The 67,855-nt window shown below is 43.5% G+C and overlaps 1 long non-coding RNA gene and 1 pseudogene across 1 annotated transcript in view; both read left to right on the forward strand.

Annotated features, from left to right (window-relative positions):
- Positions 1 to 8,578, forward strand: part of LOC116669058 — a 15,837-nt gene extending 7,259 nt beyond the window's left edge. The window contains exons 2-3 of the long non-coding RNA XR_004326435.1: positions 1,628 to 1,685; positions 8,054 to 8,578. This is a non-coding gene — a long non-coding RNA (uncharacterized LOC116669058). The remainder of the gene's footprint in view (positions 1 to 1,627; positions 1,686 to 8,053) is intronic.
- Positions 8,579 to 34,115: 25,537 nt separating this feature from the next.
- Positions 34,116 to 53,716, forward strand: LOC102523999 (annotated as a pseudogene).
- Positions 53,717 to 67,855: the final 14,139 nt, after the last annotated feature.

Raw genomic sequence — 67,855 nt, forward strand, 5'->3', positions numbered from 1 at the left:
ATGTGTATAGTGGAGTATTCTGCATACTTGAAAAAACTCAGACAACTGAAAAAAATTCTAACAATATTTAAGGATTTGGCAAAGTGCTTATAATATAATGTTAAGCAATCAATCAATCAATCAATCAATCAAATAAGATCGAGAGGATGCAGATTGTATCTCTATAACGTGATCCCAGATTTATTTAGTCTGTCTACATTTTTAACATGAACAGAATATTAACATACACTGGGGTGTTCCCCTATGTTATCTGCCAGGCTCTTCTGCTCTTGTTGAGTTAAGCAGGGTGATAGGCAGAGCTGAGAACTGGAAGGAGTTCAAAAGGCAGGATTGCCTGATATTGGAAAGAACTTGGAGCTACTTGCATGAAGGATCAGGGGAGATCAGGAAGAGGGCAGGAGGAGGCAAGAAAGAACAGGTGGTAAATTTCAGGCAGAAGAGCCCAGGCAGGGCAGAGCACTTGAGAGTGAGTCAGAGCAGAGAGACGTGGCCTGAGTCAACGAGACTCAGAGGAGACAGAGATCTTCAGATTCGCTTACGTTTGCCATGTCTCAAACAACGTGATTCAGTTTATTTGAAAAAAGGAAGCAAAAATTGACATGTATTTTTAATGACTTTCGGGATGTTGTATAGATGAATCCTCTTTTTTAAAAGCATTTAATGATGAAAAATTTCCAAACATTCCCAAAAGTAGAGAAAACACTTTAATGAACCTGATTCATCCATCACTCAGCTTCAACAATTTTTAGTGCACAGCCGATCTGTTTCACCTACAGCCCCCACACTCTTCCCACTCCATTACTTTGGAGCAGTCCTATCATCTATAAATATAAATAGGTATCTCTAAAATAAATGTTCTTTAAGCATAAACATGATCACACTTAGAAACCACCAATAATTCCTTAGATTACCAAATATCCAGAGTTCACAGTTTCTCAGCTGTCTTATAATTTTTTTTTTTTTAGTTTAAATTGGAATCCATAGTCCACACATTGCAACTAATTACTCTTGCTCCTAAGTCTTTTTTAAACTACAGGTTCCCCCTTCATCTCTTCTATTGTTCCTTGAGTTTTTTTCCCTGAAGAAATCCACAGTAGGGAATTTGGCTGATTGTATTCCCATGGTGGTGTCATTTACTGTCCTTCTGTTCCTTGTATTTCTGTAAATTAGTAATTTTATAAAAATGTTCTTCAAGGTGGCTTTAGCAAAGAACTGTCTTAAAAGGATGGAATTAGACATGGGTGAAACAGTGGTGAAATGCAAATAAAGTCTGTTGTTTGTTAATCATACTAACATTGATTTCTTGGTTTTGATAAGTGTCCTGTGTTTACATAAAATGTTAACATTTGGGGAAGATGGGTGAAGGGTATATGGAAATGCTTTTCACAATTTTTGCAACTTTTTCATAAGGCTGCATTTATTTCGAAAAAACAAAGGTAAAAAATCAAAAGAGGCATTTCAATATAATGATAGAGGTTGAAGCGAGATTGTAGGGAGTCTAGAAATAAGGGGGAGAAAGGAAAGAGCTCATTGGTCACATTTGGTCATTTAAAAATTGTAAAGAAATTAAGAAGTAGCTCAAGGGAATAGCAAGATGATGACAGTTTAAAAAATTTTTGTGTTAAAGGCTAGAGGAGACCTGAGCTTGCACGCAAGAACGACAGAAGAATTTGAAGACACGAAAGGTAAATAAGATAATTTGTATGTGTTTAAATTTTCTATAATAAAAGTTTGTTTTAAAAAAAGAATAAATAAAATAATTGATGTTATAATGAAGGATAGAATACAGAGTAGAGAAGGGTTTGCCTGGGCAAGGGAATAAAAACACCACGTCTTTCTCTAAAATAAGAGGAACCCAGGAAAAGATGGACGTGGACAGAGAGAAATTCTAGGAGAGAAACAGAGTTGAGGTGATATATGCGTGGAGACTTCTTACTTCACAGGAAAATGAAATTCTCAGATGAAAGCGAGAAACACAGGGATAAACTAGAGATTTGTGGAGCCTAGAAAATTCTGTGCTGGGACTTGGGAGGGAAGAAGCAGGAAGCCAATTTCATGACGGAGAACTGTGAAAGCAGGGACGGCCCCGACGTGCTTGGGGAGGGGGAGCACTTAGCAGGCCCCGCGGCGCAGCTGCGGTGCACTCTGCAGCCCAACTTGGCAGCTCTGGAGTGAGCAGGTGGCCGGTGACCTAGAGTGGGGGTTGGGTTGGGAGCATTGGCAGGTGAAAGGGCCAAGGGGGCCAAGGATGTTAGCAAGGGCGGCAGTGAATGGCTGGAGGCCAAGGGCTCTGTGGTGGACATGCCTGTCCCTGGTCTCACAGTCATATGCCATTGACCTTGACATATGGAGTTCCTGGAAATTCTTCATCTGGCCAAGGGGGATGTTTACTTCAGCAAAGTCCAAGTCATAAAATGACAGAGCCAGGGTTTACCTTTTTTGTGGATTGTTCACCTTCACGGCCTTTTTCTTTCTGGATGAGTTACCAGTGGGATGTTAGTGGCTCCACAGAGATGAGACTCCCTTCTTCTCTGTGACTTTACCGACTGTCTGAGATTCTTGGCACCGATTACTTCCTCAGGTGGGGAGGATGGGAATCTCCAATCACTAGAGCTGGTTCTTTGACTTTTCAGGTGGGTTCTTGGAACAAGTGTCCGATGACCCCGAAAAGCCACCTCCACTCACTGCTCAGGTAGAAGAGAATCCTACCAGTTTCTAGTCCTCTCAGGAGATGGCTTTGGGGAACCATTCCTCATGAGAAAGCGAAGAAGAGGAAACTTGAATTCAGGAATGTGTTTCCAAAAAGACAGTGTATTTTACTCTGCTAGGGCTGCCATAACCGGGCGCAGCAGGTCCAGCAGCTTAGGCAGGAGTGTGTTGCCTCACAGCTCTGGAAGCTGGAAGACCGAGACCAAGGTGTTGGCAGGGGTGGCTCCTCCTGAGGGCTGTGAGGGGAAAATCTGTTCTAGGTCTCTCTCCTTGGTCTGCAGATGGCCGTCTTCTCCCTCTTTCTCTTTCTCTTCGTCACTGTCTTCCCTCTATGGGTGTCTGTGCCAGTGACCAAATCTTCCACTTTACAAGGGCACTAATCCTATTAGATTAGGACCCACCCTAATAACCTCATCCTGACTTGACTAATTACATTAGCAATGACCCTATTTCCAAACCACGTCACGTTCTGAGGCACCAGGGGCTAGGACATTGACGTATGGATTTGGGGGTAGCACGACTCCAACCATAACAGATGGGGTTGGTACACTCCGTTTCTTTGTCTCTCCTTAGCAGCTTCCCTCCTGTAGACCCTTATGACCCTCTGCCTGGGGTAGTGGAATTGTTTCCCATGGGTCCTTGTCTCCTGTCCCTCAACCTCCAGTCCACCTTGCACGTGGTTGTCAGATTCATCTTTCTAAAATTCCCAATTTTATCATGATTCCTGATGAGAAACCATCCATGGTCCACTGCCTAAGAAGTGGTCCCCAGACTTTCCAGTTGGGCAGAGTCATGTGGCAAGTTGAAAGAAATGCAGATTTTGGGGTTTTACTTTCTGACATTCTGGTTTATAAGGTCTGGTATTTTAAAAAAGATCTTGAGGTAATTTTAATCATCAGATTGATCTAGAGAAGAGATTCAAATTCCTCACAATCTGACGCAAGTTTCCTCTCCAACTTCACCATCCTCTAGAACCCTCTGTCTATTTCCTGGGTTCCAAAAGTGCTGTGACAATCCTGCCCCAATGTAGCTTCATGTTGGACCACCTAAGGGGGTTATCCCTCCCCACCACTTCTCCAACCTGCTCCAGTCCTTCTCAAGTCCTACCTTTCCTTTGACATCTCCCTACCCCTCTGTGCTGCTGTCCCCTCCCCTTTCCTGACCTACTGTATCTCCTTGTCCATGTCACTCACTAGACAGAGAGCTCTACTGTGTGAAGGTTCATAGATCACAGAAGGCCAAGGCTGAGAGGGCCCTCAGCCACACGTGTCCCAAAGGTCCTCATTGTTCAGAAAAAGAAACAGAGGTCCCTACATGCTATGTTCAGGGACACACAGTGGTAGAAACAGGAAATGGTTCAGGGTGTGACTCCAAACAGGAGGACTGAATAAAACCCTTAGACCTCGTATCCTTTTCCCTACTCCACACAGCCAGGGGATTATTGACTCTGGTAGGGGACTAGAGCAAATGTGTTCTCTGCAGAGACAGCTGAAGAAGGTCTGGAGTTGGGAACTCAAGGTACAGCAGAGGGCAGAGCAGATTACTATACTGAGAAGAGTGGCGTTAGGTGAGAGTCCACAGACTTAGCAGTTTACCCCGGACCAGTGTCATCAGAAATGCCTAAAACAAACAAACAAACAAAAAATGGAATCATTTCTATTGGGAGAAATTGACCAGTCTAAGAAGAGGTACTGACAGAAAGGGTTTATCCAAAAAAATGGCTAGTTTTCAACAGGCCACACCCACGCACACCAAACTGTGAGAACACAAGGCAGGAGGAGAGGAGACTGCAAGGAAGGATGTAGCCAAGAGCTGATAGACTCTTATTGGTGTTGAGAGGAGTTTTACACAGTTCTGTGTGAGTTTGGGGGATAAAATTGAGACATAGGTGGATAAACAAGTTCATACTGTATAGCAGAGGGGAATATATTCAATATCTTGTAGTAGCTCACGGTGAAAAAGAATATGACAATGAATAAATGTATGTTCATGTATGACTGAAGCACTGTGCTGTATGCCAGAAACTGACACAACGTTGTCAACTGACTAGACCTCAATAAGAAAAAAATTGAGACATAGAAAGATAAGGCAATTATTAAGTTCAGGAAAAAGAGAAAACTGTATGGGAAAGGAAATGTTATCATGCACACGTTCAACTCCCTTAAGCTTTTGAGAAAGCAGAGTCCCAAAAACATCTTCAAGGGGGGACTTCACTCCTTGCTTAATCTCTCTGTCTCTAGTGACCTGTAAAGTTAAAGGAATGGCTTCAAAATAGAAATAACTCCAGACCCTTGGTTCAATGGCTTTTTCCTCTTTTTGAAGCTTTCCAAAACTTTTTAGGTGGTTCTGTTGGTAATGCTGAAATATTGCCTTATGCCAATGCTTTCCACATGAATTTATATGTTCTTTGGTGTATGAATTACCAGAAAGTTGCTCCAATTTTTTTGATAATTATTTAATGTTAGCAAAAAATATATATAAGGCTTTATCTTTGGTGTCAATACTCTGAGACTATCAGCCTCCAACTCTTCTTCCTGGTGAGATTTTCCTAGTATGGAGGAAATTCTTTTCTGTTCATGCCTCTTCCCCATCTAAAATTCCTCTTCTCTTTCTGCTGCTTACGCTTTCGGAAATAAAAGCTAGGCAGGAAGGTACTTGGTATGCTATTTTGGTTTTCTGTCTTACTTCATACCTCCCCTGAGGTAGAGCAGGCTACTCCTTAAGTTGGGGTGAAGGAAAAAGGGAAAGAGGAAATGAGACAGAGAAAAATAAGGGGCATTTCAACATATTTTCCATCCACATTTAGTCCACTCTCTGGCATGCAGGAGTCTGCATGTATATTTTCTGGGATCACGAGTAGTTAAGTGGTGATGCACAGTTAGCACTTAGATGTTCATTTTTTTTTCATACTTTAAAAAATTATTTAAGAAATATGAATTCATTGCAGACTCCCCCACAAAAAAAACCAGACAAAACACTAATTAAAAGTTACTTGTAATCTCAGAAATAGTCACCTTAGTCCAGCATACCATTAACCACTCAATGCAAGAAACCAAAACCAGAAATGAGGGATGAAGCCCTGAAGCCTGTGAACCACCAGCTCCAGAAACTTCTGAGACTCAGTTCCTGCCCACCTTGCTGCTTGGTGGTTCCATGGTTTGCCCGTGGTTGACGGACACTGCCGCACTAATCTTTATCAGATAGCTTCCTTTTGGTTGTAAGTGACAGAGACCCAACTCAGGTTTATTTAGAAAAAAATAAACAGAAACAGGATGTCTGCTCAGATTGTGTAAGTTTGAACACCAGCTCTACATGGTCTTTGTTATTTATTTATTTAGTGTTGTGTAGCCTACTTTTATTTTATTTTATTTGTTTATTTTTTTATTGAAGTATAGTCAGTTTACAATGTTGTGTCAGTTTCTGGTGAACAGCATAATAGTTCAGTCACACATATACATATATATGTTTGTTTTCATATTCTTTTTCATTATAGGTTACTCCAAGATATTGAGTATAGTTCCCTGTGCTATTCAGTATAAACTTGTGGTTTATCTCTTTTATATATAGTAGTTAGTATCTGCAAGTCTGGAACTCCCGATTTATCCCTTCCCACCCTCTTCCCCTCTGGTAACCATAAGTTTGTTTTCTATGTTATATGCCTGTTTCTGTTTTATAAATAAGTTCATCTTTTTTTCAGATTCCACATATGAGTGATATCATATGGTATTTTTCTTTCTCTTTCTGGCTTAGAATGACATTCTCTAGGAACATCTATATTGCCTCAAATGGCATTAATGTTGTCATTTTTATGGCTGAGTAGTATTCCTTTGTATAAACATGCCACAACTTCTTTATCCAGTCACCTGTCGATGGACATTTAGGTTGTTTCCATGTCTTGGCTATTGTAAATAGTGCTGCCATCTACCAGGTCTCTAGCATGTTACTACCTCTTAAAGCCTCTGCTTCCTTATCTGGAAAATGGTACCCCTCTTCTTGCGAGGTTGTTACAGGAATTGAGTGAAACAAGGCATGTGCCTGGCACACAGTAACCCCTCCATGAACGGTAGCTAGTGTCAGTGGTAACTGAAAAGAATCTAGTTTCCTGAAGAATGGGGAAAGTTGTATTGCTAGCATGTTATTACTAGAGGAAGCTGGAAGGTAACGAACAAAGGGGAATGAGGCAGGAGCTTTCCTTCTCACATGCACGTAACTTCTTAAAGCCCACCATGACCTCTGCAAGGATTACTGATGTGGACAGTCGTGATGCTCACATCTTATTTACCCACAGTGCCCTGAGTGACTACTTCCTGACTCACAGGCAGGTCCCTGTAGCCAGAGTCCAGGAGAACTCCAAGTTTCATCAATCATGAAAGGAGATTTTGCCAAAGATCAGCTGGGACACGGAGAACTCTGCAGTTTGAGATGGTGGTTTCAAGCCTGCTGGGATACAGAAAATCATTTAAGACATCTCTGAGAGTTTGGGGCTGCTCGTTCTACCAAGGGTACTGCCGGGGAGGAAGACATTGTCCCCTCTACCACTCTTGAGTTCTTGTGGCTGGACTAGTAATGAAATTGACACCTGAAGAATTGACAGGACAAACTTCGGTTTGGGTGCTTAATTAGTAAGGAATTTAAGCAAAATTTGGGCTTGGGCAGTAAATTAGTAAAGAAGTAACAAGGTCTGTTTATACGGTCTTCTTGGCTTTGGATTCCCTGTCTCTCTGGTGGTAAGAATGTCTTTCTACTTCTCATTACCCGGAGGGCGCCTATCACATGGGAGATTTATTTCCTACTTTCAGGGAGAGAGAAAGGAGTGTCAAAGTGTCCCTCTTGCACTGGCCATTTCTTAAGTAATTTTAATTCAAAATAATCAATATGTCGTTGAGGCATATTTTGGGGTGGCCTGCCCTGGGCCCCAACAGTACACTCACACTGTGTTTATGTCCTTTGTCCATCTGCTTGACTTTTTTAGTTAAATCAAATGTGTTTGGGGCAGAGGGATATTTAATAATAAAAAATGTAATGAAAAACCAACCAAAGTCTGATAAGAACCTCTTCAGAAATGAATACCTTAATCTCTAGTTCATAGATTTTCAACTGTTCTTAATAAAATAGTTATTAAAACATATCAGGACCCAGTACACTCTGGTGTAAAGAACCAAGTCAATGTCAATGTCTCAACCAGAATTTGTGATGAACTAATGTAACTGAACAGGACCCCATGGGGCCTTCTGGGGGGTGGTGGTGGGGATGGGTGGGATGGGGAACAGATCTCTCCCTCAAATTCCCTGCTGTAGGTCCTCTCTGTTAATAGTATCTCATGCATATTTCTTGAATTTTTCAGGTGCTAAAAACCACCACTAAATGGGAGAAATCAACTACTTGGTGATCATCAGCACATAGCCTATAAGATCTTCTGGTGCCCAAGGATCGATCATGTTAACCACCCTGTTATCTCAACATCAACCAATCAGAGAATTGTGCAGTAGCTGACCACATACCCTGTGACCCCACCTCCCTCACTTGGCTTTTAAAAATTCTTTGCTAAACCCCTTCGGGGAGCTCAGGGTTTTGGGGGGCACGAGCCACTGTTCTCCTTGCTCAGCCCTGTGATAAACCTTTCTCTGCTCCAGACTCCAGTGTTTTAGTGTATTTGGTCTCACTGAAACCTCGGGCATATGAACTTGTGTTCAGTTAACAATAATATATACAAATAATCAGATCTGGCTTGAGATGGCCTAGGTTGAGAATATAGGCCCCAAAGGGATGTGCTGTTTCTCATCAAGTCCCAGGTGTAGGATGGTGAGGCCATAAGGTGATGTCCCTTCTTATGCCCCAGGTCTGTAGTGTAGGTAAGGCTGCCACCTGTTTGAACTGTGGGCTTGTGATCTAAGCAGACAGCTTTTTCCTAAGTATGGCTGAGTACCATGGCACCCTACCCAGTCCACTTGTGGTTTTTTTTCCTACCAGAATAAAATTCTCCATTAAAACTGAATGGTAATTAAATAATTTTTAATCTCCACTCTACATAAAAGGCAACCTACAATTTAGAGCAAGATTTAAAGCGATAGACGTGCCTCTTAGTCATTTTTTCCGCCACAAATCTGCTTCAATAGTTGGGAATATTTGTTGACTCTGACTCCAAGTCTTTCTTTGTGTTTGAGAAAAACACGCGCCCTGAATCTTCTGCAGCTTCTCTCTGTCTTAGTTGCAACTTCAGGAATCCTGATGAGTGCCGTCAAAGTTGTAATTTAAAGCTTTTGGAAACAAACAAACAAACAAATAAAACTTTTGGGAGGCTGAGGCTTTCTCTGTGTGAGGCAGTTGTCAGTCCTCTTTACGGAACAACTCACTTCCCCTTTGTCGCTCTGTGTAATAAAGAAGGCAGAGTCTTGCTCTTGCTGACTTGGCAAATTGCTGAGTAAGAGAGGAAGATTACGGCCACAGCAGGTGTGCACAACAGGGTCTTTCTGAAACCTCCTCTTCCATGGTCTTTTTCTAACCGGGAGTCCCTTTTCAAAGGGACTGATCTCCTTTGCCTCATCACAAGGCAGAGAGTAGCTCAATGACTAAATTCAGCATCAGAAGGCAGCAGATCTTCCCACCCTGTTTCCAGACTACTTCCACCACAGCCATATTAATGTCTTGAGATGAATTTCTACTTTCAGCTAAGAAACACACACAGCTTTAAATGTTAAAACATGTAGGAGGCTCATGAAGAAAAACAGCTGCCTTTAAAACTATTTTTAGTTCCTTTTTTCTTTAGTATTTATCTATTTTTTCTATGGATACATGTGTCATTGGTTTGAGTCATAAATTTTTGACATCTTATTTTAGGGTTTTCTCATAGTTAAGTGAAATGTAGCTTTCTTTCTTCTTTCTTTTTTTCCTTCTTCTTTATGCCAATACTGTAAATCTTGGCTAAATTCATTTTCAGTATTGATATTACTATGACTATGTAAATACTGTTCATTGCAAAGCCAAGGAGTATATTGTAATCATGCTTCCTTTCCCATCAACTTCCTGATATTGCTAGGGCTAATAATTGCTCCTCCACTGCCCTTCTCCCTTCTTTTGCTTAAATGTCTTGGTTCCAATGGATGGCTTCTCAACATGATTTTTCACATAGTTAAACGTATCAGATAACTTACCCGGTAACTTTCAGATAACTTTCCTGCCTTCATTAGTTTGTGCCAAGCTGATTTGTCATCCTCTGGCCCCGTTATGCAGCTATGGCTCTGGAAATTCCCTTCATCATCCTGGAAATTGCCCTTGACTGTCACCCATGTCTGATTCCAGTTCCTAGATCTCATGTCTTTCTCTTCTGGGATTTATTTGTGCCCTCATTTTCAGGGATCGCATTCTTAAATCACTTCCTGAGAAAAAAAATTGCATGGGAGGAAAGTATTTTGAGACTTTTCAAGCCTGAATTTTTCTTTATCTTCATACATGATTGATAATTCAGCTGCGTATAGAATTTTAGACTGAAAGTTATTTTTTTCCCTTAGAATTTTGAAAGCATTGCTCCAGGTTTTCTAGCTTCCTGTATTACAGCTGAGAAATGGCCATTCTTATTCTTAGCCATTTTGATATAACTTTTTTTTCACTTTAGAAACCTCTCTTTATCCCTGGTGTTCTGAAATGTTATGCTATTGACTGTATTCTTCATGCTAGCACTCAATGGGCCTTTTAAATCTAGAAACTCAAGTCTTATAGTATTAAGAATTTTTCATGAATTATTTATTTGATAATTTTCTTTCCTTCTCAATTTTCTGTTTTTTTTTTTTTTTTTTTGGAATTCTATTTGTTCTCTCTCTCTCTCTCTCTCTCTCTCGCTCTCTCTCTCTTTCTTCTCTCTCTTTTTCATCTTGGGAGGCTTTTTCAACTGCCTGTGAATCCTTAGCTGTTCATTCAATAGTGTTTGATTCAATCACCAAAAGCTGATGAGGGCTCTGTGTGCATGAGTAGGTTTCTTCTGGTGATCTTCACTGTAGGATGGTGGTTCTCAATAGGGACAGTTCCTAGGGGGCATTTTGAAAGTTGTGAGGATTTTTAGTTACAAGAGTTACTGGGGACTGTGACATAATAGCAAATACATATTTGGTCTTTGCTCCTGGTTGCTGACACAGAACTCCAAAACCCTTCCAATTTCCTGAGTAACAGTCATGCTAGGAGTGTCTCACACAGCGTTCCTAAATCCCTTGGAATAACTTGATGATAAGAGCATCTTTTAATCTAGTGAGGTGCATCTTGGATAGCTTCAGGATGCTGGTTGGTCACCAGAAAGGCCAAACCATGGTTAGAACCTTGGAACTTTCAGCCCCACCTCCTAACCTCTGGGGAGGAGAGAGGAGCTAGAGATTGAGGCTATAATAAATTATGCCTACATGTTGAAGCTGCCAAAAAAAATTCCCAAACTACAGTGTTCAGAATGTTTCTGGTTTGATGAACACATTGAGGTGTTGGGAGGGTGACATCCCAAATTCCATGGGGACAGAAGTTCCTGTGCTTAGGACCCTTCCAGAATCCACCTTATTGTGTGTCTTCATCTTGCTGTTTGTTTGTATCCTTTATCATATTTTTAAAAATAAACCTTTCTTTCTTTCTTTCTTTCTTTCTTTCTTTCTTTCTTTCTTTCTTTCTTTCTTTCTTTCTTTCTTTCCTTCCTTCCTTCCTTCCTTCCTTCTTTCTTTCTTTCTTTGCACTCTTGCTTTTTTTTTTTAACATTTTTTATTGAGTTATAGTAATTTTACAATGCTGTGTCAAATAAAAATAAATCTTTAAATGTCAGTTAATGTTTTCCTGAGTTTTGTGAGCCATTATACCAAATTATCAAACCTCAGAAGGGTGTAGTGGAAAACCTGATTTGGTTAGAAGCACAGATGACAAGCTGGGGCTTGTGATTGGTGTTGAAAGTTGGGGGCAATCAAGTAAGACTTCGATGTTAGCCTGTGGGGTCTGCACTAACTCTGAATAGTTAATGTCAAAATTGAACTGTAGGACACTCAGTTGGTGTCTAGGAAATGGGAGAATTGGTTGGTGTAGGGGAAAACCCATACATTTAGTAACAGAGTGTTGTGAATGCAGAGGAATAAAAAGGCCTGCTAGGATTTAGCATGTGGGGAGCAAAGATGCTGGTTGACTTGTAGGGCAGTCCCATACAGCAAAGACTGCCATGTGTCTAGCATTGCCTAGACACATAAAATATAGGACACTCAGTTAAAATCCAATTTCAGATATACAGATATATTTTTTGTATCAATATGTCTCAAATATTGCATTTTTATCTGGCAACCTTATCTGTGGTCTACTCCATTTTCAACGTCCTCTTGGACAGTTGTGTAAGTGAAAGCTCATTTTAAATTATTTGACCCAGTATATCAATTCTGCTTTACATAAAAATACAAATATTCTATGCATGGATTTGCGTTTCTAATAATGCAACTATCTTGTAAATTAAGGGGAGACCAGACTTTGTCTTGTTTAGAACTTAATGAGAGGTTGTTCATTTAGAGACATGCCGCTGACAACATTCATGCTTGTGATCGAATATGCTGATATTCACCTGCAGTTGTAGTTGTCTTACTCATGGTGATTCAAATATATTAAATACAAAGGATCATAAGAGACTACTATGAATAATCATGCTCCAACAATTTGAACAACATAGAAGAAATGCATAAATTCCTAGAAATATACAACCTATCAAGACTGAATCATGAGGCAGTAGAAAATCTGAACAGTCTGATTACTAGCAAGGGGATTAAATGAGTAATCAGAAACCTCCCAACAAACAAAAGTCCAGGGCCAGATGGCTTCACTGGTGAATTCAACCAAATATTTAAAGAATAATTAACACCAATCCTTCTCAAAGGATTAACACGAAATCATTCCAAAAATAGAAGAGGCAAGAACTCTTCTAATCTCATTTTATGAGGCCAGCATTACCCTGACATCAAAACCAGACAAGGATACCTCAAGAAAAGAATGTGGATATATGTGCCAATATCCCTGATGAACATAGATGCAAAAATCTTCAACAAAACATTAGCAAACCAAGTTCAACAATCTATTAAAGAGATCATTCACCATGATTAAGTGGGATTTATTCCAAGGATGCAAGGATGGTGGAACATCTGCAAATTAGTCAATGTGATATATTAACAAAATGAAGGATAAACATCATATGATCATCTCAGTAGATGCAGAAAAAGCATTTGACAAAATTCAACATCCATTTATGATTAAAAACTCTCAACAAAGTGGATATAGAGGGAACATACCTCAACATAATGAAGGCCATATATGTCAAGCCCACAGCTAACATCACAGTCAGTGGTGAAAGCTGAAAGCCTTTTCTCTAAGATCAGGAACAATTCAAGGATGCCCAGTGTCATCACTTTTATTCAACATAGTATTGAAAGTGTTGGCCCAAGCAATTAGACAAGAATAAGAAAAGTCCAAATTGGAAAGGAAGAAGTACAGCTGTCACTATTTGACATGATATTACATATAGAAAACTCTAAAGATGCCATCAAAAAGCTGATATAACTAATAAACAAATTTTAGTAAATTTGCAGGATACAAAATCAGTACACAAAATTTGTTGCATTTCCATACAGTAATAATGAACTATCAGAAAGAGAAATTAAGAAAACAATCCCATTTACAACTGTATCAAAAAGAATAAAATACCTAGAAGTAAATTTAACCAAGGAGGTGGAAGACCTGTATACTGAAAACTATAAGATATTAATGAAAGAAATTGAAGAAGACACAAATAAATGGAAAGATATTTCATGCTCATGGATTGGAAGAATTAAAAATGTTAAACTGTTCCTACTACCCAAAGCAGTCTACAGATTCAATTCAATCCCTATCAAAATTCCAATGGCATTTTTCACAGAAATAGAACAAACAATCTTAAAACTTGTGTAGATCCCAAATAGCCGAAACAATCTTGAGAAAGAAGAGCAAAGCTGGAGGCATCATGCTACCTGATTTCCAATGATATTACAAGCCATGTTAATTAAAATAGTGTCGTATTGGCATAAAAAGTGACACACGGACAAATGGAACAGAATAGAGAGCCCAGAAATAAACCCACACATACACGTTCAACTAACTTATGACAAAGGAGCCAAGCTTATGCAATAAAGAAGGGAGCCAAGAATATACAATGGGAAACTTGGACAGCCACATGCCAAAGGATGGAAATGGACCACTGTCTCACACTATACACAAAATTAACTTAAAGTGGGTTAAAAACTTGCATATAAGACCTGAAACCATAAAAATCCTAAAAGAAAACATAGATGGTAAGCTCCTTGACATTGGTCTTGGTGATGATTTTTGGATCTGACATCAAAAGCAAAAGCAACAAATGCAAAAATAAATGTGTGCTAACATCAAACTAAAAATCTTCTGCACAGGAAAGGAAACCATCAACAAAATGAAAGTCAATCTACTAAACAGGAGAAAATATTTGCAAATTGTATATCTGGTAAGGGGCTAATATCCAAAAAAGATTAAGAACTCATATAACTCAATATCAAAAAAACCAAACAATCCAATTAAAAATGGGCAAAGATCTGAATAGACATTTTTCCAAAGAAGATGTACAGACGGGCCAACAGGTATATGAAAAGATGCTCTACATTATTAATCATCAAAGAAATGCAAATCAAAACCACAGTGAGATATCACCTTATACCTGTTAGAATGGCTATTATTGAAAAGACTAGTAACAAGTGTTGGCAGAGATGTACAAAAAAGGGAACCCTTTTGCACTGATGTTGGGAATATAAATTGGTGCAGCTGCTAGGAAAACTGCATGTTTTCAAGAAAATTAAAAATAGAACTACCATATGATCCAGCAATTCCCACTTATGGATATTAATCCGAAGAAAAGAAAAAAATTGACTAAAAAGGATATATGCACCCCCATGTTCATTACAGCATTATTTACAATAGCCAAGATATGGAAATAACTTAAGTCTCTATCAACAGAGAAATGGATAAAGAAATTGTGGTATATGTATTCACAATGGAATATCATTCAGCCATAAAAACGAATGAAATCTTGCTGTTTGTGACAACATTAATTGACCTTGAGGGCATTATGCTAAGTTAAATAAGTCTGCCAGAGAAAGAAAAACACCATATTTTCTCTCTTGTATCTGGAATCTAAAAAAAATAAATAAAACAAAAAACAGAAAAAACAAGTTCATAGATAATAGAGAACAGATTTGTGGTTGCCATAGGTAAGTGCTGAAAGGTTGAAGAAATAAGCAAACTGTTTTTGTTTTAGACTAAATAAATTGAATATAAAACAGAAGAGAGAATTGTCTTTCTCTCAGATAAGAGAGGTGAAGCTGGAGTATATACGTAGCCCATGCTTCTCTACATAGTAAGAGACAGTTAGGAATTGATTAGAGACAGTAAGAGATTGGTTAGCCATTGATTAGACAAATTACTTGGAAATGGGAACATGAGGAGAAAGGAGCAGATCTGACATAAATGCTCTAAGCAGAAGGAGGAAATCAATGAGATGGGAAAACCCAGCAGCAAGGGCCTACATGAGTCTGTATTGATCAGGACCGCCCAGCCCTGCAACTCCCTGTAAGAATCCTCTCCAGCCAAGGAGGAGGAGCAGAGAAAGTTGAGTCGAATGACCATGAGTTGGGAACTGATGGGGTAAGCCTGGCCAAAGATTTTCAAGAGGGTGAAGAAATACAGAGTACTGAGGGGTTTGCAGTGGAATCTGCTTAGCCAGAGAGCAACGAATGGACTGGGGGAAGTTGGCCACTTCAAGGTTCAAAGGTTCTGGCAAGAAAAGGAAGAATCTCAGGGTGATGAGGGGCAGTGAGATTGAAAAACAAAAACAAAAACAAAAACTAGTATGCTGATATCAGCCTGCAATTGCAGTTATCACGGTGATTAAAAATGTACTAATTTAGACCTTATTTCAAAATGGCAAATATAAGAACTATAACAAAGTATAATGAAATAATTATCATCAGTATTCAAACTTACTCATTGTAAGAAGAGGAAAACATCTAACTACTCACTTTATTATGTCTTCCAGAGTGCGCTGCCCATGTGCTTTCATGGTGAAACACAGTTGTTGCATCATAAATTCCTTTTATTTCTCCTTCGTAAGGGCATTATACTGTTTCTTACAAAATTATGTTTAGGTTGATTCTTTTAACTATGAATTTCATTTCAATCATAAAGGAGATATTTCAAAATATTTATTTTAAGGGGCATGGTCAAATCTCAAAATAATTATGCTTCATGAAATAAGCCTGACAAAGTGAGTACCTACCGCATGCTTTCATTTTCATAAAATTCTTGAAAATGCAAACTAATCTACAGCACAGAAAGAGATCAGGGGTAGGAAGAGGGGAGATTCCAAAGGGATGCAAGAATACTTTGGGGGGATAAATATGCTCATTATCTTGACTGTGGCGATGGTTTCATGAGTGGGTGCATATGTCAAAAGTTTTCAAATTGTGTGCCTTAAATATGAGCCATCATATTGTATGTCAATTACACCTCAGTAAAATTGATAAGAAAAAACCAAGGTGTTGGGTCTGCTATATGGGAGTTGAGTAATGATGGGATTTTTGCACTGAGACACTTTGAAATGTCAATATCTCCAGGATCTGAGGTCTTCCTCCTAGTGTGATTCAATTCTCCAGATCAAGATGCTCCAATTTCCCTCCTAGGGGATATGAATCTGGCTTCCAGTGTTCTTGGAACTAAGCAGAGGAGGGGCGAGGGGTCTCATACTCAGCACGCAGACTTTTACTTAATCCCTTTTCCCCAAGCCATCCCCTCACCCCAACTTCTGCTCTGCCTGCTCTCCCCAGTCAGAAGCCTCTCTCACTTCTGTTAATACTAACAGATCCCTTTCCTCTAGAATATGTGCTTAAACATGCTCAAATAGAACAATGATCAAAAATAAAAGATTTTCTGGCAATCATTTACTCGGATAACTCTTGTATGACAGAATCAGTTGGTTATTAAGTGAGACCAGGACAGATATCTGGGGCAGGTGGATGGCATTTTAACTTTTTGTGAAGGATGCTAAGAAGACAACCCACCCTCCTCGAACACTCTCTTGCTGCTTCTGCCAGAGGCAAGCCCGGGTGGGATGCAGCAATTCAGATGTTCTTACACTTAGATTTAAGCAATTATAGATCAGGGACCTGGAAAGGATTTGGGTCACAGTGGTGCCTGCACTGCTGGTGGAGATTTAAGGACTTCACAGAAAGACTCTGGACAGAGATTCCCATGAGGACTTTGAGTATCGGGGGTCAGCCAGAGGCAGCACTCCCTGGGTGCTCCCGGTGGGAACGCCTCGTTCTTTGTGGAGGCGTCAATACTTCCACCACGGGAACAGTAGCTACAGTTTGGTGAGCCCTTATTCTGTGCCTGGCACCCCGCTAAGCACTTTTCATAAATTATTTCAGTGATTTCCCACAATCCCATTGTCTTTATCCCCATTTCACAGACGAGGCTACTGAGATTCAAATAATTTAAACAGCTTGCCCAAAGACCCTGAGTTAGGCGTGTCTGAGACACAACCACATCCAGGCACACAGCAGGCTCCAGAGTGGGAGACTCCACCCAGATCCAAATCCTAGCCCCTCAAGGACTCCAGGTGTGAGAATTTTCAGTAGAACTTGGGGATTATGGGAAAACTCATGAGGAAAGCAGGCACACACAGGAGACATGAGGAGGGAGACCCTGGCTCCCTGCCTGAGATATAGAGAGGCAATATTCGAGAAAGATCATCATGTCATAGGCTTGCCATCAGGAGACCCAGGTTCAAGTCCCCTGTCTGCTGCTATCTCACTGTGTGACCTTGAGTGGTTGCTAATCTCTCACTGCACACTGACAGTGGGCCTCAAATGTCCTCATCTGTGAAGGGGGAAGATTTGCCTGGTTGAAGTCCAAAGTTCCCCTCAACTGTAAAATGCTGGGGTTCCACGTGCTACCTCTCTCAGAGGCATTTGTGATGTGGAATGAAAGGTCTTTTGCTGTTGCCCCAGGGAGATATTTTTGCAGGTCAAGGGTCTTTTCTCAACGCCCTGGACTTGAGCATCTTGAGATGCTGTCTACCCAAGGGCAGGCCCTCTCCTGTGTCAGGCCGTGGCAGCGGAGGGGTTAAATAATATGTCTTGCTCTGCTTCAGGCTGAGGGGTTGTAAGGACTTAGTCACGTCCCAGCACTGCTGGCTGCTGTGACTCACCAAAGCACTGTGGTTACGTAAACCCCCAGGAACAGACAGCATTACATACACACTGGCGGCCGCACCCTCTCCCATCAGATTCACTGCTAATTTTTTTTCCTTCTTTTGAATACAAGTTTCTCTGAGTTCATCTTTGGAATGGAAACGAAAGCACTATTGCAAAACAGGCAGAACAGGAAATGCCCATCAATCGGAGAGGACTCAGCCCTTGGAGTGAAGCTGGAATCAGAATACGCAATCGCTGGCTTACTGCTCTCCTTGCCCGCCTCTCTCCCTCTCACCTGTGTGGTCCACCTTTCCTCCCCCACCTCCCAAAGTAGCCGCATCCCCACCAGGCAGCAAACGTGAGGCTTCGAGAAGTGACCCTCCGTGGGGATGTGCAGCGAACAGGTGCGTGTGTGTGGAGGGGGAGGAACAGGAGCCAGAAGTGTGCAGCTGGGGCCATGACCTCAACCATACTTCTGTGGAAGCTGCAGAAACCCACTTCTCAGAGTCCTCCAGTCAGATTGCACGCTTCAGTCTCAGCTGCCGCCCCAGGGTGAGCTGTGGCTTAGCTTTTAGCTTTCTCCCCATCTCCGTTGTCTGACATCTTCACTGTCCAGGATTCATTCTACCTCCGGGCATACTTCTCCCTGTGTCCTTCACTTGCCTGAAGCTCACCTTCCCATCTGAGCTCTGCATCCACTCCCTACAAACCACAGGAAAACAAACAGACAAGCAAATCTGAGCCTCCTCCCTCACTTAACCCATCAGTCTTTCTCTGCCTGTCCTTTTGCAAATTTCTTGACCACGTGAGTCTGACCTTGCTGCCTTCACTTCTTCATTTCTCATTTGTATCTGGCTCTGTAGGGCAGGGAACTGTCCTCGTGATCCCCCGTGACCTTCTCATCACTCAGTCAAGACCTTTTTTTAGTCCTCATCCAATTTAACTGCTTGGCAACATGTGACATGCCAACCGGCTGATCCCTGTTCCAACTCTTTCCTCTTGGCTTCTGTGACCAGTCTCTTTACTGCTCCATCTACCTCTTGGAAATAATCACCTCCTTCTCAGTCTCTCTTGCCACTTTCTCTCCCCTGGCCTGGACACCACCTGTATGTGCACCTACACATACATTTGTAAGTAGGTAGTGTGAACCAAAAATACTGCATGCCATATCAGTAAGCAAAGAATGCTGGGCCATCAAGTCATCAGCCAACTCAGGATGCAGACAAGCTGGCAGCCCGGCCTCTGCAGCCACCCCCAGCGGTGCCCCCTGTGGGGACTCAGGATGTGGAAAGATAGGATACTGGCCCTAGATAGCTAGATGCTTGTCAAAGGAATGATTTCAATGAGTCCAGATATTTGCTCCCTCCCATACATAGAAAAGGGCCAAATTCTGTAACTGGAGACGTCTGGTTTTCTCTAGTTAACAGTAATCTTTTGATGTTCTGACTACCTGGTCATTGTTGCAAAAACTCCTATATATCCTGGCTCCTCCCCTGCCTCTTCGGAGCGGTCCCTCAGGGCGATCTGAGAGGCTGTCATCCTGGGCTTGAAGGGGTTCAAGTCCTCAGAAATGTCCACCAAATAAAACATAACTCTCAACTTTTAAGGTTGTGCGTTTATTTCAGTCGACAGTAGGTACTGAGTCCCTGTCTTCTGAAAAAGATTTAAATACATAGTCCACTAGAACAGTGGAAAAGGGAGTGAGTTGGAAGTGGTGGAGAATTAAAAGTAAATTGTAGCCATAATAAATGAAGACTGCAAAACTTTACCCAAAAGGCACTATAAAAGCATTAGTCCACCCAACAAATCCAATCATGTGACTCTTCCATCAAAGTCCTTGATGGCACATTGTTGCCCAACAAATTAGCTTAGCCTCAGCTACAGAAACAACAAAAAGATTGTGGTTTCCAGGAGTTTGAGGAGAGGGAGGGAGAGAGGAATAATAGATGGAGCACAAGGGATTTTTAGGGCAATGAAATTATTCTGCGTGATACTGTAGTGGTGGCTACATGTCATTGCGCATTTGTCAAAACCCATAGACTGTACAACATCAACAGTGAACCCTAATGTAAACCATGGACTTTGGTTGATAATAATGTGTCCATGCTGGTTCATCGATTGTACCAAACATGCCACATTGATGAGGGATGGTGAGGATAGGGGAGTATATATGTGTGGGTGGAGCGGGCTGTGTGCGAACTCTGTGCATTTTCTGCTCAATTCTGCTGTGAACCTGAAACTGCTCCAAAAGAATAAGTCTATTAAAAAAATTAGCTTAGTCTTTCATAGTTGGACCTCGGTTTGGTCTTCCAGTTCATTTATGACCACTGGGCCTTGGTACAAGCTGATTCCTCTGCTTAGAATGTCCTGTGCTCTCTCCTCTTCCTCACGTTACCCACTTGACAAACATTGACTCATTTTTTTAAGACAGTTCCAACATCACCTCTTCTACGAAGCCTTCCCTAGCTACTCCTGTGAAAACTTATCATTTCTTTTTTGGTAGTAAATAAGCTTCCATGTCTGCATCTGGACAATGAAAATGGTAACAGAACTGATTCCATTATGAGGATTAAATGGGACACACGTGTAAAGTGGCCTAACACAGAACCTGGCATATTGGGTGCATTTATCAGATATTGATGACTGGGTATTGCACTGAAGGGACAAAACCCACAAAGGGACCAGCAAGACCTCCCAGGCAGGGCCATTGCCTTCCCACTTTTGCACTTCCGTAAAATGGCTTGCTTCTAGGAAAATGAAACTTACCCCTTGGTTCCCAAGAGCTCACTCCTGATTGGTCCATTTCTAACACCTCATTTGCATATGGTGTGAACTTAATTGAAACCTAAAATTTTATAAAAGCCTGTGTAAACCTACAGAGGGGGTCCAGAGCTTGGAGTGTTAACTCCTCTTTGCCTGTTGGCATAATAAACCTGATTTCTCCAACCGTGCAAGTGTCACTTGGTCTCTCGATGAGATTCAGGTTTCTGTAATAGTACCCCCTTTATAAATGGAGAGGACAATGGCCAAGAAGACTAAACTATTTTTTTAGGTTAATTAGGATCCCAGTGATTGAGTTTAGAATAAACCCCTGATTCCTCTTGCCTGGGTCATGGGCTATTCTATCCCTGCCCTTATAGTCTTTCAAATCTTGCTCTTCATTGGTACCCGCTGTTCCTCTCTGGAAAATTCTTCCTACCCTGAAGGACAGGCTCTTCAAATTTAAGCACAACCAGCGTGTGTAACTTTATCTGTGCAAATGTGAGTATGGGTGCCGCTCAGTTCTGATTCTGTTGCCTCCATCTTGCTGAGATCATTGTCTCTGTAATTTGCTGCTGAAACAGTCTGGTCTCAGTGTGCACTGGGATCGCTGAAAGGATTCAGAAGTCAAGGAGAAGGCATCCCAATGCCAGTGGTCAGCCAGAAACAGGGGCCTCCAGCCCCAGCCAAGCAGAGCATTTGCTGGACCCAAGTGCCAGGAAAGGCCTGGATGACCTAACCTCTGGCTCCGCTGCCAGGGCAGGTTCCCGAGGGCCACCTCCTCAGCAGCCCTCTGACTCTGGGCACCGAGCAGTGCGTGCACACTTGCGCATGTTCAGGTGTGTCACTGTGTGTGTAACTCTCAGGGACCTTGTGTTCTCCTGGGGGGAAATCTGATCATAATTATAACCAACACTCAGTGGTAGCTGGTATCCATCCAAATTCAGAGAGAAGAAATCGGAGACTCAGGGCCAAATGCCTCACACAAAATCACTTGGCTCCTAAGTGGTGTTTATATGCCGCCTGCCTCAACCTGAGGCCAGGTCGTTTCTTCTACACTTTCTGGAAAGTAGAGGAACATATGATAAACACAGACGGCACCCTACAAAGTCAGCTACTGGATTGCTACCTTCCTGAGGCGCCAGGGCTACCCTACGGGTGCAGAAGGGCTCCCAATGAACATCCTTGGGGTGACATGTATGGGGATATGCCCTGAGGAGGGAGATCACAGGCCCCAGAAAGCAGGGACTACACAGTACAATTGGAAAAGTGGGTTTGGGAAGCAGGAGGGCAGATGCATGTTGGTGCCGAGAGGTTGGGCACTAGCTCTTGGGCAGGTTTCTCCATCTTTTGTTTGTTTGTTTTTTTTGGGGGGGTAATTATGTTTATTTCTGTATTTTAATTTTTTTTAAAATGGAGGTACTGGAGTTTGAACCCAGGACCTCGTACATGCTAAGCACACGCTCTACCATTGACTTATACCCTCCCCACTGGTTTCCCCATCTTATGTGAGAAGTTGGGACAGATGACTTTGAGGCTCCTCTCTTGAATGAAGGGTTTTCATGTGGTGTCGAATCTCTCCTGAAATGAGCATTATTTAAAAATTACCATGAACACATCATATCTTACATGTGTGTGCAGCTTCAACACTTGCCACTGCTCGATCGCATCCAGAAGTGCATCTCAGCTTTTATCTTTTTTTACACAGCACAGTTTTCTTCATATTACGTGGTAAGTGAGCAATGAATTTTTATAGCATCTTCCAGGCAGAACACCCATCGCTTTCGTGGCAGACATTTTGGCCTCAAGGAGCAAACCAAGCAGGGTGGTGTCCATCAGGGAGCCTGGCAAAGACAGGCCTGGGGGAGAGGGGTGTGGTCGGCAGGCACAGAAGGCTTGGGGTGGGGGTGGGGTCACAGTCCCAGAGGACAGCCTGGAGAGCCCACACCGGCCTGTCGCTGGTCTGGTTCTAGTCCACACGGTGTTTTAAAGAAATTCAAAATCGTTGCTAAAATAGAAAATTAAAGTCAGTGTTTGTGGCTTCTGCTGAAAAAATGGGAAGATCTGTTGAAAACTGGGAAGGGGCTTTAACCCTGAATTCCCACTTGGCCTTCTCAGGGGGCCGCACTGTCCAGTCCAGCCCAGGCCGCTCCACCTGCTCCCCTCATCCCTGTCACTTGCATTTGTGGCCTCCTTACCCAAGTCCTCGGTCCACTGCGTCCATCTGCATGGGAACTAAGTCATGGGCAACACACTTACAAACAAGTAAATTTTGCAAATACGACTGCAATCTGACCCAATCTTAACTGTACCACAAATGGTACATACTGGTGCATCTTATTTCCAGAATTGGCTATGAAAGCAGGCCCTCTATGCTGGGGTCACTTGTTCCATGCCAGGCACTGCTCTAGTATTTTAACTGCCTCGACCATCTCACGCATGAGTTAGCCACCAACATCCCCATCTCATGCATGGAGAAACTGAGGCACAGAAAAGGTGAAGCCACTTGCTCTGTGACACAGAGCCAGGAACTCTCAGGCCTAGGGCGGGAACCCAGGCAGTCAGATGCCAGAGAGCTTCCTCCCGCCCACCCTGCTGGCAGCCCCCTGGCCACCTCGGTCAGGCCTCTCCGCGGCTGTCTTCTCATTTGTGAGAGGCCTGCCAGTCATCCCCGCCTCACAGGGAGCAGATGAGATCATGGGTGAGAAAGCACTTGGTAAATTGCAACGTGCTCTATAAATGTTAGTTGCCACTAGTAATGACCGTAACCTGCAGGTCAGGCTTCACACCATAAGCCTGTGGCTGAGGCTGCCCACCGTGTCAGTCTCTCTCCAGCTGTGACTCTGTGGCCACTAGATGGGGATGGGGTGTCACCAGCACTGATTCTTGACACGGTGTGAACAAGGACTCCATTAGAGGCTACGCTGCAGAGGGTGGTAGCTGAGGTGTGGGGCCGATTTTCAAAGGCACAAAGACTGGTTTATAGCCACACTCCCTCCTCCCACCATGGAGTTAAGCCCACCCACAATCACTGCTCCTTGTTGGGAGGTCCAGGCTTGCCCAGTGTCAGGGAGAACCGGAGGGTTCACCACCCTCTCCCCGAGCAGGTCCCAGGGCATCCTGAGTACGAGGCCTGCCGACGCGGACCGAGATCCAACTCATGTTCTGTTCACAAGTTGTGTGTCCTGGTACGGGCTGTACCTGCAGGAGCGAGCCGAGTCTCTCTCTCTATACAAAGGTGCCTGCCATCTGAGTGCCTCTGGTGTGTCTACCCAACTGGTCTGCTGTGGGGGGTGGTGACTTTCAGTTCATATCAGGGCCCCATGTTGGCTAGAGGGGGCCCTGGATGGTTTGTGTACCCTCAAGACACAGATGACAGACTCCCTTGCTAGCCAGGATCTCAACCCCTACCTCCAGCTCCCAATTTTCCTCCTCCTCCAGGCCCAAGGCTCCCCTCCCTGGCAGGCTCACAGTCCTCCACCCCGTCCATGTTGCCTGAGGACTACCCAACTCCTGCCCTCCTTCATTTGATCCCCGACAAGGTAATTCAGGCCATCTCCCAAGATCCAAGGCCAGAACCCCACTGGCCTCCCCTTTGGGCTCTGTTCCTGGGTTCCTTCTCAGGTAACCTCCTAGGACACCCGTCTCCCTGCCTGTACCTGCCAGCAGCTCCCAGCTCCGACTGGGGAATTCTCCTAAACCCCAGAGCTCAGCTACAAATGCCCGGCTGTGGATAACCTGCCCGACCACACTTCCAAATGTGGCCCTGTTGATAGTGCCTGCACTCTGCCCACTTGTGAAGCTGACCTCTGCTTTGTCCCACGCTATTTACTATCTGCTGCCACCAGAGGGGTGACTGCCCATGACAGTGACACCCAGCCTCACCTGCCTGGCTGAGCATGGGGGATCCGGTTGGGCCAGAGGAACACTTCCCTTATTATCCATCCCACCCCAAATGGTGAGGTTGGGCTGGGTCAGACCCTCCCTGCTGGACTGTCTTGTGAGTAAATAAAGTGTCACACACAGACAAGTCCAGCGTGATGATCCAATGGCGCAGCGGTGCTTCACCTGTGTCTGCCCAGTGCCCTGAGGAATCAACACATGGAGGTGCTCAGTAAATAGTTACTGAACCTTTTCAGCGGACAATACTGTAGGCTTCTTACCTGGAAGATGATTCAGAATTTCTGCAGGTAGGTGTGATGGTGGTTGGAAGGAATTTTAAATTTCCCCCACTGTTGAGAATCACAGATTGCCCCACCCCACCCCACCCAGAGGCAGTGAACTCTTGGAATCACTGCACTACAGTTTCTTTGTAGACTTTAGCTCAGATGTGACAAGTTCTAGACAGAAGTGATAGATTCCTCTATGTGTAACTTGCTGCTTTCTGCACCATCTCCAGTAGTATACATATGCCTGTATTCCTATCAGCTTGGCTCCCTGCCTTTGCTCGGCAGATGGTTTTGGGGAACCAAAGTGGCTGTACCCAAATTTGCCACAAGCTTAGGCTGGCTCTTAAGCCCTCAACATTGATCTGAACTGGACTGGAGACTCAACATCCCTTATCTCCCTCCCATCAGATCCAAACTGGCTGAGGCTCTCAAGGCCAGTGATCCTCAGAAGGGTGCCCCATTCCACCCTGCCATAGGCTCCAGGAAGCCCCTCTGAGCTGTGATGACTCCAGTCTCCAACCCAGGATTGCCCAGCACCAGTCACTGGCACAGAAAGCCAGGCTTGGGGAAGGCAGGGGTATTGGCTCCAACACCTCCTAGGCTTGCCCCCTACCCACTGGGGTAGACAGAAACGGGACTTAACATCCCCTGTTAATATTCTGGTCTGGGAAATGACAGGGCACGTAAGAGGGCCAACCCAGACGGGAAGCCAGAAATCTTACTGTCAGTGCCCCCCCCCCAAGTCTTTTGAGGGGTCTCTCTGGGGCTTCTCCCAAAGCTGGGCTTTTTCCGGTGACCTCAGCCGTTCAGGGTTGTGCAAGCCTCCTGGCTCCTGCCCCCACCCACGCCCTACTCAGCCTGGCAGGGCCCTGACTCATGCACACGTGATTGGGCAACCAGTTTTTGGAGACTGACCATGGCAAGAGGACGGGTGAGGCGTGGCTCAGGGCTAACTGGGGACAGCCATCCATCAGGTGCTCATGCCCATCTCACCTAGGTGGGTGTTTGCATGAAATAAGAGACAATGGATTATGCCATCATTTTCCTCTCACTCCCCTGATCTCTCTCTCCCCCTCCCCCACCCGCTGGAACCCAGAGCCCACAAGCTGCCACCCCTGTCTCCCCAGTGGTTATATCTTCTACTCCGTCCCCACTTGGGATCATGCTTGGTACTGAAGACTGTATGTCCCAATTCGCCTCCCCTAGGCTTCCTCCTAGTGCCCCTACTCTTCTGTGCACCCCCTTACCCTGCCGCTCCCTGAGCCCCTCCTCTGCACGCCATCACCCTCCCACACCCCTCGAGCCCCTTACATCGCCTCCCTTGGCCTGTGTGCGCATGCGCGGGCGCGCCCGCACGCCTTCTTTGGTTTCCTGATTTATTTCCTCTCAGGTAGCTGTTAGTTGGAAGGGCACTAATAAACTAGGTCGCTCTACCTGGGGAAGAAAATCGTTGTTGTAAATTGCTATCATTCCCAGTAGCATCTGCACGTAAGAACCAAAAAAAATTCTATCATGGTAGGATCTCATTCATTAGCGATGGGTCAATGACAGGAAAATTTGCAGTTCGAGAAGTCTTCCTACTCAATAGTAAATCATGCTTTGCAGCAAGGGAATTACCCAAACTGCATAGGAGCGGCCCTTGGTTTCCTTCACTTGGTCCTATCTCTCCAGGCATCTAAAAACCCTGAGCCCAGCAATGCACATGTTCAAACAGGGTCCTACTGCAATATTGGCTAATGTGTGTTTGTGATCTGGTAAAACTTTCAGGGTATTCTCCCGTTTGTTGAAATTGGTATATCTCAAACCTTTTCAGTCAGATGCTCTCAGTCGGATTGCTTGACAGATTGTGAGTGAGAAAGAAAAAAGAAGGGAAAAAGCAACAATTTTCTGTAAGCATAATAATGTTTTAACATGAAGTTGACTAAGAAAGGGCTAGACAACACCTTGAATGAGTGTACGCATAAAGAATTTAGCAAATTCGTATAAGTGAACTAGATGACCACTCTGTTGTTGTAAGCAGTCATTGTAACACAGCTGCAGAGGGGAAATGGGGAGTGTTGCTGTGGAAGCGTTGACGTGCACGAATGGGAACACAGGTACCTAAAAGTGCTGTGGTCCAAACGCGAAAGGATTGCTAATATATAATTTTTACAACTGTTCTGCTTCTGTTTTGCTTAGGGGGAAGGACTGAAATTTTGCCAAAGGATCACTTGCACTGCAAGATTCCCAAATGGGATGTGAGTGTGGGACGCCCAAAGGCAATAGGATACCCAGCACCTGCAGGCAACAGTGCCTGTGATTCCCACCCAGGAGTACAGCTCAGCCCGTGTAGCAGCAGGCTGTCAGTTTGCGTTTTTGATATTTGTGATCTGATGCTTAGAAAAGTCAGAAAACCCCAAGAAAGACACACAGGAACCTAGAAACTACCCAGCTTAAACTGTTGGGCTTGCAGTTGCCTAATTGCAGGGTCCAGTATATTTTATGGACCATTTTTGATGTTTGGGCTGGGATGATCAAGGCAATCAGCACATGGTTAAGAGTGCAGATTCTGGATCCTGGCTTGGAATCAGATATTGGGTCTACTACTAGCTGGCTGTGTGACCTTGGGCAGGTTACTTAAGCATTCTGGTCTAGATTTCCTTATCTGTGCAGTGAGATAATAATGTTCCTATGAGGATTAAAGGAATTAATATCACTTAGAAGAATGCCCAACACATAATAGGCACTAAACAAGTGTTAGCTTTTTATTACTTTTATTATTTGGAGAAGAATCTCAGATAGAAATTGCTCTGGACTGCTAGTAAAAGACCGTAAATAACTATGATATGATAATATGAGCCTTATTATTATTATTATTATTATTGTTGTTGTTGTTGTTATTATTATTATTATTTAAAAGAAGTCTGGAGGTATGAAGTCCAAAGTTGGTATGTGGAACCCATACCAGTCACTTTCTCCATCTGCTCTGCCATCCATAGTGCATGGCTTCCATCTTTAGGTTATTCAAGGTCTAACAGAGCTGCTGAAGATCCAGCCATCACGTAAGCAGTCCAGGCAGGAAGCAGGAGGAAGTGAGGAAGAACAAAAGGAGAGGAGCAATCTCCAGCTGCCTGTCTCCCTTTAGGAGGTTTTTTTCTCTGTGCACCGTTTCCCCCAAACAGGTTCTACTCACATTTCCTTAGCTAAAATAATGTCACGTGGCTATAGGGGCTTAAAGGAGGCTCAAAAATGCAGTCATTCTAAATAAAAGTGGGGTTGTGCTACTCAGGAAGAAGAGGAGGGTAGTACTGATTAGACTGACAAATAGTACTTGTTGCCTAGCTATATCTAACTCAAGAAACTTGTACTTTTAGACAGTCTTGATTGGTTATTTCTATATGTTGAGAATTCGGAAAATGCCAAGTGAGGTAAAAAGTGTCTGTAGGTGAAGCTGTAATCAGGTGTAGAAATTAACATGGCTCTTCAATACTTTAATGAATTCTTTTGATCATTAATCTGATCTAATTTGTTTGGTAAGGGTTAAAAACTACAGCTGAGGGGAATACTGGAATAACAGCCCTCAGTATGGCATCTCTCACATTTTAAAATAAATTATCTCTGAAGCCACGGCAGGGAGTCATGAGAAGAAAGCTTATAACCACCCCAGAAACGAAATGGGCAGAACAAACCCCAAATTTCAAAGGAGTCTTTAACATAGACAAATGAAGGTTAAGACAAACCTTCCTGTCATTTGGATCATAAAACAGAACATACCTGAAGAACATAAGGTTCTTCAGACGTCCCCATTGTTTACTCACAGACCTAGCTGACCCTCTACTGTGGAGTCCTTTGAGGTAATAACGGTTGATTCTCTTCCTCTCTCCTTGTTAACTTTCTGCATATATTTAAAAGACAGCAATTCCCCGGAAGTTAACTAGACAGTCAGTAGTGGGATGGGGTGTGTGTGTGTGTGTGTGTGATGACACACCGGGGTAGTGGGCCACATTCTGGTGGGATAGAATCCCTACAGGTAAAGAGCTCTTAGCGTTGTCTTTGAGAGAGAGAGCTCTGTTGGAGCCAGTCAGAACTGTAGCTTTTCAAGAATCACATTGGTTAAAGTATCAAGTTCAGGGTTAAAATGGATGAACACCCACTGGAGATCAGAGATGGGCAGGATGTTATATACTCCAGCCTGTCTTTCAGCTGTGGAACTGAGAATGGAGCTCGACCTTCACGCAAATAGAAATGGAGCCAAGGGAAATCTACACCCATTATCTGTTGTCAAATAACAAGTTTCTTTTTATTCTTTTTATTTTATTATTTAATTTTTAATTGAAGTATAATCAGTTTACAATGTGTCAATTTCTGGTGTACAGCATAATGTTTCAGTAAGACATATACGTACATATATTCATTTTCTTTTTCATTATAGGTTACTACAAAATATTGAATATAGTTTCCTGTGCTATACAGTATAAACTCATCATTTATCTATTTAATATATAGTAGGTAGTATTCACAAATCTCAAACTCCCAATTTATCCCTTCCCACCTCCTTCCCCCTGGTAACCATAACTTTGTTTTCTATGTCTGTGAGTCTGTTTCCATTTTGTAAATAAGTTTATTTGTGTCTTTTTTTTTCTTTTGGTTACACATGTAAGTGACATCATATGAGATTATTCTTTCTCTTTCTGGCTTACTTCACTTAGAATGATGATCTCCAGGTCCAGCCATGTTGCTGCAAATGGCATTATTTATTCTTTTTCATGGTTGAGTAATATTTCATTGTATAAATATACCACCACTTCTTTATCCAGTCATTTGTCGATGGACATTTAGGTTGTTTCCATGTCTTGGCTATTGTAAATAGTGCTGCTATGGACATTGGGGTGCATGCATCTTTTTGAATTAAGGTCCCCTTTGGATATATGCCCAGGAGTAGGATTGCTGGGTCATATGGTAAGTCTATTTTTAGTCTTTTGAGGAATCTCCATACTGTTTCCTATAAAGGCTGCACCAAACCACATTCCCACCAACAGTGTAGGAGGGTTCCCTTTTCTCCACACCCTCTCCAGCATTTATCATTTGTGGACTTTTGAATGATGGCCATTCTGACTGGTGTGAGAATACTAAGTTTAAATAGCATTTACCTTTTAAAAAGTGATTTATATATGACTGAGAGGCAGTATAATAAAGATACTCTGGAGCCAGACTGTCTGGGTTCAAATCCCGACTCCACTATTTATAGCTCTGTGACCTTGGGCAAGTTACCTAACTTTGATGCCTCAGCATACACGTCTATAAAATGAGGTTAATAATGCTTCTTTCTTGCATGACTGGGACATTGTGCTGTACACCAGAAATTGACACATTGTAACTGATGGTACTTCAATTTAGAAAAAAATAATGCTTCTTTCTTCATTGTTGTGAGGATTACATAAGTCAACACATGAGAAATGTTTAGGACAGTACATAGTAAGCACTCAATAAATGTGACCCAGATTATAATGATAAAGACCATGATAAAGAGAAAAACAATTCAATATAGAACCTGTAAAAAAAATGACAGAAACAAGGGAAAGGAAGTAGCTGGCTGAAGATTCAGAGCTCAACTATATCTTCAGATATGAGGTACTGGGGGAGGGAGGATATAGCTCAGTGGTAGATCATGTGTTTAGAATGCGTGAGGTCCTGGGTTCAATCCCCAGCACCTCCATTAAAAATAAATAAATAAATAAATAAATAAATAAATAAATAAATAAATAAATACATAAACAAACCTAATTATCCCCCAAAAAAGTTTAACAAAGGAAAGAAATGAAGTATTGCAGGCTCCAAAGAAAATTTCAGAAGCTGTTTGGTATCCTCAGTAGAGTAAAAGAAGGCGTGGTCTTTATTTTTTTTATTATTTTTTGGGGGGGTTTATTTATTTTTTTAAACATTTTTTATTGAGTTATAGCCATTTCACAATGTTGTGTCAAATTCCAGTGTACAGCACAATTTTTCAGTTATACATGAATATACGTATATTCATTGTCACTTTTTTTTTTTTGCTGTGAGCTACCACAAGATCTTGTATGTATTTCCCTGTGCTCTACAGTATAATCTTGTTTATCTATTCTACATATGCCTGTCAGTATCCACAAATTTTGAAATCCCAGTCTGTCCCTTCCCACCCCCACCCCCTGGCAACCACAAGTTTGTATTCTGTCTATGAGTCTGTTTCTGTTTTGTATTTATGGGTTGTTTTTTTTTTTTAGATTCCACATATGAGCGATCTCATATGGTATTTTTCTTTCTCTTTCTGGCTTACTTCACTTAGAATGACATTCTCCAGGAACATCCATGTTGCTGCAAATGGTGTTATGTTGTCAGTTTTTATGGCTGAGTAGTATTCTACTGTATAAATATATCACCTCTTCTTTATCCAGTCATCCACTGATGGACATTTAGGCTGTTTCCATGTCTTGGCTATTGTAAATAGTACTGCTATGAACATTGGGGTACAGGTGTCATCCTGAAGTAGGGTTCCTTCTGGATATATGCCCAGGAGCGAGATTCCTGAGTCATACGGTAAGCCTATTCCTAGCCTTTTAAGGAATCTCCATACTGTTTTCCACAGTGGCTGCACCAAACTGCATTCCCACCAGCAGTGTAGGAGGGTTCCCCTTTCTCCACAGCTTCTCCAGCATTTGTCATTTGTGGACTTGAAGGCACGGTCTTAATGAAATAAGACAGAAGCCTACAAAGAGAAAGAGAACAAAACTAAAAAAATGTATATTGTGACAGAAATAAGCAAAACTGATACAGAAAATGAAAACAGGAATATGTGAAGAACAGGATTGAGAAATTCTCCCAGAATGCAGAGAAAAAGGGAGAAAAATTCCTGTGGGAGGTACAATGAACCAAACAGAACAGAGAACAGAAAATTGAGACATCTCATAAGTAAATGTTTGTGAAGAAGAGAACAGAACAAATCGAGCAGAATACTTCACTATGAAATAAAAGAATATTTTCTGACTGCCGGAAAGAGTTTCCCATGTTGATTAAAATGGTTTGCTCCTTCTATACCAAATCAATGAGAAGAGACTCACATTTAGACATGTAAGCAAAATATTATAAAGCTTCTGAGCCAAGAGGCATGCTTAAAAATTAGACTAACTGTGCCCATTACCTCTGTAGGACCAAATGCCACAGAGACAAAAAAATGACCGTTTACCAGTGATGTTGTTATCTACCTGGAGAATGTAACAGAAGCAGCAGAAACAACTTTCCGGAATTAATAGCCAAGTTCAGCACCATGATCAGCTTTAGCTTAAAATGCAAAAGGAACAATTATTTCCCATCAGTATGCAGTTTCCTGGAGTACTTGCCAGTCCTGGAGGGAGTGGCTACGAGGCTGAGTGACATCTTGCTTGAAGTCTGGGGCTCACCAAGGGGGAAGCCTGATGAACCCTTCTCCTTTTAGACTGAGACCTCCTATACCCTAGGAGTAAGGTGGGAGCAGATATAAATAAGCCTTCAAAGGGATTGCAGCTCAGTTTTAATTATTCAGTCTCTGAAATTGGATGAAGGTGCTCTCAGGTTACTAGTGCTTCTAGGCACATGGCAGAAGTAATACAAACTCATTCTAGAGGGCTTACTTCACTAGTAAGATATAACAATGCTAAATACGTAGACACCTGATAATATTATAAAGCAATATTAATAAAAATACTATAATAATAAAAATAATAATAAATAAAAATAAATAATAATAATAATAAAAATACTATAAGTACATCCCGTGTTGTACAATGCAGATAAGGCTGTGCTTAGAGGGAAATTTATATATAAATTTATTAAAATAGTAGATAATAAATATATACAGCTACTTATAATTTTATATTTATGTACATTTATATATTTAACATATGTTTTAAATAATATATAATAAACATATACATATTAATATAAAATTAATTTAGTATATAAAATAATATATAATTTTACATGTATATGTAAGCAAGAATATATGGGAGAAATTGCTTAGCTAGCAGTATCAAGATTTATTAAAAACTATAGTAGTGAGACTTTGTGGTATTGACTCAAGGATGAACAAATGTATCAGTGTCAAAAGCAGCACTGCAGAGCAGTGGGAAGGGAAGCTTTTTCAGTGACTGTTCTGAGATACTGGAGTACCCATTAGGAAAAAGATGAAAATTAATTTCTGCTTCACACACACACACAAATAAAATTCAAGTAAACTATCATTTTAAAGAAAGTAAAAAAATCAATCTCAAAAGGTTATGTACTAAATGATTCCATTTATATGTCATTCATAATAGGAAAAAAATTACAGAAATGGACAACAGATTAATGGTTGCTAGGAGTTCAGAAAGCGGTGGGGGCTGGAAGGAGTGCATGTGGCTGCAAAAGGGCAGCACAGGAGGTACCAGCGGCGATAGAAACGTCCTGTGTCTTGATTATATCACTGTCAATGTCAATATCTTGGTTGTGATCATGTACCATGGTTTTGCAAGATGTTACCCCTGGGGGAAGCTAAGTGAAGGGTACACAAGATCTCATTGAATTATTTCTTAGAAATACATGTGAATTATCTTGAAATAGTAATTTTTAAAATAAATCTGATAGGACAAGAAAAAAATCAAGAAAGGAAAATAATAAAAAGACAGTATAAAAGAATTATCTTCATGATCTCAGGATACGGAAAGATTTCTTAAACAGAACGTAAAAAAGCACTAACCATAAAGGAAAAGATTGATATATATGAATATAGTAAAATAAAAGCCTCTGTTCATCAAAAATGACATTAGGAAAGTGAAAAGGAAGTCTGCAGAGGGAGACTGCGCCACACATATGGCTGGCAAAGGGCTTATATTGCTTTGAACACATACAGAGCATATAGCAATACATATGAAGACCCAGGGGTCACAGGATCTTAGAAAAAAGTAGGCACTGCCTTGATTTAGCCCAAGGGCTGTAGTACGTTGACCTATGCCTTCTACGAACATAAATAAAACCGTAAACCTGCTAGTGGAAAATTTAGATGGTTGACTTCATTATTTTAGGATGAAGGATACTGTCATAACGCAAAGGCCAAAACCAAAAAACAGCGGATCTGTGCGGGGAGCTGGGAATGGTTGTGGACTATGTCTGTGCGGCTGCGTGGGGCTCGGCCCTGCGGACTGAGGGAGACTGAAGGCCCTCGGATGCCCAGAACATGTAGGCTGCACTGTGGATTTATTCTTAACCGAGGGGCTGCTGGGGGGATCCTGATGTGGCACCAAATGAAATGAACAGAGCTCCACAGCCCACAGGCCCCCCACCTGCCCCATCCCCTGGACTCCCGCAGCCAGCGGTTGCCCTGGGGCAGACAGCACCGGTGGTGTTCAGTCCGCCTCAGGCGACACAAATGAACATGCCTTCTCAGCCCCGCCAGCACTTCTACCCTAGCCGGGCCCAGCCCCGAGTGCAGAGTGCAGCCCCTGCCCGCCCTGGCCCTGCTGCCCGTGTCTACCCTGCTGGATCCCAAGTAATGATGATCCCTTCCCAGATCTCCTACCCGGCCTCCCAGGGGGCCTACTACATCCCTGGACAGGGACGTTGTACAGAGGTTGTCCCGACACAGCAGCATCCTATGCAGCCGGGAACCCCAAGCTTCTATCCAGGCACAAGCCCTACGGAGTCTGGGACTGATGCTGGTGCCTACCACTCAGCCTAGGGTGTGCAGCAATTTCCCACTGGTGTGGCCCCTACCCTGGTTTTGATGAACCAGCCACCCCAGATTGAGCCCAAGAAGGAGCGGAAGATGATCCGAATTCGAGATCCGAATCGAGGAGGGCAGGGTACCATGGGGGAGACCATGTCTAGGGCCCGCACCGCCTCCACCCCAACTCCTCCCCTGCTGGGAGGGGCTCTGGAGCCTCAGGCTAATGGGGAGACGCCCCAGCTTGCTGTCATTGTCCGGCCAGATGACCGGTTGCAGGGAGCAATCACTGGGGACTGGGCCAGGGCTGCCTGGCCCAGAGCACAGCCCTTCAGAATCCCAGCCCTCATCACCTTCTCCGACCCCATCACCACCCCTAGTCTTGGAACCGAGGTCTGAGCCTAATATTGCAGTCCTGGGGTCTACTCCTGGGGACACTATGACAACGGGATAGTACAAATGTCTGGAGAAGAATCAACGCCCCCCATGCCCTGTGACCCTGGGGAGCCATGCTGCCTCTCTCCAGAGCCTGCCCCCTTGCTGAACCCACACTGGAAGTAGCAGTGATGCTTAGCAAACCAGCTCCAGATTCTGAGTTCTCTTCCAGGCCTCTCCAGGTTCCCATCCTCCTGGCATCTCACAAGGTGGAACTTCTTCCTGAGCCTAATGGCACGGTCCCATCTGAAGATTTGGAGCCAGAGGTGGAGTCAAGCCTGGCGCTTGCCCCTCTCCCTCCCTCAGGTTTGTCCCTCTGAATTCCCCATGCCTGTTGCTCCAACTGCCCAACCTGAGGGACTGCTCAGCGGAGGCCCCTCGCCACCAGCTGTGGGCTTAAGCACCGTCAGGGAGCAAGAGGCGCAGACCAAGGAGGCTACAGCATCAGTGGCTCCCCCTACTGTCCTTTCTGCCACTCCTGCTGTGGCTCCCTCAGCTGCCTCCCCTGCTCAGGAGGAGGATGCAGAGGAAGAGGAAGAAGAGGAAGAAGAAGGAGAACCTGAGAGTGAGAAGGGTGGAGAGGAACCACTCCCCCGAGAGAGCACCCCTCTCCCAGCCCGCCAGTCCCAGAATTTGGAGGCAGCAGCAGCCACCCAAGTGGCAGCATCTGTGCCAAAGAGGAGACGGAAGACTAAGGAGCTCACCGAGAAGGAGACTGCAGGAGACCTTCTGGATGCTTTCAAGGAGGTGAACCCAGGAGTACCAGAAGTGGAAAATCAGCCTCCCGTAGGCAGTAAGTCCAGCCCAGAGCCTGAGGGCAGCAGTGTGCCCCCCCCACGGCCTGAGGAGGCAGATGAGACCTGGGACTCAAAGGAAGACAAGATTCAAAATGCTGAGAACATTCAGCCCGAGGAACAGAAGTATGAATATAAGTCAGATCAGTGGAAGCCTCTAAATCTTGAGGAGAAAAAGCATTATGATCGTGCGTTCCTGCTTGGCTTTCAGTTCACATTTGCCGGTATGTATGCAGAAGCCAGAGGGGTTGCCCCATAGCAGTGACGTGGTGTTGGATAAGGCCAATAAGACACCATTGCGGCCACTGGATCCTGCTAGACTTCAAGGCATAAATTGTGGCCCAGACTTCACTCTGTCCTTTGCCAACCTTGGCCGACCAGCCCTTAGCAACCGTGGGCCCCCAAGGGGTGGGCCAGGTGGGGAGCTGCCCTGAGGGCTGCAGGCTAGTCTGGGACCCCAGCGTTCTCAGCAGGAGCCCCAAAAGGAACCATGCAAGATTACTGCCACAGTGTCAATGACTAAAGATAAAAAGATGAACAAAGCAGAGAAGGCCTGGAAACCCAGCAGCAAGCGGATGGCAGCTGTTAAGGACCGAGGGGAAGAGGATGCTGATGGTAGCAAAACCCAGGACCTGTTCCGCAGGGTGCGCTCCATCTTGAATAAGCTGACACCCCAGATGTTCCAGCAGCTGATAAAACAAGTGATGCAGCTGACCATCGACACGGAGGAATGCCTCAAAGGGGTCATTGACCTCATCTTCAAGAAGGCCATTTCAGAGCCCAACTACTCAGTGGCCTACGCCAACATGTGCCGCTCCGTCACGGCGCTGAAGTGCCCACCGCAGAAAAGCCAACAGTGACTGTGAACTTCCGGAAACTGTTGTTGAATCAATGTCAGAAGGAGTTTGAAAAGGACAAAGATGATGATGAGGTTTTTGAGAGGAAGCAAAAAGAGATGGATGAAGCTGCTACGGCAGAGGAACGGGGACTCCTGAGGAAGAGCTGGAAGAGGCTTGAGACGTTGCCTGGCGGCGCTCTTTAGGGAACATAAAGTTCATCGGGGAGTTGTTCAAACTGAAGATGTTAACGGAGGCGATCATGCACGGCTGCGTGGTTAAATGACTTAAGAACCATGATGAAGAGTCCCTTGAACGCCTTTGCGATCTGCTCACCACCATTGGCAAAGACCTGGACTTTGAAAAGGCCAAGCCCTGAATGGATCAGTATTTCAACCAGATGAAAAAAATCATTAAGGAAAAGAAGACTTCATCCCGAATCCGCTTTATGCTGCAAGATGTACTGGATCTGCGACGGAGCAATTGGGTGCCAAGCCGAGGGGACCAAGTCCCAAGACAACTGACCAGATCCACAAGGAGGCTGAGATGGGGGAGCATCGGGAGCACATAAAAGTGCAGCAGCTAATGACCAAGGGTGGCGACAAGCGTCGGGGTGGCCCTCCAGGCCCACCCATCAGCCATGGCTTTCCACTTGTGGATGATGGTGGCTGGAACACAGTCCCCATCAGCAAGGGCAGCCGCCCTATTGACACCACATGACTTACCAAGATCACGAAGCCTGGCTCCATTGATTCTAACAACCAGCTTTTTGCACCTGGAAGGCGATTGAGCTGGGGCAAGGGCAGCAGTGGAGGCTCAGGAGCCAAGCCCTCAGATCCAGCATCAGAAGCTGCTCGTCCAGTACCTTGAATCGCTTCTCAGTCCTTCAACAAGCAGTTCCTACAGAGAGCACAGATAACAGACGTGTGGTACAGAGGAGTAGCTTAAGCTGGGGACGACGTGAGAAAGCTGGGGACCGAGGAGACTGCCTGGAGCGGAGTGAACGGGGAGGTGACCGTGGGGACCGGCTTGATCGTGCACGGACACCTGCCACCAAGCGGAGCTTCAGCAAGGAGGTGGAGGAGTGGAGTAGAGAGCCGCCCTCCCGGCCTGAGGGACTGTGCAAGGCAGCCAGCCTCATGGAGGATCGGGGCCGCGGGCGGGGTGCTGTGAAGCAAGAAGCTGCCCTGCCTCGGGTGAGCTCCCTGAAGGCAAAGCTCTCTGAAGAGGAGCTGCAGAAGAAATCCAGAGCCATCATTGAAGAGCACCTCCATCTCAGTGACATGAAGGAGGCAGTGCAGTGCGTGCAGGAGTTGGCCTCGCCCTCGCTGTCTTCACCTTCGTGCGGCACGGCATTGAGTCTACACTGGGGTGGCTGCTGCACCAGTTGCTCTGTGCCGGGCACCTCTCCGCTGCTCAGTACTGCCAAGGGCTGTATGAAATCCTGGAATTGGCTGAAGACGTGGAAATTGGCATCCCTCACGACTGGCTCTACCTAGCAGAACTGGTAACACCCATTCTGCAGGATAGTGGGGTGCCCATGGGGGAGCCGTTCAGCAGAATTAACAAAACCTCTGAGACCCCTGGGCAAGACTGCTTCCCTGTTGCTAGAGATCCTGGGGCTCCTGTGCAAAAGTATGGGTCCCAAAAAGGTGGGGATGCTGTGGCGAGAGGCTGGACTCAGCTGGAAGGAATCTCTACCTGAAGGCCAGGATGTCGGTGCATTCGTCACTGCACAGAAGCTGGAGTCCACCCTGGGAGAGGAGTCAGAATCCCCGGGCCAGAGGCTGCTCTCCTCCGAGGAGCTGAGCGGGCAGCTGAAGCTGCTGAAGGAGAGCAGCAGTAACCAGCGGGTGTTTGACCGGATAGAGGCCAACCTGAGTGCGCAGCAGGTAGCATCCAACACACTAGTTCGAGCCCTCATGACAACTGCCTGCTATTTCGCAATTATCTTTGAGACTCCTCTCCGAGAGGACGTTGCGGTGCTGAAAGCGCGCGCGAAACTGCTACAGAAATACCTGTGTGATGAGCAGAAGGAGTTGCAGGCGCTTTATGCCCTCCAGGCCCTTGTAGTGACCTTAGAACAGCCTGCCAACCTGCTTCGGACGTTCTTTGATGCGTTGTGTGACGAGGACGCGGTGAAGGAGGATGCCTTCTATAGCTGGGAGAGTAGCAAGGACCCCGCTGAGCAGCAGGGCAAGGGCGTGGCCCTTAGATCTGTCCCAGCTTTCTTCAAATGGCTTCGTGAGGCAGAGGAGGAGGAGTCTGACCGCAACTGAGGGTTGGGGGGCCGGGGACTTGGAGCCCCATGGACCCTCAGACGGCCAAGCCAGCCGCCCGGACGGCAAGAGGGGCGGCAGCAGCTGCAGTGGCAGTGGGTGCCTGTAGTGCCATGTGTCTGAGCTAATAAAGTGGCTGAAGAGGCAGGATGGCTTGGGGCTGCCTGGGTTCCCCTGTCCAGGATGCTGCCAGGTGTCCTTCTCCTCCCCTTGGGGCACAGAGATATATATAAAGTCTTGAAATTCGGTGTATCTTGGTGGGGGGGGGGAGGGGGGCGGGTACCACTGTCTGCCCCTGGGGTCTTTTTTATTTTCTGAACATCACTCTTGGGACTGCCATCCTCGCTGCTGCAGGCATATGCCCCAGCCCTTGCACCACCCCTGGTGCTGCCTGGGCAGGGGAAAGAGGGGCACGGTGCCTGTATTATTAAACATGAGTTCAATTAAAAACAACAACAACAAAAAACGAAAAACCCAAAATAACAAAGAAAAAGATTGATAATCTAATTTTAAGAGCTAAAAACGTTTTCACATTAATATATGAGAGCTTTTCTTCCCTTCTTAAATTAAAACTGTATTTGAATAATCAAATCTTACAAAATCCTGGATGGTTTTGGTAATGATGTTGACAGTTTCAGGGCAATTAATCAAGTACCTATTGATCTTAAAGTGAATTCTATTCAATAGTTTTCACATCTTGTCATGGAAGATACTAGCCCAGCCTAGCAGAAAATACAGTATGTACAGCACACTTTGACATCTTAAAAGTTATGTTAATTCAATAAACATTTCAAAATGCTGGGGAAACTTTTTAAAGAGCCTCTGTGAAGTTATTTGCATTTAATTCAGTTGATCAGGCATTTTGAAACCTAATTGGTTAAAACACCATGAATAATATTGTTGAAATTTGGTAACATTTTAATGTTATTTTTACTGTACTGTGAAATGGTTTTTTAAATTCTTTTTTTAAATGGAAGTACAGTTAATTTACAAGGTTTCTGGTGTACAGCATAGTGATTCAGTTACACACACATACATATATATATATTCATTTTCATTATAGGCCATTACAAGGTATTGAATATAGTTTCCTGTGCTATACAGTAGGACCTTGTTGTTTATCTGAAAAGTTTTTTATATGACATACACATCCTAGTTTATTTTTGTGTCTTAGTGTGGACTTAAAAGTTTACTGCAGGTATCCTGAGGCAGGAACAGTTAATTCTTATGAGTGTGGGACTTCAGACTAAATGTTGTTTCTTTGGAACTTAATAAATTATGTAATTGTGTTCTTCAGACTTAAAGGAGAGTGACAAATCAAATTTGAAATCATGGAATCTTGGTGTATAATTTAAGGAATAAAATTTTTTATAAGTAAAAAAATTAAACATAATTAGCAAATGAAAAACTGGAGAAACATTTATGTATAAAAAGAGCTTTCATAAATCTATAATAAAAAAGGCCACTAATTGAGTGGAAAGTTGAACATGAACACATTCATTCTAACACCTTAGAAACAGCAGAACATAGAAAATTGCACCAAACATTTGAAATGAACACACTAACAAATATGGCAGCTTGCTTTTATCCAATTAGCACCTGACGGTAGAATTCAAATTGGCCAAAAGAAGTCTCCAAAAATATCTTTTACCTTACGAATTAATTAACATGTGAATCCAACTCCTGAAAATCTTAAAAAAAAAAAAAAATCCTGCTGGGAATAAGCCAGAAAACTAGAACAATGTATTTGAATTTTGTGTTTAAAATAGTGGTATCCTGTCCAAGAAAAAAATAATACATTCTTTGCTTATAACTCAGGCTGGAACATTTTTTATGTAACATTTGCTGTATATAAAAAAGTGTTATGCAACATATTGGTACATGATAAAGCCTGGTGATAGCAAATCTGTGAGGGTACCACTCAATTTATAACCTAGAATATTACCCATTCTGTTGAAGATGCCACTGACTTCCTACCACCAAGAGAGAATCTCTGTCCCATTTTTGTGCTTATCATTCTCTTGCTTTCTGTCCCCCTTAAAGTCAGAGTAATATTTAGCTTAAGATTAAATCCAATAATTAACACTTTTATCTCGTGATTAGTAATAAGAATGAAATATGATCTGAACAATAACTATGTTACATTCTAAGTTATTTTTTAAATTTAAAAACGTTGTTCCTACAGGAGATATAAACCTTTGATGTATTTCCCAACGCTAAGGAAATTCCCCTTGAGTTAATGTGGGGTAGATCGTGATAGCACAATTTGTTTGATATGAATGGGATAGTTTTGGGTTGTGATTTTTCATTTGGTCCTTGTTGAACATGTTTAAGAAACATTTGAAGCAAGTAGTGGTTTAGAAGTGTTAGAACACTTCTAGAACAGAGCAAGTCCTTGTTGAACATGCTTAAGAAACATTTGACAAATATGGTGGCTTGCTTTTGTTTAATTGGCATCTGAGTACAGAAATAAATTGTCCAAGAGAGGGCACCAAAAATAGATTTTACCTGACAAGATTAATTAACATGGGTTAAGGTTAGGATGTGAAGCAAAGAAACTGGAGTTGTGCTTCGGGCTATGAGAATTTAAACACTGTACAAGGAGATGTTTTCTTTCTTTTTAAAAAAATAAATTAATTTATTGTCATATTACTTTATTTCTTGGCAGGGAGAGGTAATTAGGTTTTACTGTTTATTTTTAGAGGAGGTACTGGGGATTGAATCCAAGGCCTCATGCATGCTAAACATGCGCTCTACTACCTGAGCTCTACACCTCCCGCCTCCACAAGGAGACATTTCCAATTAAGATCTTTACCCATAACAAATGGAAAGTTTCTGAATGAGCTCATCTTTTGTACTTCCCAGCCATTCCTCCATAAAGTGTCAGAAGTGCCTTGTGATAAGGCGCAGATCTCAGGGATCCAAGTCATAATCTCACGTCTAGAACGTAAGAGCAAGAAAATATAAAGGACCCTTTCTGGGAGGAGTTGCTAAAGAAGTAACATGCCAAAATGAAGAATCTGACTGTCTCAATCGCAAATGGTCAGCTCTATGCTGATGGCATGCTCACATCTCCAGGAAGGGCCAGCGAACCTCTCGGCCAAACCTTTCGTGTACACGTTGGATGCGGGGAAAGGAAGACATGGAGGAAGAGGAAGAAGAGGAGGAAAAGAGGAGCCTTGATAGGAGTCAAAGTCCAGGAAACAATCCGGCTACAGTGGTAGACGTGGTAAAGGATTAAAAGCTTTTCTGCGTCGGTTCCTTTTTCCTGTTGCCATTCCTTTAGCTTCTTTCTTTCCAGACTGCTTAGCTCTTGGTCCTCGTCCTCTAGAGCAACTGGCTTATTGAAGGACTCTGGGCCTTGGCTGGCTCTGTTCTAGAAGTTTTCTAACACTTTTAAACCACTACTTGCTTCAAACTTTAAAATATATATATATGTTTTCATTACTGAAATATAATCAGTTACCATGCATCAATTTCTGGTGCACAGCATAATGTCCCAGTCATGCAAATACATATATATATATATATATATACCTATATTCATTTTCATATTTTTTCATTAAAGGTTATTACAAGATATTGAATACAGTTCTCTGTGCTACACAGGACACATTTTTAAAATCTATCTTTAGATATAGTGGTTAACATTTGCAAATCTTAAACTCCCAAGTTTTTCACTTCCCACCCCCTTTCCCCTGGTAAGATTGTTTACTATGTCTGTGAGTCTGTTTCTGTCAGACTTCATCTTGACACCACTCCTTGGGTCAGGATGAAGTTTGGGCCTGGATTTAGTCTGGACTTTGGACTAAGGGGTTCAAAAACTTTATTAGGCTGTGCATGGCCTGGCTGAGTTCACAAAGTTTAGGAAATCCATGTGGGAATTAGGGGCCAAAATCCTCTGGTGATAAATACTATATTTACTTATTTTCTCAGGAATTTATAGAAGGATGAGCAGCTAGTCATAAATTTGGAGATTTGGTGTCATGGGAATCTCTCACTTTCCCTGGGAAAGATGAATGCCATGCAACTAAAATGGTTTGCTGAAGGTTATATTTGTTGTCGCTGCCAAAACCAGATAGGTGTATTTGAAGGAAAGGATCAAGAAAATGAATCCCCTTGAAGAAGTATGAGAGAAGGAAACCATTCCTTGGCGATGGCATGCTAGACAGCTGAACTGACTTTAAGAACTTAACAAGTGAGCCTAGATAGCAGAAAAAAACCTACGTGAAGACACTTGATACATGGGCACCTCAGGCCCTCACGCATGACTTTCTTTGGGAAGCTAATGGTCATGGCTTATAGGGTGGAAAAGAACTCTGGAAGCACTGAGAAGCTGTTGATCATAAAAGATCAGTTGGAGAGAGAAAAACTGACGTGCTCTGGTGAAGAACGTGTATGTAGAAGAGGAAGGAGTTCCTACCCACAGGGTTCCTATAATTGTTCCTTCTCTCTCCTGCATCATCCATTTCTCTTTCTAGACAGCGATTTTCCCAGTGTCATACAGGCATGCCAGAGTGTCTCTCTCACGTCAAAAACAAAAACAAAATCCCCTTCCAGTCACTCTTATCGCATTGGCATGTTCTGTTCCTTTACGGCACTTATTACCTGAAATATTCTCAGGTGTGTACTTGCTTATCCTTTGCCTCTCTAGGAAATGAGCTCTACGAGGGGAAGGCTCTTGTCTTTCTTGTTCACTGTTATTTCATCAGGGCCCTAGAATGGTATTTGACACATGAATGGGGCTCAACAAATATTTCTTGATTGAGCGCAGGAAGTTGAGTGGCATGAAGGTATGAGATATAGTTTCCCAGGTAAAAATAGATTTCTTTCAAAGGTAGTTGTAGGTTCCAAGGACAGAGACAATGGGCTGAACCGTAACCCTAGGAATAATAGGAAAGGCAATTCCATAAGCTAGTTAGTTATAGACCAAGGATGAAAAACATGTGGTGTACATTTGCCACCTGCCCATGCTGCTTTCAAGGCAGACATCACTAATCTATCACAGCACTTTTCCTTACAGGGAGCATCTACCTCCCCTCTGATTAATGAATCCATCGTTCAAATGGAAGGATGAGAGTTTTGCATAGAAACTCAGGTTGGGGGAAGACCTTATTAAGATGGAAGGACAAAGTTCTTATACAAATAATGCTGCTTGATTATCAACTCTAGAATGCGAATAAGGAAAAGAAAGAAATAGCTGCATGACTTTACTTTGTTTCCTTCCTAAACAAACCAGACAACACCAGAGTTCAGTCATGCCCCCACACAATAATTAAGGGGGCCTATTAGAAACCTCAGCATTTAGCCAAGGGCAGATGCTAAAACCAAGACAAGGAAATCTGCCTGGTGACATCCCAAAGCATTGGACAGAGGTATGCCCCCACTGGCTACTACTGGGAGCTGTAACTCACTTTCTTGAAGAGCTGCTGGCCCTCGGAAAGTGCCTGGATGGAACACTGAGAATGAAAGGAAAGCATGGGTAAGACTAAGAATGGAGCAACTCTCACCCAGTTTCTGAATGTTTTTATTTGGGGAAAGAGGCAAATGGGGTAAGGTTGGCAGCTGGGGGGGGGGGGTGTTGCCTTTCATTAAAGTGTGGGTGGCACCAATACTTAAATTGTAAAGCTGGGGCTTTCTACCACAAGCAAGAAAGCCCGACAAGTATTTAAAGCCTACAGTGGTCTGCATGGGGATCACATGTCTAGAAGCAGAGAGGCCCTCCCATGGTTCTGCCTCCTCCCTTCTCCACACACCCAAAGCACTGCTCTCTTTTATGCAGTTAGTACAGGAGTGCCTCTAGAACGCGAGAACACTGCTCATGGCCAGTGGGGGGATCTCTTTGGCCAAGAGACAGAATTCCGCCTGACAGAAGTGGTCTGAAGGAACTTTGCAGAAATCTTGTCAAGATAGTTAAGATGTCAAGCAAACCAACAAGCCAGACTATGGAGAGAAGAAGCAAGCTGTCCATTTGCTTAGATTCCCTGGTCCTGTCCCCACACCTGACATAGTGATGGGGCTCTGAGATGACCTTCCAAGAGAGGCTTGGCAAAGCGCTCACTTAGACCCTGCTAAGACTCTGCCCTCGCCCTCAGTGGACCTTTCTGTGGGTGATCATCCAAGGCAAGACCATGGGAGACCAAGAGAATGCACTCTCTTCTAGAGTGTCACTGGATTCACTAAAGAGATGAAGACAGTGGGGTGAGGTATCACTAAGGACCTTCTTGCTCAGGGGAATCTGTGTGGGGAATGAATCACACCTCGGATGTGCGATGGACTAGGAATACCCCCCCCCCCCCAGGTGTGACTTCTTGCCTGGATCACTGTCTGCTTGTCCTGCACCTTCACCTGCTGGGCTGCCCTCTCCTCTTTTCATTCCTCTGTGCCCTTCAGTACTTCAGGTGTCCTTATTCTCCAAGAAGCCAGTGCCTGTCCCCAGTTCACCCTACAGTCATCACATCATCTCTTCCCACATCCAAACTGCCTGGGCCGCATTGTCAACACTGGCCATCTCTTTTAAAATCCAGATTTCCAGATACAGTGCGAGGCAATTTATAGATGTCACTGCATTTGGTCCTCCCAACAATCCAACAAGATCTCAGTGAGATCATGTTGGGAAACTCAGAGATGTTTAACTTTCTCATTGTCCAAACCAGGAAGTGATAAGTGTTGGGATCCAAACCTAGGAGTGTCTGCTCTTAACTTCTGCTCTTCTCGTTTTTCAAAGTGTGTCATTTAGAAGACAAGTCTTCCGTGAGATTTAAATAGCAATGCTGTAAAGGAATTTGAAATTTTTATGCTTCAAAAATAAACATCATAAGGTGGTGGGTATAGCTCAGTGCTAGAGTGCATGCTTAGCATGCACAAGGTCCTGGCTTCAATCTGCAGTCCCTCCATTAAAATAAATAAATAAATAAATAAAAAAATAAAAAAAAAATAAAACTAATTACCTCCCCCTACCGAAAAAAATGTACAGCTTTTCTATGTCAATTGTACCTCAGCAAAGTGATTTAAAAAAGAAAAAAGAAAAACATTCATGAAAAAAAAACTGCCTCTAAAAATGGTGCCATAGCCTGCACTACCAGTATTTTCCCATAGGGGCGCTGTTGGCCTAGAGTGAGTCCCTACAACGTAGAATGTTTAGTATCCCTGGTCCCTGCCAGCTAAATGCCAGTGGGGTCCTTAGTCAATACACAACCAAGAGTGCCCGTCCATGTCTAGATGTCCCCTGGGGATATGAATGGTACTGCCTTCAGCTGAGGATGACTAATCCTAGAGCATAATTACCATGAAGTCAGGATTTGTGTCTTTTTTCTCTCATCACCGCATCCCCCAGTATCTGGCTCATTGCAGGCCTTCAGGAGGTATCCGGAAGTCACCTAAGGCCTGAATGTGTGATGATTAACAGATGGGCAGCATTTAACCATCACGTTACATGTTATCTAATCTGATCTCACTGGGTACCTGGTCCGTATCATCTGAACACGCCCATGATATTATTCAGTGTTTATTATGTATTAGATATATGACTGATTGATCATTTCCTGCAGCAATTAAATCATCTGACTACTTTAATCCAAGTGTGACGTTTTCTGACTCGTGAACTCTTTTTTGCTGCCCCATCTATATACCCTAAATTACAATATAGTTTCATTTTTATATATTTGGGTTAGGCCACATTACACCTTAACTGCCTGTGGACAACTGGCAAGCAACAAAAAGCATCCAGTCTCTCTCACCCTCTCTTGCTTCTGATTCCTTTCCATAAACAGTTCTGAGACCCTCACTGTCCTCTTGGTCTTCTCTTTATTCCTGATGATGGTGCTTCCCCTATTTGAACAGAAAAACAGGTGTGGACCAGTGATGGCCACTCATGTGTCCATATGTTTCCAGTGGTTCATTTTCTTTTTTTAATAGACTTCATTCTTTTAGAGCAGTTTCAGCTTCACAGCAGAACTGAGCAGAAAATGCACAGAGTTCGCACATAGCCCTCCCCACCCACACGTATACACTCCCCTACCCTCAGCATCCCTCATCAGTGTGATATATTTGGTACAATCGATGAACCAACATGGACACATGATTATCAGCCAAAGTCCATGGTTTACATTGGGGTTCACTCTTGATGTTGTACATTCTATGAGTTTTGACAAATGCATAATGACATGCAGCCACCAGTATCATACAGAATAATTTCATCACCCTAAAAATCCCTTGTGCTCCATCTATTCATTCCTCCCTCCCTCCCTCCCTCTCCCCAAACCCCTGGAAACCATGATCTTTTGATTGTTTCTGTAGCTGTGTCTTTTCTAGAATGTCATTTGGCAGTGGTTCATTTTCAATTCCAAGTAAAGACATCAGTGTTCATTTCAGCCAGCCCCCTGGCTGGAGTTTCCCAGGTCATTTTTTTTTTTTTTTGCCTGCCCCCTAAGAACCTGTTCTTTTCAGTCTTTTAATTTTTTCACCCTCTCACTGGCTTCAGTGTCTTTGAGTATATATAGGAATAGGCATTTATGAAAGAACAGGCGGGGAGAAGATGAGGTGCTGACACCAGAGCTAGCCAGTGGGGAGGAATAGCCCTTGGGAGAGCTGATCCAACCAGACAGGCTATAGCAAGGTGTCAGGTTGCCAGGCAAACCAGAGTTCTAGGCATACTGGGGCAAGGTCCAGGCAAGCTATGGGCCAGAAGGAAGTCTGATGGAAGATGAGGCACAGAGAGGAAGGAGCTGGGATGCAGGGACTTGTAAATACAGACACAGAACCAGCCACAGAGGCTGTCCTAGGTAGTAAGCACTGTCTACACACCTAGAGCAATCTGGGAAGGCTTTCTTTTAGAAAGAGCTGAGACTGGATTCAGAGTTGGAAGAAAGGGTAGGATGTACAGAGTTGAAAGGAGTACTGATAAACTACTTCCCTCACACAACCCTCAGTGGGTATTTCCATGTTTTGATTGGCTGAAATCACCTGTGGGTTAAGGGGCTCAGCCATCAAGCCAGGATGCTGGCTCACAAGGGCACCTGGGGTAACTTCTCCTGCAGGCAAGTCACCTTGTACCTGATTTACACTTTACAGAGTACACAGTTATTTCTACTTGTCCTAAACAAATTTACCAAATCCAGTTTAGCAAAGGAGTTGACCCCAAGGTCATCTTTTACAGGAGAAACAAGGTTTCTCTTTGAAAACAATTGAAAACACATTTGCGCACATAGTGTTTACAGAGTTTAAGCAAACTACATTTTTTAAATTGAAGCATAGTCAGTTAACAATTCATCAGTTATTTACGGTGTATAGCATAATGTTTCAGTCAGACATATACATACATATATTCATTTTCATTATAATTTACTACAGGATATTGAACATAGTTCCCTGTGTATACAACAGAAACTTGTTTATCTATTTTATATATACTAGTTAATATTCACAAATCTTGAACTTCCAATTTACCCCCTCCTACCCTCTTTCCCCCAGTAACCATAAGATTGTTTACTATGTCTGTGAGTTTGTTTGCTTTGTAGCTAAGTTCATTAGTGTCTTCTTTTTTCTTTTTCTTTTTTTAGATTCCATATATGAATGATATCTCTTTTTTCCTTTCTCTTTCTGGCTTACTTCACTTAAAATAACAATCTCCAGATCCATTCATGTTGCTGCAAATGACATTATTCTATTCTTTTTTATGGCTGAATAGTAGTCCATTGTATAAATATACCACATCTTCTTTATCCAGTTATCTATTGATGGACATTTAGGTTGTTTCCATGTCTTGGCTATTGTAAACAGTGCTGCTGTGAACATTGAGGTGCATGTATCTTTTTGAATTAGGGTTCCCTCTGGATGTATGCCCAGGAGTGGGATTGCTGGATCATATGTTAGGTCTATTTTTAGTTTAAGCAAACTACATTTTGACTGAAGAAAGAATGTTTCCAGTCCATAGCCAAGTGTTAAACCAGAGGGGGGTTTGAAAGCCTGGGCCCACAAAAGCTCTTGCCTGTGGGGAGCCTGAGGTCAGAGGTCACCTGCTCATGTTTATTGCAAAGTCAACATAAATAATGGACCACGACAATTGTGATGCAGCAGGAGACGGTGTGGGCTGTGGCTCACTGGAGAGCACACACCCCATTTAAAGAGGACAGCTGTTATCTTCTTCCCAGTGTTTTGTCTGTGCACGAGGGAGAGTCCAGTGTGACCAGATTTCCTAATTTTTCAAAAGAAGCCAGAAATGCTGACTTTTTTGTAAGAACTTTCACAATCTAAGGAATATATACAGTATATTCAAGCACCATACCTGATGCTCCGTGAACCACCAGTTTCCAGTCTCTGCCCCTTAGAGGCCATCTACCTATGGAAACCATCCACCCCTGGCCTAGAAGGATGAGTGGACACCTGTAGGAAAAAGTCCAGTCTCCCTGGTTGGGCATGAAAGTCCTTGCCTACTTCCCCAGGTTTATCTTTCCCTGTGCCCCCCTCATGCTTTATGCTTCAGCTCTGCTGACCTCACTGTAGCTTGTCTCATGGGCTTCTATGTCACTGGCTGGTATGCTCCCTCTTGAAGCCTTCAGCTGCTGTGTGAGTTGCCTCACTGTCTGGAGTCCCAGTCAGCTCATAGGAGAGACACCATGGGGGAGTTCTGAGGTGACATACAGAGACAGCTGTCCTGCCAGCCCCAGGTACGCCAGCTCCCTAATGTTCTAACTCCTCTCCCCTGATTACAAGCGCCTAAGAGACCCTGAGCCAGAACCATCCAGCAGAGCCCTTCCCAAATTCCTACCTCATGAAAATTCTGAGAGATGGTTGTGGTAAACCGCAGGGTTTGGGTATGATTTGTTATGCAGAACAGGCTTGAAATTGAACTCAGATTTGGGGTAGGGACAGAGGCGGCTTTAGTGTGTTGGGTCTAGTCTAGTCTGGTGTCTTGCTTCTCTGCCTTTACTTACTGGCCAAATGTCTGCTATTCTTCCTGTGTAAATCCCAGAGGGAGCCAGGGTGATTGGCTGGTTTACTTAAAATCACCTGTATTGAGCACGTCATGGGACAGCCTGGCCAGTTTGGGCCTTTGGGTCAGGAGCACATCCATCCAGTCAGCAGCCACGTTTCTTGATGACCAGTTTAACATAGGTTTGCCAGCTTGGGGCCTGTGGGCGTGGTGCTCTCAGTCTGAAGGGGAAGATTTCCAGTCAAGATGGCAGAGTAGCGGGACCACAAGCTCCCCTCTCCTCGCAAGGACAACAAAACCACCACCAGCTGCTGAAGAGCCCAAAAGACTGAAGCCTAGCAAAAAAGATCTACTTCATCTGGAAACACTGACACAGAGCCACAGCAGGAAGATAGGAGGGGTGTCTCATGATACAGTTGGGCCCCGTGACCTCCGTGGTGGGCGACCCACAAGCTGAACAACAGTTAAGTCACAGAGGCTCTCCCACAGGAGTGAGAGTTTTGAGCACCCCCGTCAGGCTCCCCAGCCCAGGGTTCCGGCAGTAGGGAGGAGGAGGAGACCCCGGGACATCTGGCTTTGAAGGCCAGCGGGGCTTAACCCCAGGAGCCCACAGGACTGGGGGAGACAGAGACTCCATTCTCTTAGGAAGTGGACACAGGATCTCGCGTGCACCGACCCGGGGCAGTCTGAAGAGGAGTTAGGGGCAGGTGTGTGGTGGGCCTGCCTGGTACCTGTGCTTTGCTATCTTGCCTTCCCATGCTACGCCCCATGTTTTAGACTCACCCCGCTCCCAGCGCCTGCTGAGCTTTTGCGTCTCAGTCCAGTGCTGTTTTCCTCATGAAGCTTGACTCTTCCCCTTGGAAACCCTTTCTGTCGCTTTGTGCTCCTGCCCCACCTGAGGGAGCTCACGGCGTCCCCATCCGTCTCTCCCATGAGGCTAAACCACTCATGGGAGGCTGGGCCCAGAGTTCATTCATCTCAGTATCCCCGGTGCTGGCCTCAGAGGCTGGCTTATGTCAGGACCTGGATAAATCATTGTTTTTATTTTATTTTTATTTTGGTGGGGGGAGGTAATTAGGTTTATTTATTTATTTATTTTTAGAGGAGCACTGGGGATTGAACCCAGGACCTCGTGCGTGCTAAGCATACACTCTACTGCTTGAGCTATACGTTCCCCCTGAATCATTGTTGAATGAATAGATGTGTTTAGTTAAAAGAAGAGGCGCATACACTAGCTACTCTTAAGCTTAGAATGCTTCTCATGTCTGGGTTGAGAGGCCAGGTTCTGTCTCGCTGCCTTTTGCAGCATTTTGACACTGGCTCATGGACTGTCATTCCGTTACTTGCAAGAGAAGAGGTCGTGTCCTACATGTATAGTCTGGGACTTAAACACATTCTCCCTCATAGAAACAATGCTGCAAGTCAGTGCTTTTCAAATTGAAAATAAAGCAAAAGCTTCATGAAACTCCCTTCAAAAGAAATTGTTCTTTGAAGCCCATTCCTTCCTTCGCCTCCTACACTCCTTTCTTCCTCTCCACCCCCAGCAGATCCCCTGGGGGCTCCTAGAAGCTCAGACTCGAAGCCTCAGCCATAAATGAATGCTGGGCCCTCATACAACATAGGAAGCCCAGTGAGCGCTCGAAGCAGAGGCCTCGGGCCACTGTAAGCTGCCTACGCTTGCTGGGGTGAGCAGCACCTCTATAACCCCACTCTGCACAGGGGCTGGGAACACAGCCAGGGGTGGCCGAAGGGTCGACGGGAGGGAGGCAGGGGATAATGAAATGCGTTTCCATTTATTCAGTGCTCACTTTTGGTGCATCCTTTTGTTTAATTCTCACAAAAGCTCTAGAAATCAGCACTGTTTTTAATCTCCATTCTACAGATGAGGAAAACTGTGCTCAGAGAGGTTAAGGGATGGGTCTGGGGCCCCCCAGGCTGCAAATGACAAAGCCGGGACTCAAAACCCCAAAATATTCCTTCCTCACCACACTGTGAGGCTGACGTAACTCAGGGTGGCCGGGTAGGGAGGGACTGCCCAGGCGCACAGCATCCCATCAGAGGGCTGGGAGGGTGCTGAGCTGAGGGGGAGGGCCCGTGTGGTTAGGGTGCCTCCCTGGGAGGCGCACGGTGATGAGTGCCTGAGAGTGGGACGCTTCAGACATAACAATGCTTTAAATGAACTTAACGCCTTCTGAGCTACACTTTCTTCATCCGTGACATGGGGAAAATGATAAACACCCACCGTGGAAGGTGTTGGGTCTTAAGAGAGGGGCACATTTATCAGTGACCCTCTGACTATCCATAAGGCATTTATATGAGAGGGTCTGGGGCTAAATACCATCCTAGACCTGCTTTTGTGAAGGCTGGGCTAGGTGATCAGAGCTTCCTCAGAAAGGGTTGTAATGTGGGGTTAAGTTGGAGGTTACATGGAGGTTAACATAGAAGTTGAAATTCTGGGGTCCAAATCCTGGCTTTTCCAGTTACTAGTGTGTGCATCAGTTTCCTCATCTGTTGAAAGGAAATGATGATGATGATGATGATGCCATCAATGATGCCACCCATCTCCTCTGATGGGAGGATGAATGAATGAATGAATACATGAGTAAGCACACTGGCATCGCTCACAAATGTTAGCTGTTACTGTCATGGTTTCCCCCTTTGCTCCTTCTGTAGCTCGTTATAGAAAAATCAACCCCTCCGGCAAGCGTCCCTCACACTTTTCTTTTTCATCACCTTTAGGGTTTCCTTCCTTCCTTTCTTTCTTTCCTTCCTGTCTTCCTCCCCCCCCCCTTCCTTCCTGTTTCTTTGTCTTTTTTTCTTTTCTGTTTGGAGGGGGAGGGGAGTTTTTCTCTGTTCTTCTTTTTCTTTTTCTCTTCTTTCTTTCTTTCTTATTCTCGCTTCTTTCTTTCTTTTCTTTCTTTCTTCTTTCCTTTTCCTTCCTTTTCGGCTTCCTTCCTTCCTTCCTTCCTTCCTTCCTTCCTTCCTTCCTTTTTTTTTTCTCTCTTTCTTCTTCCTTTTCCCTGCATCCCAGACCTGCTTAATCAGAAAGTCAGAAGTGGGAACCAGCAATCTGTATTTTAGCAAGACTTCCTTCCAGAGGATTCTGAGACATGCTGAAAGTTAGAGATCAAACTTCTAGAACCACTTGCTTAAGAAACTTTTATTCTCTTAAGTGCTGAGTTATATGTGTGAAATAGATGCTGCCTAAAATAAGGACCCCCCTGGAAAAATTTTCTCCTTGCTACACTGAGACACCATATTAAAGACAGCATTATTTTAAATGTTTCTGCCCCACCTTAAAAAAGAACTTAGGATCATATATCTAATTTCCTTCTAAATTTGAAAGTGGAAAGTGCTTTCCCACAGTTGGCACCTCTCATATGTGGTCTGCATTAGTTAGACCTACTCTGTGTTACCATAGAGCACTCACTCATTTATTCATTTGCCATTCATTCAAATAATCACCATTCAGCTCTTTGAAGTTTTGATTTATCATCTAACAGTTTAGAGTAGTCCTTTATGCATTAGGAAAGACCAGATCTGCTTTTACTTTTAGGTTTTATTATTTATGAATTTATGTATTTATTTTGGGGGGAGGAGGTAATTAGGTTTATTTGATTATTATTTTTAGTGGAGGTACCGGAGATTAAGCCCAAGACATTGTGCATGCTAAGCAGGCACTTTACCTCTCAGCTCTACCCTCTTCCCCCATAGGTTTTATTTTTTTAAATAAGTATTTTTAGTGGTGTTTAGAAGCTTCTAAAGAATTTGAGTGAGGTCAGAGAAATTTTGTCTAGCATTTTAAAAGTCTCTGGGAGTCCCCTTGGGCTTCTCCCACATGAATGCCAAGATAGGGGAAGAGTTTCCAGGATTTTGCTGGTCTTGTTGAGTTCCAGACTCCCAGTGCAAAGAAGCTAGATCCCGGTTCCTGGAAGGTTTGCAGGACAGAGGAACAGCCCCAGTGGTGCTCACTGTGCCATTTTAGGGCAATGACAGAAGGCCTGGAAGGAAAGAACCAAATAAAAATCATTTGGATGCCTAAGGGGTAGAACACAGTTTGCTCAAATACCACTGGCTGTGTTTGCCTTCAGTCCCAGACCAGACGCTAGATGACACTACTTAAAAAAATAATAATGAAGTTGGTGAGACTTTTGGGAAAGCAAAAATCACTGGCATTCAGCGTGAAATTTTTAAAAACAGAATACGTCAGGGGAGGGTACAGTTTAAGCGGTAGAGCATGTGCTTAGCATGCATGAGGTCCTGGGTTCAACCTCCAGTATCTCCTTTAAAAATAAACAAATAAACCTAATTACCACTCCCCCCCAACAAAAAAAGAAAAATAAACAGAATAGTTCAGCCTGACCTTTTTCTTTCTTTAATATTATTTCTAGGCTCATCTGTTAAGGAAATAGAAACAAGGCCTGGAGCATAATAGAGACTCAGTTGACATTTGTTGACTGAACAAATAAATGGAGGCTTTTGCAAGGCTTTTGATAAGGTCTTTTATGACCTTGTTGATAAAGTGATAGCACAATGCTGGATTCAAGGGCAGTTAGCCGGGTTAGAAGAGTCCAGAATGTGTCTGGAGGCTGAGTCCTAATGCTGCCCCCCAACCCCCCAGAAAGCTCTCCACAACACAGATGCGATATACCGAACAGGCTCTTTGAACAGCGCTGGGCAGATGCTGAAGGATGGAATCCAGATCGACAGACCTGTCTTAGCAATTTTCAAAACCTCCTTTCCCTTCCCACCCCAGATATAATCAGTACCTGCTCATTGTAGGCAATTTGATAAATATAGGAAAAGTAAGGGGAAAAAAAAGAATTCATGTTCTCCTTTCACCCAAATATAACTATAAGCAGATAAGGTAGAGCGTCTCCAGAGAAAGAGAACCAGGCAAGGCTTTCTTGACATAAGAGAAGCCATTTTTGGCTCAAGCCATTGTGTGATCTAAGCCTGGCCGAGATGCTTGCCTTTGAACAGGTCTCAGTAATTAATGGGCTTAAGGGAACGAAAGAATACAGGTAAGAGAAGTAACAATAGCAAAGACAGCGTGTCAGTTGTAAAGACTCCCAGTTCTGTTTCAAAGGCAAAGATGAGTCTGAAGTGCTCAATCAGCAGATCAGCTGGAACCAAGGGTCGATGATGCTGACCTTTTCTGACCCTTGTGACTTCCATCAGCTAAAGCTTGGACTCTGTTGACGGCCCAAGCCCCTTCATAAACTTGCACTGTGCCTTTAGCTTGAGACTTCTCCAATTTTGTGATGGGAGACACTGCTTTGGGAAACATCCGCGTGTTCTCCTTACTTGCTGCAAGAATGAATCCTTCCTTCTCCCAAGAGAAGTTGTGTCTTTTGGCTCAACACCTACCAACAAGTGGACCCAGTTTTCCAGTAACATAATCACAGCTAATACGTTGGTGTATTTCTTTGCAGTATTTAATATATATGCATTTTTATCTAAATAAGTTAATTTTATAGCCTCTCTTCACTTAAACTAAATTCTTTTAAGGTGTAATTTGCAATGATTATATAACATTACATCAGATCTGTGCTGGCTCTGCGTGTGTTCATTTGTTGAACCGAAACAATAGCGGTCACATTAATAATATCATATTAATATTTTATTTTAATATTTTATCTTAATATGGTACTATTAATCTTAATATTTAATTTAATAATAAAATTAATAGATTAAGATTGAATTAGATATCAAATAGTAAATGAAATAAATTATTAAATATTAAATACTTGTATGAGATATTATCACTATTCCCATTTTACACATGAAGAAACTGAGGCATAGAGAGTTTCACTTGCCCCCAAACACCCAAATACTACGTGCTGGGGGCAGGAATTTCTCTCACTTCTGAAGTCAGTTTGGATAGTTCACATTTATTAAATGGATCATCTGGAAAAAAACTAGATTAACTTCCACATCATTCTTAGTTCAAATTCCAGATGAGCCAAAAGCTTTAAAATATAGACAAAATTGTAAACATGCAAAAACAGTCATTCTCAATGCTGGCTGAGCTTCAGAATCACCCCAGGAATTTATTTAAGAATTACCATAAAAAAGAATAAAATTTTGCCATTTGACGCAACATGGATGGACTTGGAAGGCATCATACAAAGTAAAATAAGTCAGACAGAGAAAGACAAATACTGTAGGATATCATTTATATGTGGAATCTAAAAAATACAACAAACTAGTGAATATAACATAAAAGAAACAGACTCAAAGATGTAGAGAAGGAACTAGTGGTTACCAGTGGGGAGAGGGAAGGGGGAGGGCCAAAGGGGGAGGGGATTAAGAGGTACAAACTATGTATAAAATAAGCTACAAGGATGGATTGTACAACACGTGGAATATAGTCAATATTTTATAATAACTATAAATGGAGTGTAACCTTTAAAAATTGTGAATCACTATATTGTACACCTGTAACTTATATAGTATTGTATATCAACTATACTTCAAAAAAAATTACCAATGTTTGGGTCCCATCCCAAGCTACTTAAATCAAAATCTCTGGAGGTAAGGCCTAGACACTCATAATTTTTAAAAGCTCCCCTAATAATTGGAATGCAGCCAGGACTGAGAAGCATTGATCAAAAGAAAAAAAAAGTTTCTAGATTAAGAAAAAAAGTCTGGGAAAAGAGAAAGCTTTTCTATGTATTATATAAAACTCCAAAGTTCAAAAGAAAAAAGGTGAATGGGGGAAGGGTATAGCTCAAGTAGTGGAATGTGTGCTTAGCATGCAAGAGGTCCTGGGTTCAATCCCCAGTACCTCCTCTAAAAATAAATAAAAACATAATTACCTCACCCCCACCAAAAAAAAAAAAATTAAAAAAAAGAAAAGAGTGATAAATTCAGTGTTGAGGAATTACTGTCGAATGGGTCTGGAGCTTCAGTTCAGGAAGATGCAGAGTTCTGGAGATGGATGGTGATGATGGTTGCACTTAATGTAAATACACTTAATGCCACTGAACTATATACTTAAAGCTAGTTACAATGATGAATTTCATGTTGTTTATACATTTCCGCAATCAAAAACTGCATTACAAAAACCATCATCGGCACAATCAAAATATAAGCAACAAATTGGAAAAAATAAGGTAACCCATCATAAAAAGGGACTTAACATAAAAAGCTTCCACATGTCAATACGGGAGAGAGCCACCCAGTGTAAGAATGGACAAAAGAGATGAACAGTTTACAGAAAAGAAAATACAAAAGGTTCTTAAGCACATGAAAAAAAAAACAAAAACATCCTCACCAATTGTAAGGGAAAATGAAATTAAAACTACATTAAAATATCATTTTCACTTAGACTGAGAAAGGTAAAAAAAAAAAAAGTTGGACACCTCCATGTTGTTAAGGAGTTAGGAAACAGTCACTCTTATTCTTTGCTGGTGGGGGTGTAAATGGGTACATTTTCTATGGCGGGCCTGTTTGGCAACATCTTTTGCAGTCCCCAGTATGCACACAGTTTGCTCCCATAATTCCACACCTAGGAATTTATTCTCTAGAAACATTTGTATACAGAATAGCATACGTGTATGATTAGTAACTGAAATATTATTTGAAAGAGCAAAAGAGGGATCCAAACATGCACCAAAGGAAGACTTGTCAAATACATTTTGATACACCTATTTTGTGTACTTTGGAGTACCCTGTGGGATATTGGGAAAAAATAGGGCAGATCTATATATGCTAATATGGAATGCTTGTCACTATGTGAGAATAGCAAGAGAAAAGGTAAAAATAGACATAATTCTCTGTATAAAAGAAAATGGTGGGAAAAAAGTAGCCTCTGAAAAGAGAACTGGGATTTAAAGAAGACATCGTATACACTGTAAATTGACAATATTTAAATTAAAAAAATTTAAAAAAAAGACGACCTTGTGTGCTTCTAAAAATATTGATTGGAGTTCCCTCCAGACATGTGCCCAGGAGTGGGCTTGCTGGGCATTTATGTGGAAGGAACTCTAATTTGAAAAGATATGTGCACCCCAATGTTCATAGCAGCACTATTTACAATAGCCAAGACATGGAAGCAACCTAAATGTCCATCAACAGATGACTGGATAAAGAAGTTGTGGTATATTTATACAATGGAATACTACTCAGTGATAAAAAAAGAATGAAATAATGCCATTTGCAGCAACATGGGTGGACCTGGAGATCATCATTCTAAGTGAAGTAAGCCAGAAAGAGAAAGAAAAATACCATATGATACCACTCGTGTGGAATTAAAAAAAAAAAAACAGGGAAAGGAAAAAAGGGACACTAATGAACTCATCTACAGAACAGAAACAGAGTTGCAGACTTAGTAAACAATCTTATGGTTATGGAGGGGGAAGGGGATGGGAAGGGATAAATCTGGGAGTTAGAGATTTGCAGATGATAACCACTCTGTATAAAAATAAACAGATTTCTACTGTATAGCACAGGGAACTATAGTGAATATCTTGCAATAACCTTCAATGAAAAATAATATGAGGACCAACATATGTATGCATATGCACGACTGGGACACTGTGCTGTACACAAGAAATAGGCACATGTTAATAAACTGACTATACTTCAATTAAAAAAAACAGTTTCTTGGCTAAGAAAAAAAATTTTTTTAACTTAAAATATTGATTTAAAAAAAAACCCTAAGAATGTTTAACCTTTCCAAAAGAATTCTTTCCTCTTGAAATAAACTTCCACTGGAGAGGAAAAGAATGGTATAAAATAGTACCTGGAAGAGACAAAGTGTCAAGGGTTTGTTGTCGTGGGTCTGGCTGCTTTTAAACTGCTGGGTGAGCCTTGGTATGTTCGTGTGATGTGGGGATAACATTGCTAGAAAGGAAGAGGCTCCTGGAGCCAGTTACCTGGGGAGTGAACTCAGGATCACACAGGAGGCCTTAGATTTGGACAGGAGCAGACCCACCTCCTTCCCTGAGCTGGAAGAGGTAAGGGGCTGATTGGTCCCTAGAAAGATGAAAATGGGTGTATGGGGGTGGGGTTGAGGGAGCTCCAGTCTCAGAATCTGTTTTCTCTGGAAGATATGAGATGAGTTATCTGTGCCTCATGAGGGAGGAGATGGTGGCCCAGGGGCATGAGGAGAGTGGTTAAAATTCAAAGCAGGGGGGGGGTTATAGCTCAAGGGGTAGAGTGCAATGCTAACATGCATGAGGTCCTGGGTTCAATCCCCAGTACCTCCTCTAGGAAAAAAAAAAGAACCTAAATACCTGCCCCCCCATCACTGCCAAAATAAAATAATTAAATAATACAATAATAAAGAAATAAAATATATTTTAAAAAATTCAAAACAGCTTGTGAAAGCAAGCGAGCCATTAAGGAGGCTCAGAAGATAACAATGGGCAGCTTTGAGGGCCTCATAAAACCTGCAGTGATGGGCAGCCTGTGCCGCTGAAGTTCCTCTAGGCGTTTTCGGCAAACCTTTGTCACTGGGCAGAGGGCCAGAGAAAGGGAGGGGCTGGAGGATTGGAAGTGTCACACTTGGATGGGGTCTGAGGCCCAGTGCAGGGGCGGAGTGCAGCTATGTCCTGTTTGTCTCCCCAGGGACCGAGACTCCCTCTCACACTTAGATCCTATCCCACCCCAGGGCCCCACTTCTCCAGGTCCCCAGGCCCTGACACGATCATGCAACACACCCACAGAATGTTTCCCGAATGACTCATTGACCCTGCAAAGACAAAAACAAAAACAAAAACAAACAAAATCCAAGCCTCTCAATTTATTAAAGTGTAAGGAGTCTTTTATCCCCAATGGTATTATCCGGTTTATTTACCTAATTTGTTCACCAGTCTTGTTTGCTGTTTCCAAATTCAAAAGCCACCCTCGAAGAATATTGAAGAGCTCTGTTTTTAAATGTGCTCTGGGCTATGATGACGATGGCAAATCCTTCGCAGGAGTCCAAGCATCTTCTCTCTCCCTATAAACATGTTCATCACGGAGATTTCACCCTTTAATAACGCACTATTGCCTACCTTTCTCCCAAAGTGTGTGTGTGTGTGTGTGTGTGTGTGTGTGTGTGTGTGTGTGTGTGTGTGTTTTGTGGGAGCGGTATGGGAGGATGATTCTGCAGAGGAAGAGGGGTCACATGCCCCTGGCAGGGGAGACACTTTGTTACTGACTCCTCTGCGGTGGCGGCTTGCAGCCCAGAGAGGCCGGCAGGCACGCAGTTTGCAAGGCGTGAAGAGGGGAGGCTCTTAGAAGTGACTTGGAGATCACTGTGTGTCTCCCCTAACTGGAGGGGGCCTATCTTGCTCTACTGTGGTTTTTCTCTCACCTCCAGAAGAATTTACCGAGCCTCAGAGAAATTCTCATTTGTTCAGCCATTCATGCAACAGTACTTAAGCAGCCACCGCATGCCAGCCCTGTGGAAGGAGGAAGAGAGCGGTGCCCGAGTCCCCGACACTCCAGAGACGGCCCATGGACCAGTGCTTTCAGCTCCAGCTGGTTCAAGGTCCCACGGATGCCTTTGGATATTATCATTTGAATACCAGGATTAAAAACTCACTCCTGAACCATGAGCGAGTGAAAGACAGCAGTGCCCTCAGGGACCTGACACAGTGCACGTGCCAGGCAGCACGTAGCTGCTAGGGCAGGATGGAGGCGTTGCTATGGCAATGGCCCAGGCAGCCGTTCCTCTCACAACCCCTAGTTTCCTTTCTTTGTAGCCATTTATTCTAAGGAGACATGTGCATAAACGTCTCTCCTCCACCTCACCTCTGGGGAGCTACAGAATGAAGGGGGAATTGTTGGCAGATGGGGTGGGGAGAGGTTGATAGTAGCCCAACACAGCTGGAGGTGGGGGTGGGATGGGGAGGCAGGGCTCCCAGCAGACCAGTGGGACAGTGGCTCTCACCAGACTCACAGCTCTGCCACTGTGGCTGCAGAAGCCTCTCAGAGAGATCACATTACATCACACCCACTGCCGGCCCCTTTCCCTGCCCCCACAGGCTGCCTGGCATTTAGGAACAAGGCCGGGCAGAGCAGGATTGCTGTGGTTAGGCCTCGCTCAGTTCCCCAGAAGTCAAGCTCAAGGGTCTGGCACCTTGAGGCAAAGCAGAATGGTAGAGAGAGTCCTGGAGCTGGAGTCAGGAGGCCAGGATCCTGGCCCCAAACCTGGCACAATGTGACAATGCTAAGTCACATTCTCCTGGCTCGTTTGCTCTTTCGGAAAAATAGGAGGACATGGAATAGAGCAATGATTCCGAAGCGCTAGATCAGAGCTGTCTGAGAAGCTTTGTGAAGAAATGCAGGTTTCGAGGCCCAACTCCAAGAATTTCTATTACATACGCCTGGGGGTGGGCCCTGGGACTCTGTATTCAGATGAAGGTAAATTCATATCATTTGGAGAGTCTGCTGATGCTTGAGCTAATTAGAGACACCTTGAGAGCAGTCACACCAGGACTGTGAGTCACTGAATTAGAGGTAAATGTCAAGGATACTCAGATAATTGCACAGAATACACCAAGAGTTATGTTATCCAATTAGTCCCAGGCCTCTATGGCAGTGTTTCTGGCACTTACCTCATTATGCAGCATCTTGTAGCACAAGAAAAAATAGCCATCACTGAAACCCTCTTAGGCAGCATAATGTCAAGAGTGCATTTTAGCATCGAGAATGGACAGGCACTTATCTTGCCTCTCTTGGGTGACCGTCACCGGCCAACTGCCACACCAGTGCTGCAAGGGGTGAGGAGCAAACCGTAAGATTCCTAATTCTTTCTTAAAACTTGTCTTCCTTGACTTAAGTAAGTCAATTCTCTCTAGGTCCTTCCTGACTTTCCAGTTTTTCCTTTATTTATTCAACAAATATTGATTGAATCCATGTATGCAACCACACTCTGTACTGGGCACTGGGGAGACACTGAAGGACAGGGTTATAGGCCAAAATCAAAATGATGTCATGGTGCTGTGAAGGTGCCACAGGGGTACCTAGCAGGGGCTCTCAACACAGGCTGGCCCCAAATATCTTCTTGCCCTTCCCTTGCTTCTAGGTGTGGGCATTCTTCAAAGCTCAGTTTTATGCAGACAGAACATGGCACTTATTGGCAGAAGGATGCAACAAGGTTGGCCAGGACCAGCACCCTGGATAGACTGAGGAAAAGAAGGCGGCCCCGGCAGGGAAAAATCACACCGCTGGTGATGAGAAGGTCAGGTTGGAGGTAAATAAGCATCAAGAAGGTCCAAAGAGCTTGAAAGAGACGGATATCCTGGTAGGCCGGTAACAACTAGACAGGTAGGTATGGATTCCATGAACCCAGCAGTGGTCACGTGGACTCAGCCTCAGGGCTCTAGGGCCTGACTGGGGTGGGGCCTTTTCCAAGGAAACCAGGAGACCAAACAAGACATGAGACATACACACAGAGGTCGTGAGGTCGTCACAACGGAAGTGGCACAGATTTTCCAGGTCCCAAGACCTAAGAGAAGTATCTCCTGGAGTCCTCGAAAATCGTCCTGTAATGGTGCCTTGGAACTATTCAATGAAAGCTGTACTACAAAGTGTTAAAAGAAAGTAGACCTACCATGAACTCAAGGCTCCCTTGGTCCTACCCAGAATAGGGGCAGGAGACAACCTCTAAACATTATTTCTAAATGAAGATGATTTGCATATCTTTCAAGCCAGAGGAAGACAAATTTCCTGTAAAGAGGCAGATAGTCAATATTTCCGATTTTAGGGCCATTAGGCCTCTGTTACAACTACTCAACATTGTCGTAGGGTAAAAGCAGCCACAGAGAATCTGTGAACAAGTGGCTTCTCAGAAAACTTTATTAGGGGACACCAAAATTTGCATTTCTTGTAATTTCCATATGTCAAAAGACAGAATTATTATTTAGAGGTTTCCCGGCCCCCCACCCCCGCCGCCAACCATTTAGATGTGTAAGATCCATTCTTAGCTTGTGGACTGTAGCCAAACAAAAACAGGGAGCCAGCTGATTTGGCCCATGTGCCATGGTTTGCTGACCTCTGCTTCAGATGATCCTTCATAAGGAGCAGTTTTTCTAACTGATTAAGAAGGCAGGAGGTGAGGGGTTTGGGTAACACTAGCTACTAAACTACCATTCCAGACAAACCTCAAAATCTCAGCGGCTGACCATGAGTGTATTTCTGCTTATGTAGAGTCCAAATAGGTGAACGGCTCCCCTCCAAAGGGTGACTCAGCCACCTGGGCTTCACCCACGTTCCGGCTCCACTCGTAGTCAGCAGATGGGGAAGACGAGGTGACAGTGGGGCTCTTGTCAATCATATCGGTTCAGAAATGGCATATACACCCAGGCCACATGTGGATGTAGAGGGGTGGTTGGGGGGAGTGCTGAGGAGGCAGTAGCTGGCCACTGTCTGTTAAAAATGCTCCCCTGTAGAAGGGAGTGCAGATCTGTTGGGTTGCCAGCTGCCCTGCCACAGTCATGTTCTTGGGCAAGAACTTGAGTGTTGATAGTAATGATGATTAAGGGTGGTTCTTAAAGCTGCTGACTGAGGTCACATGCCTGATGTGCGTGGAGGGCCAAGATTTCCCTCTGAAAACCACTCTGGGTATGTTTGATACAAGCTCTAACATGTGGGTGGTGGAAATCTCAACATTCTTTACACAAAAGCATGACTGGAAAATATTTTTGTCTGGAAAAGTTTCAGAGAGTTGTAACCAATTATCCAATAGGGCCATAAAAATTCATCAGCAAAGAACTCAGGGAACTTACAATGTTAAGCAATATAACCTCCTGTTGAACCTTACAAAATCCAGTCATCTTAAAATGCTTTGGCAGTCTACATTTTGGGTCAGGTACTTCTTTGTTGTGGGGGCTGACCTGTGAATTATAGGATGTTAGTGTCTTTCCTGGCCTCTATCCAATGGATGTCAGTAGCTCTCCTTCCCCAGTTGTGACAACCAGAAATGCCCCCCGGGACATTGCCCTGGGTTGAGAACCACTGAGTAACTGAATGATAGACTTTATTGAATAAAGTTGTTGAAAGTGAGACAACTAAATGTTACAAGCATGAAATATAAATGACAATGTTGATTCTAGAGGGGCTGATCTTGGGTCATGCTTTCTGACAACATTTAGAAATGGGGCTGTTAAGAGCTCTCGGTAAAAGATGACATTCGATCAGCAGCATAGAAAAGAAGAGCCACTTTCAGTACATTGCTTTCAATTCTCAGTGGCAGGAGGGCATTCAGCTACACCTCCCCAAGTGGTTTCATGTCGATATGTTTAAAATCCATGAAATCAAGGCTGTGGGATTGGGGCTAAATAGGCCAGAATTAACTTGCTTGAAACTTTCCTCCAATCTGCCAGGTTGTTCCTACCGACCCTGGCCTGGAGGTGGCTCTAAGGCAGAGGTGCCGAATCCGTGAATACCGCTCAGAGCCCGTGACCTCTACTGTCTTCTGGCTGCAGCCCCAAAGGCCAAGATACAATCAATGAAGGCTGAAAACAACCATTCCTGAGCACGTGTTCTATAATGCGGTGGAGAACGTACTTAGCCTCATGGCTGGAACAAAACAAAACAGATCGTTAGTTAGTTTTGTCATTATTACTGCTATTATTATTAATATAACAACGGGCACCTGCAGAGCGGTTTTGCTGAAAGGCTTGCAAGCTGGTAGGGTAGAGTATCTCCCCAACTTGTAGCTCATTAAAGAGGAAATTAGAGCAGCATACAATCCAGACTCTTTCTTCTGGCCTCCAAGACCCTGAGTGATCCAGCCCCTGACTAACTCTAAGCTCATCATGACCCTGGCTCACCAAACTCCACCCCCTTTTAAAAGTCCTCCTGCCCCCACCCTCTGGCAATATGACTCAGTAGGTCCAGAAGCTTTTAGTCCCTCACTGATTCACACGGACCGAAAGATTTGCAAGTTGTGCTTGGCTCAAACCTCACCCAGCTCCGAAGCCACACAGTTACCAGGTGACTTAAAAAGCTCTATGAAGCCAGGACTTTCTGTCTATGGATTGGGGAGGCTGTTGTTTGGAGAACAATGTGGGCTGAGATTGATCTTGCCGAGAGTGAGGGGGCAGGGGGGACAAGCCCTGGGAGGGCAGAGCCTGTTAGGCAAAGTGAATAATGCGATTTCCACTGCATCCTCCCCTCCCTCCCAGAAGTGTGAGGGGGATGTGTGTGTGTGTGTGTGTGTGTGTGTGTGTGTGTGTGTGTGTGTGTGTGTTGCGTGGGCGGTGAGCTCAAGGCCTCAGCTCACAGCTAGACGCTCTGGGAGAAATGGAGGAGCGGAGTCTAATGGAAGGGGATGAATAATGCAGGTGCTTAGAGTAAAGCTTCCCTGTTGTCCAAATTCTTTTCAAAGGCCGGCATCTGCCCATGAAGTCCAGTGTTCAGGATGAGCGTGTCCCACTCTGCTTAGTGTTGGGGGGCACTTGGTGGGGCCGGTGATGCGGGTTGGTAGGAAGAATTTACCAGAAAGGGAGAAGTTCAAGAACAAAGGAAAGTGTAATAGGTTCACTGCTACAGGCAACAGAGGGCCTCGCAGGCAAGAGGCCCCTGTGTGTCCACCGAGTGTGAGCATATAGGATCTTTCATTGAGGAAGGGGCTATGAACACAAAGGGATGGGGGAACAGCCTTCTGATTGGCTGTAAGTGAGGCAAGGGGCTTTGGTATATGGGGAGATAGTGGATTTATGACTCCAGTAAGTTGGAGACATGGGCTGACACAAGCAAGGCAGTGAAATTTATGACTCCAATAAGGGAAGATGTGGGCTGTGACAAGTCTGCCTGAGCCATGGTGAGGCTAGCCATTTCTCAGGGTTGCTAACTGTGCAAAGGCAAACAGCCATCAGGTGTTTATATCCTGCAGAGGAGCAGGCAGATGCCAAAGGGCTGGAAGTTTGGGGGCTGCAGGACCTCCGCAGGCACCAACTGATGCCACACTTAGTAATTTATTTGCACACAAACATTGAACATTAAAGAGCCACTAATGATGGTGGTACAACTTTGCAAATGTAATGAATGCCACTGAATTGTACACATAAAAATTATTATCTTTTATATTATATACATCTTATCATCTCCTGCTCCTCCCCAAAAATGAACAACTGAGCTGGACCAGAGGATGTGGGAAAAGGCAAATCTATACGTGGATGTGGGACTTTTAAGTAATTCCTTTTACCCTTTGAAAGGAGGATGGGTGGAATTCTCCAAATATCTTGTCTCTTAATTGTCTATAGGATTTATTCCATTCTGACCTTTTCTTTTTGAACTTTTTATTGGGAAATTTAAAAACACACTTAAAAAGTGGAGAGAATTGAACAATGAACCCCTTTGAATCTAGGACCCAGCTTTAACAATATCAACTTTTGCTTTTCTTGTTTATATGGCCCTCTGGTTTCTTTCTTTCCTTTCTTTTTTTTTTTTTTTTTTAACTATATCACAGGCATCTTAACAGTTCATCCATGAATACTTCAATTATCCTGTTCTATTTTAACATTAAGTTTTCATAGCTTAAGTCTCATTAAAAGAGTCATCTGATGGGGGAAGGGTATAGCTCAGTGGTAGAGTATGCGCTTAGCTTGCACAAGGTCCTGGGTTCAATCCCCAGCACCTCCATTGAAAAATAATAATAATAATAAATTAAAAATAAATAAACCTAGTTACCTCCCTATTCAAAACAAAATGATATTTAAAAAAGAATCATTTAATGCTGTAAGGATTAAATGAAGTAAAGAGACTAGGTTCAAAAGTTAGTTCAGTTCCTAAATTAGCATTTGACTCTTACTCCATGTGATAGGTGGTCCAGCCTTCAAAAACTTTAAACAGTACCTGAAAAAACAAACCTTTGATATAAAGTAAAATTGTGCAGAACTAAAGGCTTCAATCACCAAGCCATAGATGTCAAAGGGCAGCCAGTGTATATTCTGTAATGAGCCCTGAATCCTGTGCATGTCAGTAGTGCAAGAATTCAAGAGAAGGGTCTGGCTCTTTGAGCCAAACTGTTGGAGAGATCAAGATAAAAAGATGCCAGGAATGGGTCTGAAATAGATAATGTGTTCACAATGAACATTTGGTGTCCCTAACAAGATCATTTGTAACTGGAAAGATTTAGAGATCTAGCCCGCTAGTCATTTGCTTTTTGGGGAAAGATAATTTCAGGCAGCAAGGAGACAGCAGGTGCAAAGGTCCTGAGGCAGGGCAGCAAGGAGGTGAGTGTGACTACAGCAGCATGAGCAAAGGGGAGAGCTGTAGGAGATGTGGTCAGAGAGGTAACAGGGGGACATGTCATGGAGAGTCTTACAGCCATTGTGAGAACTTTGGCTTTTACAGAGTGATATAGGAAATGTTTTGGTTTTCTTATTGCTGTTGTGACAAATTAGTACAAATGTAGTGGATTAAACCAACACAAATGTATCCTCTGACAGTTCTGGATGTCAGAAGTCTGAAATGAGTCTTAAGATTGGAATCAAGGAGTTGGCAGGGCTGGTTCCTTCTGGAGACTCCAGGGGACCATCTGTTCCTTGTCACTTCCAGCTTCTAGAGGCTGCTGGCTTTTCTTTGCTTGTGGCTACAGCACTCCAAACTTTGCTTCGTTGATGTCATTTCCTTCTCTGACTCTGACACTCCTGCCTCCCTCCTATATGAACACTTATGATTACATTGGGTCCACCTGGATAATCCAAGATAAACTCTCCATTGCAAGACTCTGAACTTAATCACATCTGCAACAATTTTTTTTTTTTTTTTTTTTTTTTTTTTTACCATGTAAGGTAATATACTCGCAGGTTCTGAGAACTAGGATGTGACATCTTTGGGGACCTCTAATCAGCCTACCACAGGAAGCCATTAGAACAGTGACACAATTTGACGTTTTAGGAGTAATTATGGATGCTTGGGGGTTTTTGTTTTGTTTTGTTTTTTAATTTTTGGATGCTGTTTTGAAAATAGTTTTGTGGGGGCAAGAACGAAAACAGGAAAATTAGTTATTGTACCAAAGTCAATGGATTCTTTAACTTCTGAGGACCTTGTAGGCTCTTCC

Source organism: Camelus ferus, chromosome 15 (genome assembly GCF_009834535.1).
Source record: "Camelus ferus isolate YT-003-E chromosome 15, BCGSAC_Cfer_1.0, whole genome shotgun sequence".
Taxonomy (NCBI): domain Eukaryota; kingdom Metazoa; phylum Chordata; class Mammalia; order Artiodactyla; family Camelidae; genus Camelus; species Camelus ferus.